The 70,431-nt window shown below is 50.1% G+C and overlaps 1 protein-coding gene and 1 long non-coding RNA gene across 7 annotated transcripts; both read right to left on the reverse strand.

Moving 5' to 3' along the window:
* Positions 1-11,812: 11,812 nt before the first annotated feature.
* On the reverse strand, positions 11,813-34,450 carry LOC138844955 (uncharacterized). 5 transcript variants are annotated; one of them, XR_011381472.1, is made up of 5 exons: positions 32,408-34,450; positions 30,968-31,071; positions 19,779-19,895; positions 13,200-13,463; positions 11,813-12,361 (listed from the first exon to the last, which is right to left on the reverse strand). It is a non-coding gene; the product is annotated as an uncharacterized lncRNA (long non-coding RNA). The 5 variants fall into 5 exon arrangements; XR_011381473.1 differs by lacking the exon at positions 19,779-19,895 and having other exon boundaries at positions 32,408-34,446; XR_011381471.1 differs by lacking the exon at positions 32,408-34,450 and having other exon boundaries at positions 30,968-32,383.
* An 11,469-nt stretch (positions 34,451-45,919) lies between these two features.
* H3-3A (H3.3 histone A) lies at positions 45,920-55,203 on the reverse strand. Of its 2 annotated transcripts, XM_008268052.4 has the most exons (4): positions 55,062-55,203; positions 53,401-53,552; positions 52,118-52,271; positions 45,920-46,562 (listed from the first exon to the last, which is right to left on the reverse strand). In XM_008268052.4, exons 2-4 carry the CDS (start codon positions 53,526-53,528, stop codon positions 46,434-46,436), a joined length of 411 nt encoding a protein of 136 aa, XP_008266274.1. In that variant the 5' UTR covers positions 53,529-53,552; positions 55,062-55,203; the 3' UTR covers positions 45,920-46,433.
* Between the last annotated feature and the right edge of the window lie 15,228 nt (positions 55,204-70,431).

Consider the following 70,431-nt stretch of genomic DNA (forward strand, 5'->3'; position numbering starts at 1 on the left):
GCCCACAGGCCAGCAGCCGGAGAACCGCGTCGGGTCGCTGTGTGCCCTCCTAGTGTCCCGGGTTGCTGCTGTGAGGAGCGAGCGCGCCCACCGGCGCCCTGGGGCGCATGCCGAGGCTCCCCCTGGGGCGGCCGTGGCGGAGGTGGTCACCCCTGGCGGCCCCGCGTGGGGACTTTCCTAGCGCGGGCGGGGATGACGTCATGCCAGCGGCTTTGTTGTTGTTTTAGGAGGCGGGAGCCAGGATCTCCACTTCCTGGTGTACCTGCTCCCCCGGTGCGTGTGCGGCTGTGACTTTGTCACTGCTCCCTTACGCGCCCGGGACTCTGCAGACCCCTGCCCACTGTAGGCTCTGTCCCACCAGAGCGACAAGCTCGCAACGCGCTTCTCCCAGTAGTAAGTTGTAGGCAAATCACCCTGGTAAATAAATACTGGGGAGGGGAGGAGGAGGCAGGGGAAAGGAATCTTTTGTAAAATAAACACTTCCTGGATAAAAGTGGCTGTAGGACCAATGACAGCCACGCCCTCGGCTCACGTGACCTGCCAGGAACCCTGGCTCCCCTTCCTACAGGCACTCCAAGCCTGGTTCTCTCTCATTCCCTCTACATCCACCCCAGCAGGGAGTTGAGACTGTGCCACCTGGCCTAGGGGTCCTGTAGCTGGGCCCCCTTCCTGCCTCAGTTTCCCCTCCTGCAACCCTACCTCCTAGGGTAGGTTGGGTGCTCTCATGGCTCATCTGAAGGGCACCCTCCTGGCCAGTCGTCCCAGGTATGCTGAGCAGGGCTCCAGGGCTGGGACTCTGCCCCAAGGGGTGCTCCTCTGGTCTGTGCTGCCAGGCTCAGGGACTCCCACTCATCCTGTAGCCTCCCCCCCCCCCGTGCCCGTGCCCTTGGCATTGCAGTACTCATTTCCTGAGCAGGGCAGCTCTGGGCACTGGAGGGTGCCATCCTGGGCTCCAGGACTCCATGTGAACCCACATCCGGCCTGCCAGCCCCAGGCCCATCCGCAGTCAAGGACTGGCCGCCCTTCCCTGGCCCTTTGGTGCTGGGCAGGAGACCACCACACACTGGCTGCTTTTACTTCTCCTGAACCTTGTGAATTTTTCTTTAAAGATTTATTTATTTATTTGAAAGTCAGAGTTACACAGAGAGGAGAGGCAGAGAGACAGAGGTCTTCCTCTGATGTGAACCTTGTGAATTTTTCATGCAGCCCGAAAACTGGGCGGACACCCAGGCCACCCCCCTCACCTGAGCAAGAGGCAGAAGTCAGAGCTGGGGTCAGGCTGGGTGCACGTGGCAGAGGGTGACGGTGGGACCCTATGAAGCTGGTGGGGAGGGACTCTGGCCTGAATGAACCACCCGGCTGTCTTCCCCACAGCCCCTCCTGTGCCAATGCCCCAGGCCCCTGCCCCTTGCGGGGACTTGGGCCCACTCAGGGGAGATGGACTACGTCCCCTGTGCCACATGGATGGAAGGCACCTCACGCAGCAGCCTTCATTCAGCATTTTCTATTTATTCTTTTTTTTTTTTTTAAGATTTATTTATTTGAAAGGCAGGATTACAGAGAGGCAGAGAGAGAGGTCTTCCATCTGCTGGTTGACTCCCCAAATGGTTGCAATGGCTAGAGCTGTGCCAATCTGAAGCCAGGAGCCAGGTGCTTCTTCTCGGTCTCCCACGTGGGTGCAGGAGCCCAAGGATTTGGACCATCCTCTCTTGCTTTCCCAGCCCATAGCAGAGAACTGGATTAGAAGTGGAGCAGCTGGGACTCAAACAAGCACCCCATTTTCTGTCCATTCCTCCTTCATTGGCCTACCCACAGCTCCTGCCACTTCTCTGGAATGGGGCTCTCCAGCTGGGGAGAGGGGACAGGAAGACACTTGTCCAACTCCTAATACTGGGTAAGGACCGCTGGCCTCACAAGCCAGCAACTGTGTGGTCTGGGGCCAGTCACTCAACCTCTCTGAGACAGTTTCCTCATCTAGAAGTGGGTCATGGGTGCCTAGTGCCTAGTGCAGAGACCTCCACTGTGAGTCTTTTTTTTTTTTTTTTTTTTTTTTTTTTTTTTTTTTTGGAGAGTTACAGAGAGAAAGGAGAGAGAGAGGGAGAAATCGTCATCCGCTGGTTCGCACTGGAGCTGGGTCAGGCTGAAGTCAGGAGCTTTCTCCAGATCTCCTATGTGGGTGCAGGGGCCCGAGCACTTGGGCTATCCCCCACTGCTTTCCCAGACACATTAGCAGGGAGCAGGGTCAGAAGTGAAGCAGCAGGGGCTCGAACCAGTGCCCATGTGGGATGCCAGGCGCTGCAGATGGCAGCTTAACCTGCTGCGCCACGGCCCCGACCCCACTGCTTCGAGTCTTGACCATGAAGCCATGAGGAGTTCCAGGGGATCTCTATATGGTCACACCAGAAAGTTAGAGCCTGGGGCTCTAGGGGTCCTAGGGGCTGAGACATGGCCTAGACCCTCCTCCCTGGCACCGCTGGGCCTCTGTCATCTCCCCTCACCCACTGGGGGCTCCTCCCTGCTGTCAGTTTGTAGTTGGTAGAACACGGAGGACCACTGAGGACTCTGATCTGGGACAGGGGCAGGTATCCCAAGTGCCATCCACATCAGGACACCCCATCTGTGTCCTGACTCTGCCACTCGCCCTGTGTGACCTCCTCCAGGGAGCTTCAGCCCAGCGCATGCGGGCCTGGGGGACAACGTCTCTCAGCCTCCCTGTGGGCAGCCGTGGGGACAGTGGCGGGGGAAGATGATGTGGGTTATACTTTATCCAGACACGCCTCTGCCCCCGGAAAAGGCCCTTTCACACTCACACAGAGAGGGCCAAACTGGCCTTGGACCTCCCACCCATGCAGGAGCCGGGGCCCCTGGCCTCAGGAATCTGCCTGGCTTCTGCCCTCCCCTGCTCCACTCAGTGGGCAGTGGGCCCTACCCCTGCAGCTGTAATCCCCTGGATGAACCTAGACAGCGCCCACCCCATCACTTGAGTGGGCAGCACAGGGGCAGCTGTGTGGCTCACTTCACCCTCCCCCTGGGCGTCCTCAGCATTGGTCCTGCTTCTGCCAAGGTCGGGGGCTTCTTTAATGAGCCGTGGAGATGTGCTCCCTTCAGAAGCACATACACTAAAATGAGCCTTTGAGCTGATGCTGCAGCTCCCACCCACCCCTGGTGGGAGAGTCCTGGCCCAGCTTCCCTCCCTGACCTGCTTCCCACAAATAACAAGAGACCCTGGCCCCCAGGGCACAAGTGGCATTTGCTCCCCCTGCAAATGGCAAAACAGGCACCCTTGCCCCCGGCTTCCGCAGTCCACCAACACCTGTCCCCTCTGGGTACTGTTAGCTCCACTCCTCTCCCAGGCTCTTAGCCCAGCTCTGGCCTTGGCTGTCACTGTCATCTGCACCCATCAAGCCAGAGCCCAGAAGGAAGTCCCGCCTCCAGGGCAGAGGCAGGAGGTGCTCCAGGCAGGTGGCCCCATCCCACTCCCTGCAGGGAAGTGTTTGCTGCATTCCTGGGAGCTGAGCCCTTCCAGCTGGATCCCAGAACTGCGTCTGTCTCCACAGATGGCAGCCAGGGCACTGGGGTCAGGGAAGGGAAGGCTTTGTCCCTGAATGCCCTTTTAAGCCTTTTAAATATTGTGTGATGTGAATATGTCACCTACCCAACAAGTACAGGAATAAAGTATTTATAAAAAAAGAGAGGCAGCCAAAGGGGCAGAAAAGAGTCACAACAGAACCCCCCTCAAAGGTTTCAGAAAACCCACCCTGGCCGGCACTATGGTGTAGCAGGCTAAGCTTCTGCCTGCAGTGCCAGCATCCCGTGAATCAGTGGATGGAAGACCTCTCGGTTTCTCCTTCTGTCTGTAACTCTACGAAGGAAGGGAGGGAGGGAGGGAGAGAGGAAATTCACCCGTGAGGGCTGGGTGTTGGGCCTGGTGGTGGAGACGCTGGTGGGCCATCCCCTCCGTATCTGGAGGGCCTGGCCTCAGTACCTAGCCAGCTCTTGCCTCCAGCTTCCTACAGGTGCAGGTCTTGGGAGGCAGCAGTGATGGCTCAAGTACTTGGGTCCCTGCCATCCATGTGGGAGACCCAGATGGAGCACCACACTCTTGGCTTTCTCTGATCCAGCCCAGGCTATTGTGGGCATTTTGGGGAGTGAACCAGAGGATGGAAGACCTCTGTTTTTCTTTTTAAATAAATGAACAGATAGATAAATTATTTAATAGGAAATCCACCAACAAAAGAACCAAACATGATCCAGACAGGATTCTGTGGGGGCCAGTCACAGGCTCACTGGCAGCAGAATTGGGGGGTCCACAGGAGGAAGCTGGGGTGTCGGGTCTCTGCCCACTTACACACCCCCACCCCAGGTTGAGAGCTGTGGTCCCCACTAACCTCCTGCCCTTCTTTCTGCACCTGGGATTTGGTCAGAATTGATCTTGCCTCTCCACCCTCAGCCCGGCTCCCCTTACCTGACCCATGTCTTTGTCACTTCTTTCCCCAAGGCCTTTGCCAGGGACATTGGTGAGGAGAAGGAGAAGTGGCCCTGTAAGCACAAGTCATTTCTCAGTGAGGCAGGATGACCCCACTACCCCTCCCTGCCACAGTTGGGGTGCTCAGGCTCCTGTGCTGTGACTGAGTCATTAAAAACATTTTTTACAATTTCTTTTTATCTTATCTTAAAGGTAGAGAAACAGAGACAGACAGATGTTATATCTGTTGGTTCACTCCTCCATATGCCTGCGACAGCCTGGGCTGGACCAGACCAACTCCAGGAGCCTGGAATGCAGATTCAGGTCTCCCATGCAGGTGGCAAGGACCCAAGTGCTGGAGCCATCACTGCCTCCCAGGGTGCACATTAGCAGGAAGCTGGAATTGGAAGCAGAGCCAGGGCTGAACCTGTGGCGCCATCTATGCCCCAGACGCTATCTCAGGCTCTGACCCTCAAGCCTCCTTGCACACTAGGCTTCTGTCCTAAGTCCCATGGCCCAACCACTGGTGTCAGTTCCACCCCCACCCTAATGGGATTCACTGCTCCTACTTCCCTGCCTTCCGCCCCCCCCCCCCCGCCCCGAAAGGTTCAACAGGACTTGTTCTGGAACACGTGTTCTCTCTTGAACTCTCTCTCTTACTCTCTTACTCTCTTGCCCTCTCCCCCAAGCCTGTCGGGCTTCAGCCACCCAACAATAAACCCTTTCCCTTACTCGGGTGTTTGGTGTGTTTTGCTGTGGCCTTACAGAACCAGGCGCTGCAATATGGGATGCTGGTATCCCAGGAAGCATCTTAACTGCTGAGCCAAATGCCCCTGCCTGTGCCTGAGGTTGTAACTTTGCTACAGCAATGAGGAACCTCACCCCGATCATCAATGACCTTGCACTCTCGCCAGTGGTCTGGAAGGGTGCACACTTGTGCCAGTGGCCATCGCTCTCAGGAGAGCCCAGAGAGGGCCTCAGCCACTGGCCCATGGTTGAATGTGATCCTTGGCCTTGTATACCTGCCGAAGACACACAAAAAAGCCTGGCAGAAAGTAGAAGTGGGGTTAGACTTGGAGAATTGCCTGGAATTTGGATGGGTTTCCCATAATCCACACACAGATCCGTTAGCAAAGGGTACAAGCCTGACAGGCTCAGAATGTTTGGATGTGGCCCCTGAGTGGCCACCCACTTGCAGGGACAACCCCCAGAAAGGCAAGCTTAAAAAGGAAAACAAAAATTAAAAGTCTGAGCAGAGGCAGCGGCAGCAACAGCTGTGCACTGTGATGGAGAGAAGACTCCACAGAATTAATCCAAGCAAGCCTTTAAACAAACAAAACACAGCAGTAACTGCACTGGTGGTGGCGGTGGTGGTGGTGGTGGGGGTTTGCAATCCAGCACTGGATCTAAAATGCCTCTTTTTACATAAAAAATTACAAGACATGAAAATTGGAAAGTGAGGCCCATGCTCTGGAAAAAAGCATTGACAGGAACTCACTGAGAGGTCCCAGATGTTGGGCTTGGTCCCCTTTTCTTCCTTCTTTGTCTTGTTCCAGTTTCCTGGGTAGGGGTTCTGATGGGCCAGGTGTCTACTCTGAGCCAATCCACTGTGGGGAGGTGGGATAGGTATGGGGCAGGCAGAGAAATCCTGTGAACCCATAGCAGGTGGAAGCTTCCTCTTTGACCACAGCTATGTGAAGATCAGTGTCCAGGGACAAGAGGGGCTGCTGGGTCCATACCCAAAGATCTCTGTCACCCTTGCTTCTTTTCTGAAAAGTAGTGAGCCCCAGGGGCCCAAAGACACTCAGATCTGTTCCCTCCCATGGGAAGGAGGGCACACAGCACCTGCTGGCCATTACTCAGGCTGGTGCACTGCAAACATCCCTTAGTGTACACAGTGGGAGGGGTGGGGTGGTGGGAAGCGGGCCCACCACTCCTAAGCTCCTTTATAGTTATCAAGTCTCAGGGGTGGGGCCGCCCTTCCCTCTACTATAAATTGCACATGATTGTTGGAGCTTCTTCCCTTTTCTTCCCTCTGACTCAGTTTCTGCCAATGATCCAGATGGGACTGTGTGTCCAGGACACGGATGGGAGCCCTGACAGCGCCCAGGGTGGGCCCGGTGTGAAATACAGCTCCAAAGGAGCCAGAGGAAGACAAAAGAACCAGAAACAAGAAAAATAAAAGGTATTAAAATAGGCTTAGCTACTTTGGGGTTTTCCTTTGTATTTATTTTTAGCAAGGATTGTGTGCCTAACTCTGCATTAAAATAGCTGATGCTACCAGTCATTGTTCCAGGCCCCTGCACACTGCAGCCTGGCAGACATTCTGCAGCCCAAGTGCAGGCAGCTGGCAGGCCCTGGCCCACCCAAGCTGAGGAGAGGGCATTCACTTTACGAACTGAACTGCCTCACTGAACACTCGTGGGCATGAAAGCAAACTGCAGCAGGCAGCTTTGAGGCATGGCTCAGAGCTGGAAAAGCTCAGAGGCAGCAGCCATGCTGGAGGACTGGCCTTCCCCACTGATGGCAGCCAGTGGAAGGCTGAGGTTCCTGTGCCGGACCACCAAGCCAGGGAGACGATGCCACTGCCAGGGCCCCCACCCCCCTGCAGGGGCCTTCCTTGGCACATTCTTCCTAGGTGAGGGGGTCAGGGGAGACTTTGTGGTTGGCAAGTCCCACCTTAATGTCACAGTCTGCCCTTGGGGTTCAGGACATGTCCTGGGAGGAACACCTGTGCTTGGGGGAAGGGATCAGCAGGTACAAGGAGAGTCCAAGAACAGGAGGGGACCTGGCTGCAGGGAGAAGTTTCATGGGATAGCTTTCTCTCCACCTTCCCAAACTGTGACCTGGTGCCTGTGACTACCGTGCCGAGCTGGGCAGAGTTCCTGAGCAGAGTGGGGCTGATAATCCCTAGCAGGAAGTGCGCCAGGGTGTCTCCAGCGGGCTGGGGAAGGCACAGAGGGTGCCTGCGGTGTGCTCCAAGACTTCAGTTCCCACGGCGGGACAAGCTCCTCCGTGTTCCCAGGAGCCCCTCCGGGGACGGCTGTCAGCCCTTCCCATGCCTTTATCTGAGCATGCACCTGGAGCGTGGCAAACACATTTTCCTTGGCAACATGACTAGTGCTCCAGATGTGATCGGTAGGGCCTGAAGGGGATTCTGAATCTGGCCAGCTCCCTGCCCGTCTGGAGTGCCACCTGCCCAGGCCCCCATCGGCTGCCGCGACGGAAAGAACACAGTTGCTCGCGGTCCCAAGGCGCCCTTTCTTGCGAGCTGTGGCCGCGACCCGGTCATTGGACTTCTCTCAGCTTCCATTTCCGCGTGAGAAGGTTGGAGATACCGATAACCTTGCGAGGAGGCTGGTGGGGGCAGACATGCCGCACAAACAGAGCAGACAAGTGCCTGCCGCAGCGGCCTCCGCTTGTGTGGCTGGAGCCGGGCCGGGGCTGCTCCGGGGCCCCACCGCTGGCGCCGGCTCCTTCCTCCGCCGCGCGAGGCCGGGCAGGACCTCCTGGCGCAGGCCGTGGGGTCCGGGTGTGGCTAGAAAGCCCCGGGGCTGCCCCGAGGCCCCGCCGCCCAAGGCCAGCCGAGGACAGTCGGCTGTGGGCGGCAGCTGCAGGTTCCTCCCTCTCCTGCAGCCTTGAACTTGGCCCTCTCCCCGCCCCCAGCACTTCAAAGCAGCTGCCAGGAACGGAAATATTAATAGGTACAAACTTCCTGGAAAGATTTTCGTTTTCAAGAGATAGCTCCGCCTCTTCCACCGAAATAAATAAATAAAGGGCAGCTCGAGGGCCGGGCCCCGGCGAGTGGCGCTCCCCTCGGTGACGCGGCCCGGCCTTGCCGCCGGGCGGGGGCGCGGTGCGATCGGCTCCTCCTCCGGACAAAGCCCGGCCCGCGCTCGTCAGCGCCGGCCTCTCCTCGCTTAGGGCCCTCCCCTCGCTTTTCGTTCGCGCTCCCGGGATTGCCCGGGCCGCGAGGCGGCTGCACCCACCGTTCAGGGGAGACTCGGGGGCAGCACTCGCTCCCGTCTTGCAGATGGCGAAGCTCCCGGGCGAGGGGGGTGGGGGTGGGGGTGGGTTACGCGTCCCCGCGCCAGCCTGCGCTCCCCAACTTCCATGAAGGCTGCAGCCGCCAGTGGATTTGCTGCAGCTCTTCTCTCTGCCTGGAAGTCACCCATTCGCTCATGCACAACATTTGTACAGCGCCCTGCAGATCCCAGGAACTGTCATGGGCGCTGGGGGCACAGCAGGGAAACAATCCCCGAGCCCTGGAGCTTCCATCGCCCCCCTGGAGAGATACAGGCGACGGGGAGAGCGGGGAAAGGGTGAGAAAATGCGGGGCGAAGCGCTTATATTTTGGACAGGGTGCCCCGGCAGAAGGCAATGGCCATTTGTGGATAAAAGCCAGAGAAGGGACTGGCTTGTGCAGCAGAGGCCAGACTGCTTGGGACACCCACGTTCCATTAAAGAGTGCCTGACTTCCATTCTCAGTGTTCCTCCTGATTCTAGCTCCCTGCTAATGGGCACCCTGGGTGGCAGCAGGTGATGGGTCCCTATCACCCACATGGGAGACCCATGTGTTCCTGGCTCCTAGCTTCAGCCTGGACCAGCCCTGGCTGTTGTGGGCATTCAGGAAGTGAACCAGTGGATGGAAGACCTCTCTCTCTCTCTCTCTCTCTCTCTACCTACCTACCTACCTACCTATCAAAGAAATAAAAAGTTTAACAAGTCCTAAGACCAAGTGAGCCATGTAATTACATGTCCCAGGAGCTGCAGGAGGGGAGTGGGCCCGAGGAGAGAGGAGGGGATGGTTGTTGAATGGGGGTGGGGACCAGATCTTGGAGAGAGCCTTATGGGCCACTTTAGGGACTTGGCCTGCTGTGCTGGGTGAGACGGGGAACCCGCTGCCGGGTCAGCACGGAAGAGGGGCTCTGACCAGCTTCCAGGAGACTTCCAGACTGCAGGTCAGGGACAGAGCAGACAGGCTGGCCGGAGCGCCAGCCGCAATCCCAGGAGGATGATGGGGCCAGGCTGGTGGGCTGCAAAGGTGACGGAAAGGGATGGGATTCTGGAAGTATTTTGAAGGCAAGGCTGACAGGACCTATGGCCAGGCCGGGTGAGCCGGGTGGGGCACAGCAGAGGAGGGGTTGAGGCAGAGGAAACTGACCTTGCAAGCCTGGTGGCAGGCGTGGGAGTCTGAGCAGCATGGCTCTGAACAGGTAAGACCTGAGCCGCCCACAAGACATTGGAGCAGAGAGTGGCATGGATGCTCGAAAGACAGGCCGGCAGCCCTGGGGGAGTGTGCAGGCTGGAGCGAAGTGCCCAGGAACTGCCACTCACACCTGCTGGTGTTGGAAGTCACAGCTCTGAGACGGTCCAGCTCTGCCCTGTTCAGTGTGGTAGCCTCTGGCCTCATGTGGCAATTGAGCAGTGGAACTTAGTCCGTATTGTGCAAATGAAGAACTAAATTTTAATTTAAATTTAATAATATATCTGATTTAGTTATTGGAAAAAATTATGTTTGGAATGACTCAGATATGTAAATTTACTTTTTCTAATTGAAGAGTTTGTGAAACCAAAATTTTAATCAAGAATTTATTTTTTTTTTTTATTTGAGAGGTAGAGTTACAGATAGTGAGAAGGAGAGACAGAAAGGTCTTTTTTTTTTTTTTTAATTTTTGACAGGCAGAGTGGACAGTGAGAGAGAGAGACAGAGAGAAAGGTCTTCCTTTTGCCGTTGGTTTACCCTCCAATGGCCGCCGCAGCTGGCGCGCTGATCCGAAGGCAGGAGCCAGGTGCTTCTCCTGGTCTCCCACGCGGTGCAGGGCCCAAGCACTTGGGCCATCCTCCACTGCACTCCCTGGCCATAGCAGAGAGCTGGCCTGGAAGAGGGGCAGCCAGGACAGAACCCGGTGCCCCGACCAGGACTAGAACCCGGTGTGCCAGCGCCACAAGGCGGAGGATTAGCCTATTGAGCCACGGCGCCGGCCATAATCAAGAATTTTCAGGGAGGGGCTGGCATTGTGGCATGGTGAGTTAAGTGCCCCCTGCAATGCCGGCTTCCTATATGGGTACCAGCTCATGTCCTGGCTGATCCAGCTCCTTGCTAATGCACCTGGGAAAGCAAAGGAGACTGGCCCAAGTTCTTGGACCCCTGCAACCTCTTGGGAGACCTGAATGAAGTTCCTGGCTTTGGCCTGGACCGGCCTGGCCATTACAGCCATCTCTGGGGTGAACCAGCAGATGGAAGATCTCTGTCTCCTCTTCTCTATGTAACTCTGCCTTTCAAATAAATAAATACATACATTAAAAAAAAAAAAACACTTTTTTTTTTTTGACAGGCAGACAGTAAGAGAGAGACAGAGAGAAAGGTCTTCCTTCCGTTGGTTCACTCCCCTAGTGGCCGCTAGGGCCAGTGTTGTGCCGATCCGAAGCCAGGATCCGGGTGCTTCCTCCTGTTCTCCCATGAGGGTGCAGGGACCCAAGCACTTGGGCCATCCTCTGCTGCCCTCCCAGGACTGGAAGAGGAGCAACCGGGACTAGTACCCGGTGCCCCAACCAGGACTAGAACCCAGGGTGCCAGCACCGCAGGCAGAGGATTAGCCAATTGAGCCACGGCGCCGGCCTAAAAAAACCTCTAATGAAAAGTTAGTGTCCAAACTGAAATGTGTTATAAAGTACACACTGGATTTTGAAGATTTCGTATATAGTGTATAGGATATCTCAATAATTTTTATATGATTGTATGTGTAAATGATCTAATGACTCTGTTGGGTTAAATAAAATATTATTAAAATTAACTGACTAGGGGGCCAGCACTGTGCTTGGCCCCCTGCCACTTATGTGGGAGACCTGGAGGCTTGGCTTTGGCCTGGCCCAACCCTGGCTATGGAGGCCATTTGGGGAGTGAACCAGTGGATGGAAGGCCTCTCTCTCTCTCTGCCTCCCTAATAAATAAATTAAAAAGAAAAAAATTATTTTTACCTGTTTTGATTCTACTTTTTTAACGATGTGGCACTAGGGGCAGGCATTTGGCTTAGCCAATAAGGCGCCCTTGTTCCATATCCGAGTGCTTGGGTTTGATTCCTGGCCCTGACTCCCAATCCCAGCTTCCCGCTAGTGCACACTGGGAGGCAGTGGTGATGGCTCAAGAAGTTGGGTCCCTGCCACCTTTGTGGGAGCCCTGGACTGAGTCCCTGGCCCCCAGCTTCGGCCTGGCGCCATCGTGGTCACTGCAGGCATCTAGGGAATGAAGCAGTGGATGGGAGCTCTGTCTCTTTCTCTGCCTCTTGAATAAATTAAATAAATACATTTTTTAAATGTGACAACTAGAAAAGTTTCCATTACACATGTGGATCACATTAAATTTCTATTAGTGCCAAATGAGCGAGGGAGTGTGGATAGAGAAGGGGTTCACGGAGACAGCCCCAGGCTTGTAGACTCTGACGAGATGGTGAAGGACTGGCGGAAAGCCCGGGAGTGGGCAGTCGGGGAGGCAGAGAGAACCAGGCCGGTCTGGGGTCCCTAGAATGGGGCGTTAGCAGGAGGAGGAGTGATGGTTTGGTCAGATGGTACCGCCACCAGATCAGCACCAGGGAGGTCACTGACTGGAGCAGGCACAGGAGAGTGGGTGGGCACAGATGGACAGCGCGTTAGTGGCTAAGGCTGTGCTAAGCAGGCTGGAGAGGGAGGAGGTGAGACAGAAAGGCCCTTCCCACCAGGGAAGGAGAGCAAAGCTGGGGGTGGCCAGGAGCCGGGCAGGGTGCACAGGAGTACATGGGCCTCCTCAGGGTGGGGCAGCTCATCCTTCCTGGGCCGAGGGAAGGCAGAGATCCTGGGCCCAGGTGCTGTGAGGAGAGTGAGGAGATGGTCTTAGCTCCTGGAAGTTCTCTTCTGTATCTATTCAAAAGACAGAGACACAGAGAGTGACAGATATCCCAGCCATTGGTTCCTGCCCCAGATGCGGTCCACGGCTGGGCAGAAACCAGGAATTCCATGCTGCATTAACAGGAAGCTGCAGTCAGGAGCAGTCCGGGCACTCTGATATGGGGTGCGGATTCCCGAGGCGCCTTAACCACAGCACAGCCCTCGGCCCCTGCCCTCCCTTCTGAAGGCTCTCATTTAGTCTGTCGGATACGCTCTAGACGGGGTGCCCAATGCCCAATTACCTGTCGCCCATCACTCTAGCAGAACCGATATTCGGGGAGGACTGTGCCGTCTCTGCTGCTCCCTGTGCGCCCGGGGCCCTGGCAGGGCTGGTTCCTTCTCTTTCCCCCTCAAGGATCAGTTCCTCCTCTCCCCCTCCAACACAGGCGAACTCCTGCCCCTTGCCCATGCGGGTGGGGCGCTTACAGGTGAGACACTCCCGGCACAGGGCTCTCTCACTGGTGGTGCCAAGGACTCGGAGTTGTGCCACCCCATCCTTGCCACCTTCTTTCTAAAACTAGCGTCCCAGAGGACTGGGCCCAAAGCTGCTTCCTGCCCACCGCCCCAAGCCCAGCACAGGGCCCTGGGGGTCTAAAGTGAAGCCCTGCCTGGACCTAAGAGTGTTCAGAGGGGCGTGCACCCACCCAGGGGCCCTTAGTGGTGGGGATTAGGCGTGGGGGAGGGCTGCAGCTGTGAGAGCTGCTCCGGCACTTTCCCTAAATGGCGTTCACCTGGAGCCCTTTTAAAATCCACGTGCTCTTACAACAGCCCAGGCTGGGGGGGTACTCTGCAAAATGTACTAGATGCTTACCCTCGTAGAAACTCGTGGCAGCCGGGGAAGGCGCACGCTCTGGTTTGGCTGCTCAGTCTGGGTTCTTGGCCAGCAGGGCCCGTGTCTGCCACCATCTCTGTCCAGGGCACTGTCCTCTCCCTTCACGGCATGCGAGGGTGCACTTCCCTCCAGCCTGGGCTGCTTTCGTAGCCACTGTCCTCAGACGTGAGAGTGAGAAAACATGGGGGTGGGTATTGCCGTGATCTTCCAAAAGCAGTCTTCTCTTCAAGCAGCTCTTTGGGGCTGTTTTTGTAAATAAATAAATACAAGTATAAGGTTATCTTTTTAATTCCACTTTTTATTTACCTTTTAAGAAAATTTATTTGAAAGACAGAGTGCCTGAGAGAGCGATCGAGATATCTTCCATCTGCTAGTTCACTCCCCAAATGTCCACAAACACCTGGGCTGAACCAGGATGAAGTCAGGAGCCAGGAACTCCTGGTGGCAGGGACCCAGGTGCTTGAGTCATCATTTACTGCCTCCAGGGTGTGCCTTAGCAGGAAGCCGGCTGGGAAGCGGAGGTGGAACTTGACCAGGCGCTCTGATATGGACCCTGCTTAACCTGCTGTGCCACAACACCTACCCCTCTGTGGGGCTTTTAAGTGTTGTTTACTAGTCATTAGCCAAATAACTGTGGAAGGAAAAATGTAAAATACCCCCTGAGTAGGCCTCACTATCACTCAGTATTGAATATCAAAGGCATCTCTAAAATTCAAAAGGGAAATCAGGGGCCAGTGCTGTGGCCTAGCTGGTAAAGCTGCCACAGCAGCGCCAGATCCCATATGGCCACTGATTCAAGTCCCGGCTGTTCCATTCCCAATCTAACTCCCTGCTAATGCACCTGGGAAAGCAGCGGAAGCTGGCTCAAGCTTTTGGGGCCCTGCACCCACGTGGGAGGCCCGAAAAAAAAAAAAAAAAAAAAAGCTCCTGGTTCCTGGCTTTGGCCTGGCCCAGACCTGGCCTCTGTGGCCATTTGGAGAGTGAACCAGCAGATGGGAGATCTCTCTCTCTCTCTGCCTCTCTGTAACTCTGCCTTTCAAATAAATAAATGAATTTTAAAAAGAGGAGGGGTGGGAATCAATGTGGAACAATGATTGGCTGGTTGGTAGAAGTCTGGTTTGCCCAGAATCTCAGGCAAAAATTGTTTAGAATTCAGCATCCTCCCTCGGTATAGAACTTAATGAACAAAAATCTTATTAATAAATATATTTTTAAAAAATTTATTTATTTTTGAAAGATTTACACAGGAAGAGGGAGAGACAGAGAAATCTTCCATCTGCTAGTTCACTCCCCAGATGGCCCTGATAGGCAGGACCCAGCCAGACAGAAGCCAGGAGGCAGGAGTTACTTCCAGGTCTCTCATGTGGGCGCAGAGTCCCAAACACTTGGGCTATCTTCTGCTGCTTTCCCAGGCCATTAGCAGGGAGTTGGATTGGAAGTAGAGCAGCCAGGACTTGAACCAGCACCCATATGGGATGCCAGAATTGTAGACGGTGGCTTTGTCCACTGTGCTACCATGCCAGCCTGTGACAAACAGACTTAAAGGAAGACACTTGTTGTGTGAAACAAAGGCAGCTTGACTCCAGTTGTGTATGCCTGTTTCTTAACAAATCCAGAGGCAGGAACTCCAGGGTTGCATAATGCTGTGGTCTAAATATCTGTGTCCCCCTGCGCAAATTCATATATTGAACTCTTAACCCCCAGAGGGTGGCATTACAAAGGGGGCCCTTTGGGAGTGGATCCCTCATGATGGGGATTAGTGTGCTTATAAGAGCCCCCAGAGGGCTAGGTAGCCTGCCCCCATGTGAGGACTGAGTGAGAAGGGGCTATCTGTCAGGAAGTAGGCTCTCACCACGGGGAAGCACCTTGATGCTGGACTTGAGTCTCCAGAACTGCTTGGAGCCGGGAGCCAGGGAGAATTCAATCCAGATCTCCCACATGGGTGGCAGGGACCCAAGTGCTTGAGCCATCACCTGCTGCCTCTCAGGGTGTGCATCAGCAGGAATTCAGAATCAGAAGTGGAGCCAAGACTGGAACCCAGACACTGGGGTACAGGATGCAGGTGTCCCAAGCAGCATCTCACCGCTGTGCCAGGTGCCTGCCCTACCACCAGGATGCTGAGGCTGGGTCACGTGCTCCTGAGGCAACAGTGTAATGACTGGTATGCGGCCATGGTAGCTCTGCGGACCTGCCGGCAGCAGCAGCATCTCAGCAGGGCTGAGCGGGCCTCTCGGCCTCTGGTTCTGGGTATCTCTGGAGCCCAGGGCTAAGAGGGCAGCCAGAGTCCTTCACAGCTGAGGAGGAGGATGGCACAGTTGGACCACACTCTGCCCACCCAGGGAGCCTGCCTCCTTGGGTTGCTTTCCCCCTTGCCCAGTTATTTCACACAGCAGCCCCAGCAACACAGCTGTGCTGGGTGCTGCACAGCTGCCTTCCCTGGGCCCCCTCAGGTGAGGAGGGGTGAAGCCTCTCCTGGGTGCTTGCTTCTCGTACACTCCCAACTGCCACCTCCCTCGGTCTGGCCTCCCTCCCCTCGCTCCTGACTCTTCAGCATGCCCGCCCCACTTGGCCAGGGCTCCTTCAGGGCACTTCACTGCATTCTGCCAGCCCCTTTTCCCCCTGCTTCTGGGCCCAGCTCAACCTTCCTCACCAGGCCTCACCTCACAGGTTCTGCTGGGGCCAGGGACTGGCCGTGTCACTTGCGGGAGCCCGTGGAGGCAGTCTGTGGTAGGGGTCTTCGTGGGCGACACATGGGTGGGATGCCAGGGCAGCAAGGCAGATGTTTGTGCGACAGCAGGGAGGATGCAGGACTGGACCAGGAGCTTGTGTGGGGAGCGGGAGGGGGAGTGCAGGGAGAGGAGGCTGGGCTCTGCTGAGGCCTGACAGGGTGGGGACTGAGTCTGTAGGAAGGGGCAGGAAGAGGCGGGGTTTGTGTTGTCTGAGCTGTGCTGCAGGCATCAGGGAGTGGGTGGAGGCGACTGGATCCTTTGATGTCTGTCTTCCTACATCCAGGCAGGAGCCATGCTGGTCTCCAACCTGCTGCTCACCATGCAGGAAAGACACTCACTGCCCGCTGAGGGCCCGTGTGCTCTCTCACCTTTCCAAAGCCCTAGCCACTGGCCTATGGACTAGTGCTGGCCAACTGGCTGCAGCTGGAAGCGGCCTGTGTCACTTCTGGATCGAAGGTGTAAGTTCTCTAGGCCCCTCTCCCCTTGCCACGGTGACAGGTGATTGGCTGGATGGTGATTCTTCTGGCAGCCTGGGCCTCCGAGACACCAGATGGAGCAGAGCCCTGCCCCTTGCATCCTGCTTCTCCCACTGCACTGGGCATATGACATGGTTGTCATGTGAAGTCACTAAGGTCTGGGGCTGATTGCTCGCCCAGAGTTAGTTTACTCCCCAAATGCCCACAATAGCCAGGGCTGGGCCAGGCTGAAGCAGGAATCTGGATCTCACTCCAGGTGTCTTAGTGAGACCCAAGTACTTGAGTCACCACCTGCTGCCTTCCCAGGGTGCAGATCAGCAGGAAACTGTGGTCATAAGCTGAGCCAGGACTTGAACCAAGGATTGGATGTTGGTGTCCCAGGAATCTTTTTTTTTTTTTTAAGGTTTATTTATTTATTTGAAAGTCACAGTTACAGAGTGAGAGGGAGACAGAGAGGTCTTCCATCTGCTGGTTCACTCCCCAAATGACTGCAATAGTCAGGGATGGGCCAGGCCGAAGCCAGGAGCCAGGAGCTTCTTCTGGGTCTCCCACGGAGGTGGCAGGGCCCCAAGCACTTGGGTCATCTTCCACTGCTTTTCCCAGGCCATTAGCAGGGAGTTGGATTGGAGGTGGAGCAGCTGGGACTGCAACCGGCGCCCATATGGGATGCTGGCACCACAGGTGTAGGTTTTACTCACTATGCCACAACACCGGCCCCACAAGCAGCATCTTAACTGCTGTGCCAAACGTGGGCCCCAGGGAGGTGGCTTTTAAACTATAGTCTCCTCCGGGTGAGGCAGCCTTGCCAACAGGGCATGGGAGTGTTTTAGCAGTAAGAGGGAAGAGAATAGGCCAGAGTCTGCTCTGAAGGTGAGATAATAAATTGAAGCTGCAAAAGCCCCCAAAACTCAAAGGCTCCCCATTCTCCTGCATCTCCCTCTCTTGTTTTTTTCTTTCTCTTATTCTGTTCTCCCAGACCCCAACTTCCCTGCCTTCACTATGGCAGGTATATGTGCCAAGGGATGTAGCAAGTGCCTTGTTCAGTCCCCACCAACCCTGGGAGACCGATGTGACTACGCCCATTTTACAGACCAAGTGGCAGAGGTTCAAAGAGGTTAGGAGACCTACTCCAGGTCACCAGCCAGCAAGTGGTCATGGCCTGGAGCTTGTCCTGCCCTCTCTGCTCCCCAGGAACCAGGAGCCAGGCTTGTGCCGTGTAGCCCTGACTGGGCAGGAGGCTGATCCTTTCCTGCCTCATGGCTTTTCTCCCTGCTAGGCTGGGAATTATGCAGTGGAAGAAGCCATCGCCCTAGGACCAAGCTGGTCCCCAGGAGCCCTGGGCCTCTGCACTGTTGACGGAAGGCCACACAGTGCTGAGCTGTAAATGACCAACCGGCATCAGCCTGTTTTGCTGCTGGTCCAGTGTATCTACCAGCACCTCAAAGAAAGTAAAAGTGTAAAGGGGTCAGGTAGTCACTCAGGCCTAATGACTTGCTGACTATGTAATTTCTGTCATTACGTTCCAATAAATGCAAAGCAGCAAGGCCCAATTGCAGCCCAGGGGGCTCCAGGAAGGAGCCAAGGGCATGAACCTGCCTTTGTGGAGTGCCCACCATTGCCAAGGTGGTCACCCATGATGCTCCAGTGGCCCACAGCAGCCTCTGCAGAGGTAGGGTTGATGGCTGCTCCAACTCCCTTGCTGAATGCACTGTGGCTCCTGAAGTTCAGTCACACAGCCAAGGTCACACGGCAGGTGCACGGGGAGCTGGAGTTGGAAACACAGGGCTCACTGACCCCCAAACCCACATTTCTACCCAGCCCTCTGTACATGCAATGGTCTGGTAAGTGAGGTGGGAAGGGGAGGCCAGGGCCAACCAGCTCCCAGGAGGTGCCTGGGGCTTTCTAAGCCCCTTGCTGCAGCCTGCTTGGAAGTGCCTTTCTGGGACTGTGGTCAATACTCTAGGCAATGTTGGAGCATCCTGCCATGCTGCCCAAGGTCCCATTCTGGTCTCTAATGCTCCAGGTTTGTGACCTACAGAGGGCCAGGAGGGGCTGAGGTGAGGAGGCCAAGCTCCCTGGGGAGCAGTCAGCCCCCTGGCTTTAGGTTTCTGAAACCGCTTCCTGACTCCAGGACGGATCTGGCAAATTGCAGCTCAATGAGCTCCTAGTTTGGGAGTGGGATGCTGGTGGGTGGAGGGTGTGTGGAGGGTTCCCAGCTTCGACAAGACCCTGTTTCTGGCAGACAGACCATGGTTCCTCTCCTGCTGCCTCCCTGCCGGGCCCTGGACGGCTTGCCCAGCCAGAATAGTTTCTAGAACAGTGCTTCCTCTTAGCACTTCCACAGAGGTCCCCGAGGAGAAGGAGGGAAGAAGAGAGAAATGCCCCCACCCCTTCCCGGAGACCAGGAAAGGGCAGTTTTGTGGATTCAGGAATCTGAGCCACAAGCAGATCAGAGAGGGCACCATCTCTTAAGCACCTACCATGCTGAGAAGCCCCTCTAGACCTTGACATCTGTGCTTTTATTACCTTAATTAAAGTATATTTCACGTATGTGTAATTCACTCGCTTCATGTGCATAGTCCAATGAATTCCTAGGCAGTTTACTAAGTTGTGCAACCATCACCACAGATCAGTTCTGGAACATTCCCATTACTCCAATAAGGTCCTTCATGTCCATTTACTGTTCATCCTCACTTTGCCCCTGTTCCAGGCAACAGCAATATATTTTGTGCCTGTATATTCATTTGCCTTTTCTTTAAAAAAAAAAAAAAAGATTTATTTATTTATTTGAAAGAGTTACACAGAGAGAGAAGGAGAGGTGTTGGGGGGGGGGGTGTCTTCCATCTATTGGTTCACTCCCCAGTTGGCCGCAACAGCTGGAACTGCACTGATCCGAAGCCAGGAGCCAGGAGCTTCTTCTGTGTCTCCCACATGGGTACAGGGACCCAAGGACATGGGCCAACTTCTACTGCTTTCCCAGGCCATAGCAGAGAGTTGGATTGGAAGTGGAGCAGCCAGGTCTCAAATTGGCACCTATATAGGACGCTGGCACTGCAGGAGGCGGCCTTAGCCACTACGCCACAGCGCCAGCCTCCATTTATCTTTTCTGAACATTTCATGTAGATGGGATCAAATAAGCAGGTGCTTTGGTCCGGCTTCTCTTACTTAGATAGTGTCTTGGAGGCTCACCTCTGGCACAGCATGTATCAGTATTCCTTTTTGTTGCTCAGTAGTATTCCATCACATGCCTTACACCATTTTGTCTATTGCTTTCTGAGCATTCCCACTTTTCAGACAAGAAACTGAGAGTCACAGTGATCAAGTAACTCACCCAAGGGTGTGGGGCTACCTACCACATTTCAGAAGGTTGAGGAAGCACAGTTTTTCTACGCTTTTGTGTTTCTGATGCTGGGATCCATCTTGTGCTCAATGGCTTGTCCTGGCTTATTTGGCAGCATTTCCCCCTTTCTCTATGGTACATAAATAATGCTATATCTTATTATCAAAGGCAGCTTACATTTGATGAAAGCTGGTGTCAAGTGTCTGATCCTAGCAGCCTCCCTTAGAATTCACCCTTGTGTTAGGACTCTTGGTTGCAAGTGGCAGAAATTGAACTCAAAAGAAACTGATTGGCTCAGTCATTGGGAAGGATCCTGGAAAGACATTGCAGAAGCTCTGAAAGGGGGACCAGCTGTGTTAGATCTCAGTCCATCTTTTATCTCTGCTCATTTTTGCCAAAACACTCTCTCCCTCCATGGGGCAACACCAACCTAATATCCCTGGGAGTAAAACAGCCCAGAAGATAGCTCTTACTACCTCTATGTATCAGTCCCAGGGAAGATTCTGATTGGCCCAGCTTGGATCACATGCCTATCTCTGTCCAATCACCATGGGCTAGGGAAAGGGTTACCATGGTGGTCCAGTCCTACTGACATGTGCTTCCCTGTGACCAGAAAACCTGTTATCAGAAGTGGGGTAGGAGTGAGATGGGCGGCGAACACCACCAGGCCCTTGAGGCCCTAAAATGTGGCAGCACTTAACTGTCACAAAAACATGGAAAACCAAGGTGGTCTTTGGAAAGAAGATCTGGATCCAAACCCTATGGTTTTTTACTGTGTTGTGAGGTAATATTCTAAAGAGGTTAATTATACCTCTAAAAACTATGTTCTTTGAAGGATTTAATAAAGCACTGAAATATGCATGTAATATACTAGATGTAATTATGTTTAAACTTCTCATCAAGTAAAGATTTGTTTGCAGACAGTTCTTTAATAGAAACATGAAAAAGCTTTTAGGAGAATAAACCTGTGAAATTAGCATGTTGAATTTAAGCCCCAAAGTATGGGCTTGCATTTAGCTCTGGCTTCAAATCGTTTAATGTCTCTTCTGTGCCCTCCCAAAAAATCTGGTTCCTTCCAGCCTCCACCTCTGTGCTCAGTTTCCCTTTGTTTGAATCCCTCCCTCCCCTTTCCTTGTATCCAGATGCTACCCTCAATTTAACATCATTGTCTCGGCAGAGTCTCCCCTAATTTGCCATCTGAAAGCGCTTTCTGCTCTTCTGGATTCCCACGCCCTCTTGCTAGGACCAGTTATATGAATGGCCGCAACGGCTGGAGCTGCACTGATCCGAAGCCAGGAGCTTCTTCCTGGTCTCTCATGTGGGTGCATGGGCCCAAGGACCTGGACCATCTTCTACTGCTTTCCCAGGCTATGACAGAGAGCTGGATCAGAAGTGGAGCAGCCAAGCCTCGAACCAGCGCCCACATGGGATGCTGGCGCTTCAGGCCAGGGCGTTAACCCACTGCGCCACAGTGCCATTCCCCAGAAAAGACCTTTCAACATGGGTGCGTGTTTGGTACAGTGGTTAAGACCCGGCTTGTGATGTCCGCAGCTCATATCAGAGAGCCTGATTGAGTCCTGCCTCTGCTCCACATTCCAGCTTCGAGGGGCTGACACTGTGGCATAGTGGGTAAGGCTGCGACCTGCAGTGCCAGCGACCTATGAGTGCCGGTTCTGGTCCTGGCTGCTCCACTTCCGATCCAGCTCCCTGCTGGTGCCCCTAGGAAAGCAGCTGAGGATGGCCCAGGTAATTGGGCCCCTGCACTCATGTGGGAGTTCTAGAAGAAGCTCCTGGCTCCTTGCTTCGGATTAGTTCAGCTTGGGCCACTGTGGCCATTTAGGGAATGAACCAGAGGGTGGAAGATTTCTCTCTCTCTCTCTTTCTCCCTCTCTCTGTAACTCTGCCTTTCAAATAAAATAAATAAATCTTTAAAAAAAAAAAAAAAAAGAGCAAGCTTCAAGAAAGAGAGAGATGCCAGTGTCAGAAGGTTCCATATTGTATGATCCCATTGCTAGGGCCTGTGGGAAAGGTAGAACTGTAAGGATAGAGAACAGAATAGTTATTACCAAGGTTAGAATTTGGGAAAAGAGTTCAGCTAAAAGGGAAGGAAGGGGGAGGCAGTGTTTGTATTACTCAGCTTTCTGTCACTATAACTAAAATATCTGAGAACTACTTTAAAAAAGGTTTAGGGGCTAGCACTGTGGCATGGCAGGTAAAGCTGTCCCCTGCAGTGCTGGCATCCCATATGGGCACTGGTTTGAGTACCGGCTGCTCCACTTCCAATCCAGCTCCCTGCTAATGCACCTGGGAAAGTGAGAGCCCCAGATGAAGCTCTTGGCTCCTGGCTTCGGCCTGGCCCAGCCCTGGCTGTTGCGGTCATTTGGGGAATGATCCAGTAGATAGAAGATCTCTTTTTGTTTCTGCCTCTCCCTCTCTGTAACTCTGCCTTTCAGATAAATAATAAATATTTAAAAACAAAAAACAGGTTGATTTCACTTTGTGGTTTGGGAGATTCACAGTCCAAGACTGGGTGGCCATGTGAGAGCATTGCATGGTGGAACACGTACAGAGAAAGGGTCACATGGCAGCCAGGAAGCAGAGACAGGAACACTATGAACATCTACTCTCTCTGTGGTCTCTCCTGATAAAGCCATCACGATTTGATTATGGGGGCTCCACCTTAGCAACTTAGTCCAATACACTCACTTCTTAAAGGCTCCACCATCAGATACCATAATTGGATCAAGCCTCTATGCTCTACCCATTTGCTTATGATTTTGGGATTTTTTTTAAATGTTGTGCCACTTCTTTCTTCTTCTTTTAAAAATTTATTTATTTATTTGAAAGGCAGAGTTACAGAGAGGCAGAGGCAGAGTAAGAGAGAGGTCTTCCATCTGCTAGTTCACTCCCTAATTGGCTGCAATGGCCAGAGCTGCATCAGTCCGAAGCCAGGAGCCAGGGGCTTCTTCCAGGCCTCCCACGAAGGTGCAAGGACCCAGGGACTTGGGTCATCTTCTACTGCTTTCGCAGGCCATAGCAGAGAGCTGAATTAGAAGTAGAGCAGCCACGGCCAGCGCCTCAGCTCACTTGGCTAATCATCTGCCTGCAGTGCCGGCACCCCAGGTTCCAGTCCCGGTTGGGGCACCAGATTCTGTCCCGGTTGCTCCTCTTCCAGTCCAGCTCTCTGCTGTGGCCTGGGAAGGCAGTGGAGGATGGCCCAGGTCCTTGAGCCCTGCACCCGCATGGGAGACCAGGAGGAAGCACCTGGCTCCTGGCTTCGGATCGACGCAGTGCGCCACTGCAGTGCGGCAGCCCTGCTGGCCATTTGAGGGGGGAACCAACGGAAAAGGAAGACCTTTGTCTCTGTCTCTCTCTCTCTCTCACTAACTCTGCCTGTCCAAAAAAAAAAAAAAAATAGAGCAGCCAAGACGTGAACTGGTGCCCACATGGGACGCCAGCACTGCAGGCAGCAGCTTTACTGGCTCTGCCACAGTACACCACCCAAAGTGAGCCCTAGTGTAATTTCTGGACTTCCGGGGATACTGCTATGTCAGTGCCTACATTGATTATAACAAGCATGCCACCTTAGGAGGAGCTGCTGACAGCAGAGGAGGCTATGTGTCTATGGGGACTCTGTACTTTTGCTCAATTTTGTTGTCAACCTAAAAATGTTCTAACAAAATAGTCTATTTAAATCACTAGGAAATACATTAATAAAATTATGACAATTTATTGACCTAGTAACCGAACAATGCAGAGGTGGAGCAAGTTCCCCAAGGCTCATGACAACAGAGATAGAACATGGTTAGCTGAGGGCTGAGAAAGGTGGCCAGGGACAAAGGGCTCAAGTGACTCAAGCCTGGCGTACAAAAGAATACACCTGGAACAAAACGCCCCCACTACTCAAAAACAAGATAGAGAAATTCACAGCAAAACAGGATGCAGCTACACCTGGACCTGCCCAGCCACCTGGCCCTATCCAGCTCCAGAAATCAACTCCCCAGCAATGAGAAGGTCGCTGGTGACTAACTGACGCATTTGCTAAACTCTACAAACTTCCCCTGGCCCAAGTGATACAAACCCTGGCACCTTCCCCTAACCGATTTTTGCTCAGGAGCCCCTCTCACTGTAGGAGCTTTCCTGTGCTTCAATAAAACTTTGCTTTCTCTTTTAGCTTAATAAACCTTCCTTCCTGTTCACCCTCCATTACCTATGCGCCTTTCTTTTTTTCTTAAAGTCTTTTTCTTTCTTTTCTTTTCTTTTTTAAGATTTATTTATTTATTTGAAAGGCAGAGTTACAGAGGCAGAGAGAGAGAAAGAAAGAGAGAGGTCTTCCATCCACTGATTGACTCCCCAAATGGCCACAGCGTTAGGAGCTGGGCCAATCCAAAGGCAGGAGCCAGGAGCTTCTTCCAGGTCTCCCACACGGGTGCAGGGGCCCAAAGACTTGGGCCATCTTCTACTGCTATCCCAGACCATAGCAGAGAGCTGGATCAGAAGTGGAGCAGCCGGGACTCGCCCATGTGGGAGGCCAATATTGCAGGCGCGGCTTTACCCGCTATGCCACAGCGCCGGCCCCCACGCCTCATTCTTAGTCACAGGACACAAACCAGAATGACTAGAAGAACCACAGACTCCTGCAAGAGTGATGTCATCGGTGCTGGGGCTACTTTCTGTTTTGGCTCTTGCCACATGTGTCTGTCAGTTTCATTCACACGTGATTTCCTCGGTTAAGAGGGGCTATCACAGTTCAGGTGTCACACCTGTAGTCAACACCATCTTGATGGAGAAAGACATCTTAAAAAAAAAAACCAGATGTATTTATTTATTTGAAAGGCAGAACAATAGATAGAAAGACGGGGTGAGACACAGAGAGAAAGATTTTCCATCTACTGGTTCTACTTAAATAGCCCTAAAGGCCAGTTCTGGGTCAGGTCAAAGGTAGGATCCAGGAACTCCACCCTGGTCTCCCACATCAGGGGCCCATGGACTTGGGCCATTCTCCATTGCCTTCCCAGGTTCATCAACAGGAAGCTGGATCAAAATTTTGGCACCGTGGGTTAAGCTGCCTCCTGTGATGACAGCATCCCATATGAGCACTAGTTCCCTGCTAATGCACCTGGGAAAGCAGTGGAAGATGGTCCAAGTGCTTGTGGGAGACCCAGATGGAGTTCCAGGCTCCTGGAATTGGCCTGGCCCAGCCCCAGCCATTGTAGCCATTTGGGGAGTGAACCCGCAAAAGGAGGATCTTTCTCTCTGTGTCTCTCCCTCTCTCTCTGTAACTCTACCTTTCAAATAAATAAATAACCCTTAAAAGAAAGAGAGGAAAGAAACAGAAAGTAGAGTCAGTAGCCAGGACTGGGACCGGCACTCTGAAGTGGGATGGCAAAGCTGCAAGTGGCGACTTAACCTTCTGTGCCACAGCTCCAGGCCCAAGATAAATAACTTTTTTATCCTAACACTTGAAAAAAATTCTAAGATTCTTATTAGACCTGTTCAGTTTAAAGGCCTTACTCCTGAACCATTCTTTGGGGTTAAGAGAATTTACCTATCAGCTTGGCCTAGGGTCGTGGAGAAAGGGATTCAGGGTTGGCTCAACTCTCATTCTGAGTCCTGCTTTTTGTTTTTCTGCCTCTAATCTGATTTCCATAGATTCAGCTTTTGTCTAGAAGTTAGATCCTACTCATGGTCACAAAACAACTGCTGTGGCCCTATTCTTCTTCAGCCATGCAGGTGGAGTGTGTGTGTATGTCTTTAGGAGCTGTCTCACAAGAGAGAAAAATCTACTTTTCCCTATACATCCCTATCTAATGTCTTCCCCTGAGCCAATGACCACATCCTGACAAGTGAATTATGGGTCAACCTTGGTCCTAAGCCATACTGTCCACCTTGAGAGCCTAGAGAGAAGCCAGCTTTTCAAAGCACTTGGACTACAGGGAGATGAATGGCATCCAATAAAAACTGGGGCAGACAGGGGCTGGCACTGTGGCACAATGAGTTAATCCTCTGCCTGTGGTGCTGGCATCCCATATGGGCACAGGTTCAAGTCCCAGCTGCTCCTCTTCCAATCCAGCTCTCTGCTACGGCCTGGTAAAGCAGAAGAAGATGGCCAAAGTCCTTGGGCCCTTGCACCCACATGGGAGACCAAGAAGAAGCTCCTGGCTCCTGGCTTCGGATCGGCGCAGCTCCAGCCGTCGGGCCATTTGGGGGTGAATGGAAGACCTTTCTCTCTCTCTATCTCTCCCTCTCACTGTCTATAACTCTCTCTCAATTAAATACAATCTTAAAATTTTATTAAAAAATCTTAAAAATCTGGGCAGATACAGCAGGAAGGGAGGATGTATTCTGAGAAAAAAACCACAATGGTCTCCAGAGGTGGTCACCCATGAGGCTCTACTATACCTGTTGCTGTAAAACTCCACTTTAATTTTGGTGGCACAAACAAGCATTTTTTAATACTGACACTTCTGTGGGTCAGGACTTTAGAAAAAAACCAATGGGGACAGTTTGCTTCCCCTTCAGGGCGTCTGAGGCCTCTGTTGAGAAGACTTGCAGGTTACCGGTGACCCCCAGCTAGGGGCTGGAATCACTTGAGCCTTGGTCACTCTCATGCCCTTCCCCTGGACTGGGGAAACCAAAGACTCAGGCAGGCCATGGACTGTCCACCCAGGGCCTCTCTGAGCAGCCAGACTTCCTGTTCGCAGGCTCTGGACTGCAGCTCACAAGCTAGAAGTTGCACAGAGCATTATCGCTGCGCATTCTTCCAGTGGCACAGGCCCATCCGGAGTGAGGGGATGGCAGCAGGATTCTTGAGTGGCATGGTTCTAGAAGTGAACATGGGATGGCAGAATTGCTGCAGTACCCTAAACACTGCTGAAATTAAATCTCCTCCCAACATGGGGACTCCAGTAAAGGTCCAGGCTCCTGCCTTGGCCCTGCTCAGCCTCAGCTGTTGAGAGCATTTGCGAGTGACCCAACAGACAGGCACTCTCTTTGCCTCTCAAATAAAAACATAGAAGAATAATTTGTAAAAACAGAAAAAAAAAAAAGGTTGTTTGTTTCCTTCCCAGATTGGTGGTCAAGGATTCAAAGTCCTTGGAAACGGATTTTAAAAAAATTAGTTTATTTATTTATTTATTTGAAAGGCAGATACAGGGGGCAGGAGGAGAGAGGGGGAGGGGGAGGTGGGGATAGGGAGAGGGAGAAGGAAAGAAGGAGACAGGGAGAGGGGGGAGAGAGAGAGAGAGAGAGTGAAAGAAGAGAGGGAAAGAGAAAGAGAGATCTTTCATCTGCTGGTTCATTCCCCAAATGGCTACAATAGCCAGGGCTGGGCTAGACTGAAGCCAGGAGCTTCTTCCAGGCCTCCCAAGTGGGTGCAGGGTTCCCAAGCACTTGGACCATCTTCTGCTGCTTTCCCAGGCATATTAGCAGGGAGCTAGATCAGAAGTAGAGCTGCCGGGACTCAAACTGGCACCCATATAGGATGCTGGCTCTTGCAGGCAGAGGCTTAACCTTCTATGCTACAGCACCAGCCTTTGCAAACTGATTTTTAAAAAATTTAATATTTGACCCAGTGGTCCCTGTTTGGGACACCCACATTCCATATGAGAGTACATGGGTTCAAGTCTTGGCTTCACTTCCAATTCTAGTCTCCTGCTAATATACTGGAAGGCAGCAGTGATGGTTCAAAGTGACTGGGTCCTTGCCACCCACATGGGGAACATGCACTGAGTTCTGGGCTGTGGGTTCTGGCCCTGGCCCTAGTCCAGGCCCTTGCAAGCCTTTGAGGAATGAACCAGTGGATTGTAATTGGTATGTCTGTAACTCTCTCTCTTTCTCTCTTTCTCTGTGTGTCTGCCTCTCAAATAAATAAAAATAAATTTTAAGTGGCATCATGCAGTGTACCATGAACTTATCTGTGCCAGTCCTTGTTTGTTGTTAATATCTTTTTCCTGTCTTAGCAAGTGTTTCACAAAGGGTGAACTATGTGCTACCAGTAGTACTCAGGCTTATGCAGGTCATACTTGGATGAAAGGTTTTGACCTTAAGTCTTAAGTATTTTATTTATGCATATGAAAAAAATATAATCAGCTCATTACAGGTACAATAGCCTAGGACAGGGTTAAATTTAATTAGGTAAAAAGTAGAAAGTCAAATTAAAGAAACATGCTATATAAATAATTTTGATTGTGGACTAGAGCAAGAGAATTCTCTGTAGCAAGTCCAGACTGCAGTGCAAGCTGCTCTTGCACTTGGCCCTTATGACCCAGCAGCTCCAACAACATGCAAAGTGTCTTTGGCAAATGAGGTGCAGTATGGAGCCTCTGGCAGGCACTGGCAGGGGAATCAAAGCACAGGCCTCCGGGGATTTGGAGCAGATCCACAGCTTGTTCCACAGATAACTGCTCTGGGGCTTGCTGCTGGTACCTGGAAGAAACAGAACATACCAGTGTGTTCCTCCCCTCTCCCATTTTATTGGGAAGCCAGAGAGACAGAGACAAAGAGAGATCTTCCATCTGCTAGTTCACTTTCCAAATGCCTACAACAGCCAGGGCTGGGCCAGGCTGAAGCCACGAGCCCAAGATTCAATTTAGATTTTCCACATAGGTGGTAGGGACTCAAATACCTAAATCATCACTTGTTGCCTCCCAGGGTGTGGGTTAGCAGGAAGCTGGATTGGAAGTAGAGGCAAGACTCAAGCATTTCAGTGCCTGCATTGTGGCACTGATAAGATGCCCAGCTGTGCGAACAGTGGCTCAGGCGCCCTCCTCCATGATGCCTGCTTCATTGCTTCTTCTCCTTCAGTCTCAAGATCTCATAGAAAGTTCCTGTGATCAGTTGACCGAGGAAGAAAAAAAAATCAGGCTTGGTTTTCAGATGGCTCCGTGTGATATGCCAGCCTCAACAGAAGGTGGACAGCTGCAGCCCTGCAGCCCCACTCCAGGTGGCCCTGAAGCACAGTGGTAACAGAAAAATTCTCCTGGTGGGCACATCTGTCTGTCCACTTTGTCTGGAATGAGAATAGGCCAGAAGCAGGGCTCTGCATGGATGCATCGGCAGGGAGATAGAGGGAATGTGATTGGAAGATTGCAGACAAGGAGGCCTGGGAGACAGGATGTTTATGGATCTCTCCAAGTGAGCATGGAATGTGAAGGCAATTGTGTGCCAGGTGAATGCTCACCAAAGGGTCCCACTGTAAAGGAGATTCTTGACAACCACATGAACAAAACAAGTTCTAGAGAGGTCAATCGGCCTCTTTCCCCAGTCACCCCAGCCACTTGCTCAGTAGGCCCAGGCAACACAGTGGCCATGTTGGTCAGGTTGGAGGGCACTCATTAGTTCAACAACATGGGCTTCCTCCACCCAGGCTGACTTGGCCACCTACCAAGTGCCTAATCTGCCAACAGCAGAGACCAATGTGGAGCCTCCAATGTGGCCTGATGGAGATCTAGCCAGTCACCCTGTAACAAGGGAGTTACACTGTTCTCTTTCCATCAAGAAAAGGCCAAGGATTAGTCCTTAGCAGATCACAGTCTTGATATGGATTTGCCTTCCTTGCTCATGTTTCTAGCAGCAACACCATGCATGGATTTACAGACAGCCTTACTCACTGTCCTAATATTCCACACAACACTGCTTCTGCTCAAGGAAGTTGCTTCTCGTCAGAAGTGGAACAGTAACAGCCTGGAGCCCCAGGAACAATTGGGACGTGTGGTTAATAACATACCTGAAGGCCCAGAAGCAGTTGACCTAACAGAGATGTGGAATGACCAAGGGACACGGTTTCTGTTGGGGGCCAACGCTTTGAGGGAAGAAGTTCTGTCTTACAGGATACTGGAGATGCTTTGAAATGATAATTACTACATGTTGTATTTCCCTGTTAGTCACAATATGCAGACCTGGGAATCTAAGGGTGGAATAGCTCCCTTCAGTATTATCACACCCTGTAGCCCCCTGGTTTCTGTAACAAAGTCCAGTCAGGAGACAGAAACCATAACAGTTATTTTTACAGAGAAAAATGTAATATAAAGAATTGTTAAGGGGGCTAGCATTGTGGCGCAGCAAGTTAAGACACTACTTGCGATGCCGGCACCCCATATCAGAGCACCAGTTCAATTCCCAGCTGTTCTGCTTCTGACCCAGCCCCTCTTAATGTGCCTAGGAAAGCAATGGAAATGGCCCAAATGGTTGGGCCCTTGGCACCCACGCAGGAAGTCTGGATGGAGTTCCAGGCTCCTGCCTTTAGCCAGGTTGAGCCCCAGTCATTATGGCCATTTGGGGAATGAACCAAGGAATGGAAGATCTCTCTCATTCTCCCTCTCTCTCTGTTGTTCTGTCTTTCAAATTAAGTAAACAAATCTTTAAAAGGCGGGGGGGGGGGGGCACAGTGTAGAGATGGTGAAAAGTAAGTCCCCTCCCTCCCAGTCTCAAAAAAAAAAAAAAAAAAGGCAGGAAATGGAACTGGCACAGGCCAATCACAGAAACGGCAAAGATCACAAGACAGCAACCTGGTAAATGCCAAACCTAAAGGTGGGTTCAAGCTTGCATAATATAGCCCACAAAACCTAACAAATATTTCATACACTTTTTTTAAAAAAAATTTATACTGACAGAGAGAGAAAGAGATCTTCTATCTGCTGGTTCACTCCCCAAAGAGCCGCAATAGCCAGGAGCCAGGAGCTCCATCTGGGTCTCCCGCATGGGCAGCAAGGGCCCAGACATTCCAGCCATCCTCCACGGCTTTCCCAGGCACATTAGCAGGGAGCTGGATCAGAAGTGGAGCAGCCAGGACTCAAATCAGGGCTCTGATAGGGGATGCCATGGCACCTAGGCTTGCTGTGGCACAGTGCCAGCCCCTATTTGATTTACTTTTTAAAAATAATATTTTTTATGTAATTTGAAAGGCAAAAGGCGGGGGAGAGAGAGAGAGAGATGTCATCCATTGTTTTACTCTCCAAATGCCCATAACAGCCAGGGCCAAGCCAGAAACCTGGAACTCAACCCAGGTCTCTCAATTGTGTGGCAGGGGCCCAAGTACTTAAGCCATCACCGCTGCCTCCCCAGATCTGCATTAGCAGGAAGCTGGAATCAGATATGCAGCCAGGACTCAAACCCAGACACGCATCCCAAGTGGCGTTTTAACCACTGCACTAAACACTAGCCCCTCTTATATATCTAAATTATTTAAAGTCATTCTCTTACCAAGACTGAAGTCAAGACCTGCTTTAGAAGTCTGCCTCTGCTGCGTAATAGCTGTATTATTGGAGCCTGTCATTTCGTTGCTCTGGGCTCCAGCTTCTCTGTCTCTAAAACAGAGAAAACAATACTTACTGCTCGGGGTTGCTGAGGTGGTGTGCGAATGCAGGCTTACTGTGGTGCTTGGCACACGGCGGAGAAAACATTCAAAAACATCTGCTCACCCTAAAGATGAAGCCAAACACCCCTCTTTAAATGGTTTGTGAACGATTTTCAATATTAAGCTTCAGGGTCCCTGGAAATCTTTTAGGCTGTGCCATTGTTCTTTATTTCCCAAGAGCGGGCCCTGGAAGTCTGCCACGCCGCCACCTCCCACCTAGCAGAGCAGAAGGCAGGCTCTGGGGAGATCCCTGATGGCTGGGGAAGGTAGCTGAAATCCCCACCAGGGGGATGCAACCTCTCTGTCCCTGCACCCCACCCTTGAGAGAATACCCCAAAGTCTGGATCTGCTCTTTCTCTAGCATTCATTGTCAGGGGCTCCATTCTGGGAGGCGAAGGTCTCAGATGTATAAAAGGTCCGTTACGGTTTCCAGGGCAGGGCAAGGGCAGGGCCAGGGCCAGGCTGCTGTGAGGTGCTCTTTGCCCTTAGGGTCCCCTCCCTCAGGCCTTTCCTCTCAGAGCCCACGGAGACCAGGCAGGGCCTTTCAGAAGCCCTGAGAAGCAGCCCCCCTCCAGAGCTGCTACCCTTCCCCTCTGGGGTCCCCAAGACCGGTTCCTCTAGGATTTAGGATTCCCTCTTCCACAGAGGCAGCAGGGACCACCTATTTGACTACTTTGCCCCACTTTTATGGGGCTGACTCCTGAGTAAAAGCCAATCCTGAAGCCACATGGTCCCTGGTCCCGAGCCGTGGAAGTCCTGCGCGTCCTAACAGTGCCCTACTGAAGGTAACCCTGGCCGGCTGCCTGGCCGCCTACCCCTTCCCTCGGCGCGGGACCGGGGTCTCAGGCTGAGCCCGGCTCCTGGGCCTCCCTCCCAGACAAGGCCGGGCCATCCCTTCTCCCAGCTCCCAGCCAGGTGCATGAAGCAAAAGCGAGCTCCGGGAACCCCAAAGCTGATTTCAGGACGCCCCGGGGCGAGCTGGGCAGCGGGGACGGTGCGCATCCCGGGCCGATCCTCCGACAGCTGCTTCCCGCCGTTTCCGCCAGATCCAGGCGGCGCGAAGCCAGGTGGTTTAAAGACGATCGCCTGCTCCTGCCTGCGGGGGACCGTAGCTCCCTGCGCCGCCTGGAGAGAATCTGACCCAGGCTCACGGTCTCCGCGCTGGCCAACTGCACTTCCACGCGCCGGCTTGGGAGGCGGAGCGGCACCTGTGGGGCCGTAGCTCCTGCGCGCGGGCCTTAGGCGGCCACGCGGCCGGGCCGGAGGTCAGCGCCGGCGGTCCTCACCTGAAGGAAGAGGCCGCGCCGCGCGAGGGCCCGCGGCGGCTTCAGGCCCTACTCCAGACGAGGCCGAGGCCAGGAGCGGGCGTCACGGCGGGCAGGACGGTGTGTGGGGGGGTGCTGGGTCGAGAGGGGAACCCTGGCGGCGTGGGTCCGGTAACGTCAGGAAAGCTGGCGTTTCAGCGCCGCTGAAGGAAGCCAGCGGTGGGGCGGGGCTTTGCTGGGCGTGGCAGAATCTGTGGGGGCGTGTCAGTGGGTGTGCGCAGGGCGGAGGGGCGGGGTTGCATCGCGGGGCCGCGGCGGAAGTGTGTGGCTCGACGACTCGGGGTAGCGTTGCGGAAAGTTGTCTCTGGCCCCTCGGGGTGAGGAGGGCGAGCCCGAGGGAGAACGCCCAGATTAGGAGGCAACTTCAGAAACTCATGAAAAAGGAAAAACCCGCTCTGGAGCGACACCAGCGAAGGAGGCGCAGAGGATGGCTAGGATACGCCCGCCCGGGGCCAAGGGTAGGGGTCCTGAACGGCCCCGAACCCTCAGTTCTCCAGGCCCCAACAGTGACCGTGCTCCGGAGGAGGGGTTGGAGGGGCAGCCTTTTCTCCTTGTCCATGAGACTGGGGGCAGCGCTCCTCAGGAGTCTGTCCTTGGCCGGCCGCTGCGGCCACTGAGTTGGACACGCCCGGGACTGGCAGGAAGGACCTGATGTGTGGCCATCTGCTGTCCAGTCTGGAGCCAGCGACGTTGCCCTAGCTCTGCTGGCAGTGAAGCCACCGGCTAAGCCCGGACCTGGCGTGCACTGAGAATATCCGAGGCTGGTGACATCCACCACCACACTCTGTGCACTCCATTTCCCTCGCCAACATTCGGAATCAGAGCTGCTTGTTTCAGTGAGGATGATGGCCAAAGATGAGCCGACCCTCACTGTGTGTGCCTGGCTCTGTGCCAGGTATTCTCCATGCGTCCTCTCCTGGGAGCCCCAGCCGTTCATTGGTTTTGCCTTTGCAGCACTACCTGTAAAACTCAACTGCTAATTCCTTTTTTTAACCCGACTCAAATTCTAAACTTAGAAACACAGGTTTGATGGGCGATGCTTGGTTGACTAGATCATTTACTATATAAATCTTCAAAATGTTCACTGATAAGCCATCTGAAATGCGCTCACGTTCCACCAGTGGTTGCTGTTTAAAGACTGGTAAACGGGACGGTGCTGTGGCCTAATGGATAAAGCTGCCACCTCCAGTGCCAGTATCCCATATGGACGCCGGTTCAAGTCCCAGCTGCTCCACTTCCGATTCAGCTCTCTGCTATGGCCTGGGAAAGCCCAAGATGGGCCCCTGCTATATATGTGGGAGATCTGGAAGAAGCTCCTGGCTCCTTGCTTTGGCCTGGCCCAGCCCTGGCTGTTGTGGTCATTTGGGGAGTGAACCAGCAGATGGAAGACTCTTCTCTCTCTGTCTCTCCCCGCTCTCTGTAAGTCTGAGTTTTAAATAAATATGTATTTAAATTAATATCTTAGAAAAGCACTGCTAGTGCTCTGATGGCCATGCCTGTGAGTGGCTTCTTTGCCAGAATATCCGAGGTTCCACAAATGCTGGTCCCCATAGGCTACTGCTGTTACCAATGTGATGTGTATCCAGACCTCCGCTATGCTGTGTATACAGTATCTGTAGATAAGAACTACATATAGATCCATACTTAATGTTGTTAAATTCATAGAAAGGAAATTGCTCTATGTATTCCAGCTTGCTTCTTTAAGATTTATTTATTTGAGGGGCCCGCACTGTGGCGCAGTGGGTTAACGCCCTGGCCTGAAGCACTGGCATCCCACATGGGCGCTGATTCAAGATCCGGCTGCTCCACTTCCAGTCCAGCTCTCTGCTATGGCCTGGAAAAGCAGAAGATGGTCCAGGTCCTTGGGCCCCTGCATCCATGTGGGAGACCTGGAAGAAGCTCTGGGCTCCTGGCTTTGGATCAATGCAGTTCCAGCCATTGCGGCCTATTGAGTGAACCAGCGGATGGAAGACCTCTCTCTCTCTCTCTCTCTCTGCCTCTCCTTCTCTCTCTGTGTAACTCTGACTTTCAAATAAATAGATCTTTAAAAGATTTATAAATAGATCTTTAAAAGATTTATTTAGTTGAAAGCCAGAGTTACACAGAGAGATTTTTTTTTTTTTTTTTTGACAGGCAGAGTGGACAGTGAGAGAGAGAGAGACAGAGAGAAAGGTCTTCCTTTGCCGTTGGTTCACCCTCCAATGGCCGCCGCGGCCGGCGCGCTGCGGCCGGCGCACTGCGCTGATCCGATGGCAGGAGCCAGGAGCCAGGTGCTTTTCCTGGTCTCCCATGGGGTGCAGGGCCCAAGCACCTGGGCCATCCTCCACTGCACTCCCTGGCCACAGCAGAGGGCTGGCCTGGAAGAGGGGCAACCGGGACAGAATCCAGCGCCCTGACCGGGACTAGAACCTGGTGTGCCGGCGCCGCTAGGCGGAGGATTAGCCTAGTGAGCCGCGGTGCCGGCCTACACAGAGAGATTTTAAAGATCTTTAAAAAAAGACTTATTTATTTATTTGAAAGAATTACAGAGAGAGGAAGAGACACAGAGAGAAAACGTCCATCCACTCATTCCCCTGCCAAATGGCCACAACAGCCAGGGCTAGGCTAGGCAGAAGCCAGGAAACAGAAGCTTCGTCCAGGCCTCCCATGTGGGTGCAGGGCCAAGGACTTGGGCCATCCTCTGCCGGTTTCCCAGGCGCATTAGCAGGGAGCCGGACTGGGAAGTGCAGCAGCTGGGACACGAATCGGAGCTCAATATGGAATGTCAGTGTTGCAGACGGCGACTTAACTGGCTGCACCACAGCGCCAGCCCTTCTACATTTTGCTTTTGAAATTTAACAACAGAGCTCGGAAATCTTCCATATCAGGATGTATAGGTAGGTCTCTCTGCCTCATTCTTAACAGCTACAAGATTGTTTAAAAACCATATATATATATGAAAGGCAGAGTGACAGGGAGGAAGACACACACACAGAGAAGAGAGAGAGAGAATCTTCCATTCCCTGGTTCACTCCCTAAAGGCTTACAATATGGGAAGCCAGAAGCTAGGATTTCCATCTGAGTCTCCTACATGAGTGACAGAAACCCAAGTACTTGTGCTATCTTCCTCTGCCTGAGGCAGGTGAGCAGGAAGCTGCATCAGAAACAAAGTAGCCAGCACTCAAACCAGAACTTGACCTGGGATGCAGTCTAACCCACTGTGCCGCAAGGCCTGCCTCAGCTACAAGATTTCTTCCCTAAAATGCTTTATGTATTTGAGAGGCAGAGAGCAGGAGAGACAGAGTTCCCACCTTCTGGTTTGCTCCCCAAATGCCCACAGTTGTCAGGGTTGGGAAAGGTCCAGAGCCAGGAACCAGAAATTCAATCCAGGTCTTCTACGTGAGTGTCAGGAACCTAACTATTTGAGCCATCACCACTGCCTCCCAGGGTCTGCATTAGCAGGAAGCTGGATATACGGGATATGAGTGTCTTAACCACAAGGCTCAAAGCCTGATCCATATATTACTTAATATCACTCCATAAGATTTAACTTTGACATTGCTTTACTGATGGACATATAAGTTGCTAAATTTCTCACTTTACAATATTACTTTTGTAATATTTATGTTTACCATTGTATATCTGCATTTTTAGGGGATAGGTTAAGTGGAGCTTTTGAAGGAAATGATTAAGCCATTCTCTTATTTCCTTTGTAGTTGCTATATTAACTTTATCTTTGATGGTTAGCCTTTTAAGTAAATTTAAATTAATTTTGGGGTTGTGAAATAGTAATATAATTACCCCCTCAATAAAGTGAAAATATCTCATTTTCTAAAAATTTCATAGTTCACTGATAATTTAAAGTTTTTTAAAAATTATTTTTATTTGAGAGGCAGAGAGACAGAGCTCAGATCTACCAGTTCACACCCTAAATACCTGTAACAACTGGGGTGGGGCCAGGCTGAAACTGGAAGCCAGGAACTCAATCCAGGTTCCCCACCTGAGTGGCAGGACCCAATGCCTGCTGCCTCACAGAGTACGCAGTAGCAGGAAGCTAGACTCAGGAATCTTGCTGGGACCCAAACTCAAGACACTCTGATATGCGATGCAGGTGTCCTAACCAGTGTCTTATTAAGCCAAATCAAATGCCTGCACCTAGTTGTTGTTTTTTTTTTCTTTCTTTCTTCCTTTCTTTCTTTCTTTCTTTCTTTCTTTCTTTCTTTCTTTCTTTCTTTTTTTTTTTTCTTTTTAAAGCTAGAGCTCCCATCTCTAATTCACTCTCCAAATGCCTATTGTGGCTGGGGCTGAGCAGACTGAAGCCAGGAGCAGGGAACTCAATCCAGGTTCCCAATGTGGGTGGCAGGGACCCAATAACTTGAGCCATCACCTACCCTCTCCCAGGGTGCACATTACCAGGAAACAGGAATCAGGAGCAGAGTTGAGACTCAAACCCACATATTTCTCTTTTTTTTTTTTTTTTTAAGTTTTTATTTGAGAGAGACAACAGAGACAGAGACAATAGAGATCTACAGGTTCACATCCCAAATGGCTCTAGCAGCCAAGCCTGGGCCAGACTGAAGCCAGGAACCTAGAATCCCATCTTGGTCTCCTACATAGGAGGCAAGGGCCCAATATCTGGACCATCTTCTGCTGTCTTCCCAGGCACATTAGCAGGAAGTTGGATAAGAAGCAAAGTGAGCTGCTGGGACTTGAATCAGTGCTCTGATACAAGATGCCAACATCTCAAGCAGCAGCTTAACCCACTATACCACAATGCTAGCCCCTGATAATTTTTAACACAATTTTTACCATATCTTAGATGCCCTTGTATTCTTGGATTTGTTTCCTGACCATTTATCTGGTTCCACTGATTCACTAATATCTTATATAAATATTAAATATTGTGGTTTTTTAAATAAAGATTTATTTATTTGAAAGGCAGAATTATGGAGATGGAGAGGGAGAGGGAGAGAGAGAGAGAGAGAGAGAGATCAAACATCCACTGGTTTACTCCTCAAATGGTTGCAACAGCTGGATCTGGTCCAGACCAGAGCCAGGAAGCCAGGAGTCAGGAGCTTCATCCAGGTCTCCCATGTGGGGAAAGTTACCCAGGTTCTTGGACCATCTTCCACTGCTTTTCCAGGCACATTAGCAGAGTGCTGGATCGGAAGTGGAGCAGCCAGGACATGAACCAGTGCCCGTATGGGATGTCAGCATCACAGCCAATGGTTTAACCCACTATGCTGGCCCCAAGATTTGTACTTTTACAATACACTTTGACATCTGTTTAAAGAAAATCTTTTCTCCTTTTCTAAAATATCTTGGCCATTGCCTATTTTCTTTTGCAGATGAACTTCAGAATGAATTTTTCAAGTTCCATTAAAAATTCTGTTAAAGGGGCCAGCATTGAGACACAGTGGGTTAATTTGCTTTCATGACACCAGCATCCCGTATCAGAATGCCATTCCAGTCCTGGCCGCTCCTGCTAATGCACCTGAGAAGCAGTGGAGGATGGCCCAAGTGCTTGGGCCCCTGCCACCCATGTGGGAGACCAGGATAGAGTCCCTGGCTCCTAGCTCCAGCTGGCCCAGACCTGTCTGGTGCAGCCATTTAGGGGGTGAACCAGCAGGTGGAAGATCTCTTTCTCTTTCTCTCCCTCTTTCTGTGTCACTGTGCCTTTCAAATAAGTAACTTTCTAAAAAAAAAAGTTAAATATTTTTTCATGTAAGATTACCAATTATTAACATTTTTCATTTGTTTTTTTAAATACATACTTTAAACTGAAGCCATTATGACTCTTTTAAAGAAGACTTATTTATTTGAAGGATGAGTTACAGAGAGGCAGAGAGAGAGAGAGAGAGAGAGAGAGAGAGAGTCTCCAGATGGCCACAAGGGCTGGAACTGAGCAGATCAAAGCAAGGTACCAGGAGCTTATTCTGGTCTCCCACATGGGTGCAGGGGCCCAAGGACTTGGGCCATCTTCCATTGCTTTCCCAGGCCATAGCAGAGAGCTGGATCAGGAGAGGCCATAGCAGAGAGCCAGGACTCAAACCGGCACCCATGTGGGATGCCAGCACTGCAGGCAGTTTTACCCGCTATGCCACAGCGCCGGCTCTGCCATCATGACTCTTACACTTAAGCATGCAACTCTTCAAAAAAAGGACATTCTCCTTTACATCATAAATACCATCATTATGCCCCTAAGAAACCTGAAATGTATACATTAATACATAGCCCATATTGAAATTGCCCTAATTATCCTAATAACTTCCTTTTAACAGACTTCAAAAAAACAAACTCAGGCTCCAATGGGTTGTTTAACATATTCTCCCATATTGTTTTTTTTTTTTTTGTTAAAGATCTATTTATTTATTTGAAAGTCAGAGTTACACTGAGAGAAAGGGAGGAAGAGAGAGAGGAGAGAGAGAGAGAGGTCTTCCATCTGTTGGTTCACTCCCCAATTCACTGCAATGGCCGGAGTTGCGCTGATCCAAAGCCAGGAGCCAAGAGCTTCCTCGGGGTCTCCCACGCAGGTGCAGGGACCCAAGGACTTGGGCCATCTTCCGCTGCTCTCCCAGACCATAGCAGAGAGCTGGATCAGAAGAGCAGCAGCTGGGACTAGAACCAGCGCTCATATGGGATGCCGGCACTGCAGGTTGCAGCTTTACCTGCTATGCCACAGTGCCTGCCCCTCCCATATTATACTTTTGAAGAGTCTAGGCCAACTGTTTTGTAGAAATGTCTTACATTTTGGTTTTATCTGGAATCTCATGATTACATTCAGATTAAACATTTTGGTTAAGGGGCCAGTGCTATAGTGTAGGTTAAGCCTCTGCCTACAGTGCTGGCATCCCATATGGGCACAGCTTCCAGTTCCAGCTGCTCTACTTCCAATCCAGCTCCCTGCTAATGCTCCTGAGAAAGCAGCAGATGGCCCAAGTCCTTGGGCTCCTGCCACCATGTGGGAGACCTGGTGAAAGCTCCTGGCTGCCCCCAACCCAGCCATTGAAGCCATTTGGGGAATGAACAAGCAGATGGAAGATTCTCTCTCCCCTTCTCTTTATAAAAACAATTTTTTTTTGGTTCAATATTTAGGCTATGTTGTGTCCTAAGTGTAACACCAGTTTGCCTTATTATTGATGGTATGAAATTATTACAGTCCCAATCTCGAATTCATTTAAGTCAGTTTTGTTTCCTCTATTTCACCACAACTGTTAATAGACTCCCCACTTACCTCCATGCTGGCAGATGCTTTGACGGCTCCCAGATCTGACCATACTGATCCATGGCATTTGACACTGTAGAGCACCTCCTCTTCTCCTTGGAGCAACTTCTTCACATCACACGTGCCTGGCTCTTTCTCACACTACTCACTTGTCTCTGCACCTCCCCGCTGAATACTGAGTGCCTCAGTCATTGGACCTCTTCTCTACTTCCCTTGGTAATCTCATCTCCCTTCTTGGCATTAAGTCTGTGTATGTGCTGATGACTCCCAAATTTTTATCACCAAACCTCTTTCCTAAGCCCCAAGCTTATATTCAACAGCTATGGGAAATCTCCGATGGGAAGTCCAATGAAGCATCTCGATCTTGTCCAAAATGAGTGTCTTGTATTCCTCCAAAACGACTCCCCTCAGTCTTCTCTATCTCAAGCAATAACAACTTTATTCTTACAGTTTCCTGGGCCCCAGATCTGGCACTGTGAACCCTTTTCTTATGCCCACATCCATCAGCAAGTCCTAGCCAACCTACCCAGAATGCCACCACCCAAGTCATGTTTAGGTTACTGCAAAGGCTTCCCAACTGGTTTTCCTTCCTCCCCCTTCCTTACTGCCCTCAGTCTATTATTCTCCACACAACAGATTAAGTGATTTTGTTCAAACAGAAGTTGAGACCATTTTATCCTGCTGGCTTACCCACTCATTTTCTTCAGTTTACTCGAAACACTCAGTGGTTCCCCACCACCACCCTAACTTCCAACACCCACCTCCCTCCCAACACACTTATCTTCATTCTTTACTTTTCTCTTTAGCACTTATGACTAATAATCTATATATTGTATTTGCTTCCTTTTATCACTAGAATGTGACTTTTTGGGGACATTGGTTCACTTCTGTATCCCAATAACAGTGCCTGATACACAGAAGGTGCTCCATAAATACTCACTGAATGTAGGAGGCATGGGATGCTGGGTGTAGGAGTGGCAGTTGGGCTCTAGAGCCTGAATTGCTAACTGTGAAGATATACTGCAAATAATCATTTCCTTTAAAAACACATTTATTTCCTCATAGACCAGAAATATCCAAAGTGTTTAATAATAACAGTGAAAAAGTATTCACAACTTGAGGTTTCCTAATCCCACTCATTTGTTACCACATGTACCCACCTAGTCCTATTTCATTGTGAGACCAGTGCTCAACAGCAGGAGTTGTTCAGCAGGGATCCTACTTGGAAAGATTGCAATTTTGCAGTCAGATTTTTCTTTACAATTTTGCATGGAACAATCGGTATGTTGGTTTGCTTTTAACAATTTTAGATTCTTATCAAGCAATTATTGTTGGGCTTGTTTTTATATGTATTTACATTTACTCCTCAAAATAAGTTAGCACACATTAAGGTCATGGAGCTTAATGTTAAGACATGAAGGCAAGCAGGAACACTCTCTCTAGCATTAATTCAGCAATATTTTATTCTATATACCAACAGTGGGAAACATGAAACCCCACTGCTGCAATATCTGAGAGAAAGTAGTCAATTAAGAAGTAAACAAAATTACAAGGTAAATTCAGATCCTGATAAATACATACTAAAGAAAGGTGTGGGCTTCAGAGAAGCCATTTGGCTGCACAAGTTGTTGAAAGAGCAGAGTGGCAAGGCCAGATCACATCAGGGCCTCGCGAGCCAGTGACTGTTTTGGATTTTATTCAGTTTGTAAGGGAGACCGCTAAATATTCTTCAGTGCGGAGATGACCAGAAACAATTCATATTTTAGAATCATTTTTCTAGGGACTGTGTGGAAGAAACTTGAGGGGATGGATAGATGGATGCAGATATGTGAATTATTCTCTAGCAGGTCAGACTAGGATGGTAGAAGCAATAAGGGCAAAGTTCTGGATGCACTTTTGGAGGAACAGCCAAAAGAAATGAAGGTGAGAAGGGGGAAACTGAAGAGGGGAGCACGGGACTGAGCAGCTGGTGAGCAGCCTGGGTTTGACTGCACACAGGCCTTTCTTGTGGTTTCTAGAATCTGGCACCCTCATTCCTAATTTTGTCCCTTTTCCTTATTCATTTCTACTAATGCTTGTATAAGACTTGTATAATCCCTGGCAAAGATAACTGCTCTTGTATTTTTGCATGTATCACACTTCAGCATAGTCGTGGACTTAGTCCACCTTCCTCCATTTCCTGTGTAACCTGGAGCAAGTTTTATCACCTCTCCCACATCTAATAATGCTCCCCTCCTAGAGTCTGAGAATTCGAGTTGGAGCATGCCTCTGCATCCTTCACACTTACCAGGCCTGCCGCATACTTGCAAATTTGAATTTAGTTTCTCAGATTCTATACTGTGCAGATAAGAGCAAGAGCTCGAATACTGTCCACGTGCTCACCTTTCTGGAATAGGTAATTTGAGTTTTCCCTCAATTTAGGAAATGACAATTCCAAATTCCCCCTAAAAATCTTAGAATATTCCTCTGATTTTTCTAGGACATATGAGGATACCTCAAAAGTTCATGGAAAATGGAATTTTAAAATAAATCTTGGTGCAAAAACTGGAAATCTATAATTTTTTCCTAAAACACATTTTTCATGAACTTTTGAATGTTATGAAAAGACTTCAAACTATTTTGCACCAAACTTATCATTTAATTCCATCTTTCCACAACCTTCAAGTGCACTTGTATTCACCTAAAATTCTTCTAACAATTTTCTAAGGTTTTTCATCTTTCAAAAGCTGAACCTTGACCATCGGATGGAAGACTGACCTCTTTGCCTCTCCGCTCTGTGTAACTCTTTCAAAAATAAATAAATCTTTTTTAAAAAAGATTTATTTATTTGAAAGGCAGAGTTAGAGAGGCAGAGGCAGAAAGGAGGAGAGAGGTCATCCATCCACTGGTTCACTCCCCAAATGACTGCAAAGGCTGGAGCCAAGCCGAAGCCAGGAGCTTCCTACAGGTCTCCCACGCGGGTGGCAGGGGCTCAAAGACTTGGGTCATCTTCTTCTGCCTCCCCAGGCCATAGCAGAGCTGGATTGGAAGTGGAGCAGCCCATATGGGATACTGACACCGCAGGCAGCAGCTTTTACCCACTAAGCCACAGCACCAACCACAAAAAAAACTTAAAAAAAATTTTTTTTGAAAAGCAGAGTTACAGAGAGAAAGGCAAAAATCTTCCATTCACTGGTTCACCCCCCAAAATGGCTGAAGTGGCCAGAGCAGTGCTGGTCCAAAAGCAGGAGACAGAAGCTTCTGCCAGGTCTCCCACATCGGCACAGGGGCCCAAGCACTTGGGCCAGCTTCTGCTGCCTTCTCAGGGACATTAGCAGGGAGCGGGATCTGTAGTGCAGATGGGACTCGAGCCAGTATTGGATGCCACACCACAGCACCAGCCCCAAGAAGAAACTTTTGCAGTAAAAACTGAGACTAATGAATGGCAGTAACTCTAAGGATGGTTATCTTCTACCTGTAAACAATCAGCCTCCAGGGCCAGTGCTGTAGCATAGCAGACCAAGCCTCCGCCTGCAGCGTCAGCATCCTGTATGGGCACCGGTTAGTGTTCTGGCTGCTCCACTTCCTATCCAGCTCTCTGCTAGGGCCTGGGAAAGCAGTGGAAGATGGCCCAAGTGCTTGGGCCCCTGCACCCATGTGGGAGACCCGAAAAAGCTCTTGGAACCTGGCTTTGGATAGACCCAGCTCCAGCCATCTGTGGCTGTTTGGGGAGTGAACCAGCAGATGGAAGACCTGTTCTCCCTTTAACTCTCAAATAACAAGAAAACCAGTCTCCACCAGATTGCACCAGGTAACATCATCTTCTCCTCTACTAGAGACGTTTATTTTCCTTCTGAAGTGTTTTTCGGGAGCTGGTGTGGTGTGTAGCAGGTAAAGCCACTGCCAGCAGAACAAGAATCCACTAGGGATGCTAGTTCAAGTGCTGACTGCTCCCCTTTCAATCCAGCTTCCTGCTAATGCACCTGGGAAAGCAATGGAAGATGGCCCACAAGTGTTTGGGCCCATATACCCACAAGGGAGAACAAGCAGCAGCTATTGGCTTTAGCCTGGCCATTACAGCCACTTGGGAAGTCAACCAGTGGGTGGAATCTGTCTTTTCTCTTTCTGTAATCCTTTCAAATAATAAGTTTTTTTATTTTTTATTTTTTGACAGGCAGAGTGGACAGAGAGACAGAGAGAAAGGTCTTCCTTTGCCGTTGGTTTCACCCTCCAATGGCCTCCACGGCTGGTGCGCTGCAGCCGGCGCACTGCGCTGATCTGATGGCAGGAGCCAGGAGCCAGGAGCTTTTCCTGGTCTCCCATGGGGTGTAGGGCCCAAGCACCCGGGCCATCCTCCACTGCACTCCCGGGCCACAGCAGAGAGCTGGCCTGGAAGAGGGGCAACCGGGGCAGAATCTGGCGCCCCAACCGGGACTAGAACCCGGTGTGCTGGCGCCGCTAGGCGGAGGATTAGCCTAGTGAGCCACGGCGCCGGCTAAATAATAAGCTTTTCAAAAAGGTTTTTGGGGGGCAGCACTGTGGCATAGTGGGTAAAGCCACTGCCTGCAGTGCCAACATCCCATATGGACGCCAGATCGAGCCCCAGCTGCTCCACTTCTGATAAAGCTCTGCTATAACCTGGGAAAGCAGTGAAGATGGTCCAAAACCTCAGGCCCCTGCACCTGTGTGGGAGACCCATAAGAGAATCCTGGCTTCAATCAGCCCCGCTCCAGCCATTGTAAACAAGTGGGGAGTGAACCAACAGATGGAAAACCTCTCTGCTTCTCTGTAGCTACTGTTCAAAGAAATCAATCTTTAAAGTTTTTTTTTTTTTTTTTTTTTTTTTGGATTGGGCATTGTGGTACAGCACGTTAGGCTGTCACATGAGATGCCAGCATCCTGCTTCTGCTCCCTGCTATAATGCTCCGAAGACTGGGAATGAAGGCCCAATAGCTGGGTCTGTATTAACCACATGGGACACCATGGGATTTCTGGCTTCAGGCTTCAGACTGGTTCAACACATTTGAGCCAGCAAGTGGAGGATCCATCTCTCCTTGTCACTCTACCTTTCAAACCAAATGTTTAAGAAACCATTTTATGAAGTGTTTTTCTGGGCTGGTGCCATGGACCACTTGGCTAATCCTCCGCCTGAAGCGCCAGAATCCCATATGGGCCCCGGGTTCTAGTTCTGGTTGCTCCTCTTCCAGTTCAGCTTTCTACTGTGGCCTGGGAGGGCAGTGGAGGAAGGCCCAAGTACTTGGGCCCTTGCACCCGCATGGGAGACCAGGAGGAAGCACCTGGCTCTTGGCTTCGAATTGGCGCAGCACGCCGGTGTGGAGCAAATTGGGGGTGAACCAACGGAAGGAAGACTTTTCTGTCTCTCCCTCTCACTGTCTATAACTCTACTGCTCAAATAAATAAAATAAAATAAAAAATTTAAAAGAAAAAAAAGTGTTTTTCATGAAGTCTTACCATTTATCCCTTTGCACAACCAAAACTGGACCGGTGAACATCCAACAGCAACCACTGGCTTTTAGTAGCTTGTATTGAGAAAATACTAAACAGTGAATAAATAAAATAGATGCTCTTGCCTAAAAACCCAAAGAATATCAGTGTTTGCCTATAAAACTATATGCAAAGGACTGAATGTTGTGTCTTACTGACATGAGTCAGTTCTTAGCCTATTGATGCCTAGCATTTCACATTACTTATAGAGCAAAATTACAAACACCCAAATGGTACAAACATCAGTACATTAGGAATGCATAGCACATCTGAAAAGGATCATTATCCTCATTCAGCATTAATCATTCCAGTGGTAAATAAACAGAGCTAAGAAGTAACTATTAGGATTCAGTAACTTCAGTGTTAAACACACAGCATCTTAAACTAGCCAGTCTCCAAAACAATGATGAGCCTATTAACATCTAACGTTACTAATGTAGTATTTGGTTATAAATGCACTTTCACTACTTACAGATTCAATTAAGTATTTTCAGGTGATCCTGTTGACTAGCTAGGTTTGAGAAGTAGCTTCACAACACAACATATGCAGAGTTAAGGTTTGGTTTCTGCACACAGATTTACTCTCTGCATGCTTGGAACAATGAGAAAAGACCAGCAGCAGCTTCTTTCCTTTCCACACCAAGCTTATCCTATCCTCACCCTCAAATACAGACTTATGTCTCAGATAGCAGGTGACAGTCAAAGCACATGGTACTAAGATTATCCTGAATATGAAAATGAGTGAACCACATAGGTAAAGGTTGATAATAAAGACCAAAAGCAGGTATAGTTTAATGTATTTTAATAGCAAACTTACAGGAACAGCACAGAAGACAGACAACATTAAAAACATGTACTTGCATGTAGGACAACTCAGTTAGAAAAGTATAGTGAATGGATGGAATCTACTGTATGATAAAAATGCTACAAACACCATTTAGTTGCCGTCAATAAGAAATTTACTTGTTTTAAAAAAATCCAAATGCTGGCATTGTCCAGAAAAATTTAACAGGTTTATTTATAATTGTTATAAAGTTGAACTGCTGAAACTTGTTCACTGAAACATTTTGACTTGCATTAATGCTTTACGTCCCCGCATTTATATTAAAAATCCACACACAAATGAAAATGGAAAAACTGCCAATACCTGATTTCTGTCCCCTATTTTCCACTCGCAATCATATACTTAGGTACCTTTTGACCCATGGGAAAAAATATCTAACGTTCAGAACTACCAATAACAGGAAGAAGAGAAAAAAAAATTTTTGAGAATGAAATGTTTCCCGTCATAGTGGATTCTTAAGCACGTTCTCCACGTATGCGGCGTGCTAGCTGGATGTCTTTTGGCATAATTGTTACACGTTTGGCATGGATAGCACACAGGTTGGTGTCTTCAAAAAGGCCAACCAGATAGGCCTCGCTTGCCTCCTGCAACCAGAAGGGAGAAAAAGTGATTAATCATCTTATTTTCAACAGTTTAAGACACACGTATGTGAATCACGCTAAATTATCCCAAATATTTAAATTTTAACATCTGTGGGATAAAACTCTGCAGGCAGACTACGAAAAGTCAAAAGCTCAAACCTGTAAATCTTATCCAGTTACACAAGTCAAAGTACTTGAAACCGGCACTGTGGGAGTAAAGCTTCCAATCCAGCTCCCTACTGCTGTGCCTGAGAGCTGAGAAGGATGGCCCAAATGCTTGGGCCTTGGCACCCACCACGTGGGCGACCTGGTAGAAGTCCCTGGCTTTGTCCTGGCCCAGCCCCAGCCGTTGTGGGGCATCTGGGGAGTAAACCAGTGATGGAAGATCTATATCTCTTTCAAACAAAGAGGTTAAAACAACAACAACAAACACACACACACACACCTGGGAGCTTTTATTTTCTAGTGTTAATGTATAATTTCTAGTAAACTGAAATGTCTTGAACAAAACAAGCAGTCCACTTTAAGCTCTTCTAACATTATCACGCTTATAAATTTATAAACGGAATTGTAGGGGCTGTTGCTTTGGCATAGCGGGTAAAACCACCACTATTCCATATGGGCGCCAGTTTGTGTTCCAACTGCTCCACTTCTGATCCTGCTCCCTGCTAATGGCCTGGGAGGGTTGGGGGAGGATGGTCCAGGTATCCGGGGCCCCTGACACCCACATGGGAGAACTGGGTGAGGCTCCTAGCTCCTGACTTCGGTCTGGCCCAGCCCTGGCGTTACTGTAATTTGGGGAGTGAACTGGTGGATGGAAGGTCTTTCTCTTGAGCTCTTTCAAATAAATAAATCTCTAAAAATTAAAAAAAAAAAAAAGGAATTGTATCAAATCCAATTAGCCTACTCTACCCAGTCTTATTCTGCAACCCACTCACACGCCAATATCCTCTTGAACCTTTGCCTCATCAAGTCGTGCAGTATGGCTGACAACTGGTTTCCATTATATGGTTCCCACTACCTTTCCTTTTACACTTGTTTTATCACAGCTGTACATGTAGGTCCCAAAACATCACAGATCAGTCTCTTTGATACTGTAATCTGGTATTCCTAGATGTGCCCTTGTTCCCTACTAAGTCCCTTCCATTTATGTCTTCAGTCTCTAAGAGCGCTCGTTGTCCTCTAGAACTAACACCAGTCCCTTTAGTTTGTCCCATTTGATGATGCGGTTCTTTCAAGGCAGCCTCTTACACCTACCAAACACTGCTGGCTGCACGAATCATTCACAAGCACTTGGCATGTTAAGGAAAGCAGAGCTTCCTTTCAAAACAAGCAACGCAAATTGTCAGCGTATCTTATGGCAGTATAAACTTTTCAGAAAAGTTAACCATCTATTTCCTCATTTTGAAATAAAGACATTATTTTAAAAAATCCACTTTGGAATCTTTAGGTAAAGACAAAATTAAAGACACAGAAAAAACTTGGAGCCATTCAATCCCCATAATGCTATGTAATACACAAGATAACTGGAAGCAATACAGATATGCTTTCTCCAAAAACAAAATTAAAGAACCCCACTGACTTGGCAATAAAATAAGACTGTTGAGTTTCTGCTTTAAAAGCACCAACATACTGATTAACTCCAAACCATTTATATTCTTTCATTCACATTTACACCTTCATGCTTTTTGGCCTTATGACTTTTCTATAAAAATTTGTTCCATTCACATATTACTGCCCCTACATACGTTTTACTATTTATCAATATCTGAGACTTATTTACCTACGGTTAAGGCCTAGCTCAAACTACCTATCCCATGAAGGACAAAGAAAGCACTCCTCTTGCCTATGTCTCCATGAAGGTAACCTGGAACCCCTAATTCCTTGGCACGCAACTGACCTTGTAGTGTAGTAGCTTTCTTTCAATGCCCTCAAATTATCTGATCAGAGGTCTCATTTCACTCACAATGCCTTGCTCTCAAATCTCCACTATTTGCTAGTATGTTTTAGATCTTACCCCATGTTTTTCAAGAAAGATTTCTTTTTTGTTTGTTTTTGTTTTCACAGGCAGAGTGGACAGTGAGAGAGACAGAGAGAAAGGTCTTCCTTTGCCCTTGGTTTAACCTCGAATGGCCGCCGCGGCTGGCACACTGCGCTGATCCGATGGCAGGAGCCAGGTGCTTCTCCTGGTCTCCTATGGGTTGTAGGGCCCAAGCACTTGGGCCATCCTCCACTGCACTCCCGGGCCACAGCAGAGAGCTGGACAGGAAGAGGGGCAACCAGGACAGAATCCGGCACCCTGACCGGGACTGGAACCCGGTGTGCTTGCGCCGCTAGCCGAGGATTAGCCTATTGAGCCCCGGCGCCGGCCTTATTTATTTATTTTAAAGTCAGAGTTACACACACAGAGAGGAGGAGACACAGAGGGGTCCTCCATCTGCTGGTTCACTCCCCAGTTAACTGGAATGGCTGGAGCTGCATGGATCTGAAGCCAAGCCAGGAGCCAGGAGCCTCCCCCAGGTCTCCCAGGCAGGTGCAGGGGCCCATGCAGCTGGGTCATCTTCCACTGTTCTCCCAGGCCAAGCAGAGAGCTAGATTGGAAGTGGAGCAGTTGGGCGCTGAATGGGCACCCTTATGGGATGCCAGCACTGCAGGCAGCGGCTTTACCTGCTAGGCCAAGTGCCGGCCCCCACCCTAATTTTAAAATACCTACTCTATGTATTAGTTCCTGTCTCTATTCCAGAGCTGTCAAAAGCCAAAGTCCTCATTATTCAGGGATTCATTCTCAGGTTAGTCTCAAAGTGTGTAAAGAAGTCTGAACACCACTGCGTTTTATAGCCTACTCTTTATAGAGGTTCACAATGCACAATTGAAACTAGAATTGAAATTCTCCAGGAAACAAGCCAGTTTCATTTTGTTTACTCCAGCACTTTAGGATTATGCAAAAGCAGAGTGCTTTTGTGAAATGCAGCACACGCTGGTGTGGACAAGCCAACAGGTACCATGGTTCTGAGAGCACAATCTGGGATCATCTGTGGGCTTGTCTGGGATCACTCAGATACGCATATGGCAGCCAGGGCTCTCAGTGATGAACACAGCTTACGAGGGTCCTGTCTGGTCAGCTCTGGAAAGATTCAATACTCAGAGAGGGTCTGACCATAACCCATACATTTCCAGTTCCTCTGCAAATATCCTACAGTGCCTCAAACACTAAGGCTGTACATCCCGAGAATTAAAGTCCACCACATTAATTTAAGACCCAATGAACACAATTTTAAGAGAACAGAAAAAGAAAACACATCTTACAACTAGGGGACAAATTTCCAACACTGAGCCTATTCAATGTCTGACTCTTACCTATTCCAAAACTCCACTGTCTATTTTTAATACAAAGTTACTTTAGTTCAAAGTCTAGACATGACAAAGACTAAGCTCTAGGTCAATACACAATCATGGCAGATGCAAACACCCTCTACCATTCTCACTGTTCTCCCCCCTGTAGTGTACAGTAGTCAATACTCCCTCCCTGTTTTTGTTTTTCATGGTCCAAAAATATTACATGGAAATTCCAGAAATAAAACTCTTAAAACAATGTACTGTAATAAAAATTATACCACTGTTAGTACTGTATCTAACCTATAAACTAAATTTTAGCAAGATATACATAACAGAACAGTATGCGGGTACTTACAAGGATTTCAATTTTTTTGCACTAAAATTTACTTGTTAATTCCATTTCCCCACAACTTATTTGAAGTACCCTTGTACATGAGATTCAGTACTGAGGGTCCTGGTACTATGCTTCCCATGGTCAAGGGGGAGACTACCATATTAGAAAAGCTGTTAACTGTAAAAACCAAACATGGAACAACTTTTGGAATTCTATTTCAATGGCTATCACCCTATTTCCATACCCAAATCCTGTGTATATTGAGAACTAAGGTTTGCATAAAATAAATACAACAAAAAACTTGTAAAAATTCTTTTCAATAAAGGACAGAACTATCTGATGCCAAGAGATCTAGAGGCAGCAGACATGAACATTTTGCTCAAAACCAACACAGCCATGCTCAATAAATATATAACCCGGGAATAGCAACAGTGGAAGTTGACACATACAATTAATCTTAAAGAGTCCACCACCCAAATTATTTAGCAATTTTAATTTACAAGGCTAGTTTACCTACATTTAAGCTAAAAATATGCTGGACTTTTTATAGTGTGGTGTTGTTTAAGCACAACCCCAGCAATAACTAGAAAACCTAATTAGCAGTTTTGTACCAATGTTTGGGAATCTTTTCTCTCTCTAAAATAGAGAAATGGGAACTGAAGATAATTAGCTGTTAAAACAGAAAAAGTTTTAAGTGACAGCATGGGAAGATTTTGGTAGTTGAAATTTCAGTAATTTCAATCCACTGAGAATTTAATGGAGTCCTACTCCTGAAATTCACCAATCAAATGAAGTTGAGACTAACCATAGAAACAGCTCGACCAATTATACAGCAGGGTAGAATCCACCTATCAAATCGTTCTCCCATATAAAGCAAAAGCCCGGCACAGCAACAGCAGCCTGGAAAATCCTCCAATGGGTGTGTGCGAATTTTAGACCCTCTCCAAAGAGATTGTTTCAGCTATGCAACGGTGCCTCATAATTTGAACCCCCCCCCAATCCTGTGATTCTAATGGAGGTGGTGGTCTTAATCACATTTTCATCAGATACAGGGATATAAAGAATGCCAATACAATATAGATTACCCTAAGCAAGAGACAGTAACAATTACACCCACACACTGAATCAAATACCTTACGCATGGGAATTTCAAGTTTCAATCTTGACATACACCACAAATACTTCAACCATATAACCACCTCTCAAATTCCTGACACTCTGGAGCCAAGATGAAATGCAACATGCTCCCCATTTAAATAAAGTTCAAAGTCCCCTTTAGCAAACCACAAATCTTCAAATCCCTGTCCTTTTACATGTTCCGTATCATTTTCAAGCACCATTTGTCCCTCTCATCGATCCAATCCTAACCACCACTCACTTTTACCTTTATGCTTTTACCTTAATGCATCATTCCTTAATGCTGTCTACTCCATGCTAGGCTCTCTCCACCTGCATCTGTCTCTTCAGGTCCAAAGGACATTCGAACTTCCCATGTATACTAGTCATGGCTGTCTGAAACAGTGACTTACAAAACACCATAGACCTCTAGTCTTGTACCATCTTAACATCCCAAAGCATCCATTAAACCCGAGTTGTCTTTTCACATTTGCTTTCAGTGCAATGTTAAAATTTTTAAATGGCATAATGGAATATGCATTAGGCTTTGAAATCAAATGGGTTGAAGTTATGACTCCCATCTACTATACACATGACCTTGAGGAACTTAACTTTCCTTAAGTCTCCTCACCAGTGAACTGACACTGTAAACGACTTCAGATGTGTAGGTAACTAGATTATAGAAAGTGCACTCAGATTCACTGCTGTTCTTGCTATACAGCAGGGACACACACCAAAGTATCACCCCATCCCATTCACCACTTTACTTTACCTGCAAAGCACCAATAGCTGCGCTCTGGAAGCGCAGATCTGTTTTGAAGTCCTGAGCGATTTCTCGCACCAGACGCTGGAAGGGGAGTTTGCGAATCAGAAGCTCAGTGGACTTCTGATAACGTCTGATTTCACGAAGTGCCACAGTACCGGGCCTTTAAGAAATTAACAGGAAAGAAACTGTTACTAAATATGCAAACACCACAGAGGATAAGTGGTCAGCTTTAAAGGAATGCCCAACTTTTTCGAAAAGTAAATCACCCAACTAGTCTTCATCTTCAGGATGAAATTTCATGGGTCCACTTATGATCCAAACATTCAAGTCTACTAAGAGTAACAGTACCCTTAACGTAAACAGCATGGGATTAAGGTACAATCCTGGCATGGAGTTTATCAAAGCCCTATTGATTTGCATTTTAAAACACGTACAGACATTAGGGCATGGGATGGTATAAATCAAGGTAATAAATAAGGTATGGCCCCCAGGCGCTTCAATTGAGCACCACTCTCATTCTCACCTATATCCTTGACCATCTCAATGAACCCAATGCACTTCACCTAAAATCAACATTGTGGTATTTTGAGTTCCTCAGAATATCTTTACTTTGTCTACTGCTCATATTTCAAGAATAATGTGAATACTCTTGATTGTGTGGTGGTTCATCCACTTTAGAAGCAAATTCCTCGTTGAATACTTTTTAAAAACTCTCAACAAGAAATTTACCTCTAATTCTGACTTTCTGCTTCCACTGTATGGGGTTTTATTTTAGGTGAACTGTGAAATTCGCAGAGGCTACCTAAGTATGGTTAACTTCTGCCCTCTAATGGCACATGCCCTTAACAACACTGCTTAGCATTTCAAAACCAAATGAGCTAATACAGAACGAAAGAAACCAATCAAGCACACGAGGGACAAGGAGTTCACGAAAAACAAAAACCCAATCTTGCTTAAAACAAGGAAGGATAGTCTCAGAAACTGAAAAAGCATTTTACTATTTTTCAAAAGAATTACTAATAGCTAATTCGAGGTTAATCTAGTCCATCAACATTGATGCTCTATTAAGTCCTCTTCTTAGGCCTCTAGGTCAGACCACTGCTTCAAAATCAAACACATTTTCAATAAAACCTAACATTAAATTATTTATTTTTTCTTCAAGCAGCAGCAAATATTAAAAAGGAGAAATCTCAGCTTCCCTAAAGCATAAAGTTTGGCTATTAGCCATCTCTTTGTTAAATTATATGGATATAGCACGAGAGACTTTGTCCAATTTTTCCCTTTAATACCTGTAACGATGAGGTTTCTTCACCCCTCCAGTAGAGGGCGCACTCTTGCGAGCGGCTTTTGTAGCCAGTTGCTTCCTGGGTGCTTTACCACCAGTCGATTTGCGGGCAGTCTGCTTTGTACGAGCCATGGTATAAAGACCTCCTTACTTAACCTACCAGCGTTAAAACAAAACAACAACAAAAAAGAATAACCATATGCAACTCCCAAAGTTTTCCTGCCACTGTCACCTCCCCCCCCGCCAGAATCTGAAAATGATCAGTTTATGTATTTTTTAAAATGTCCGTAATGTTATATAATTGGAAAGGGTGCAGATTTCATCCACCACCCAAATATGACTCCACGAAGCAAACTGTAGTACTAGAAAATCGCTAGCATAATACCAATCGCCTCAAAACCAACTGTGAGCGCAAACGGCAAAACAAAAAGACCCCTGAAGCCTTGCATCCAATTTCTCTAATTCAAGTAGAAATTAGAAATGTCTGTAAACATTTGAGCCACAAACAAGTCAAAAGAACCAAGCCACAAACCACAGAAAAGTCGAGTCAAATTACAGGGGAAAAAAAGGTTTAAGCCCCCTCCCGGCCCCCCAAAGACGTCTGGCAGTCGATGGACTGCTGTAAATATCTAAAAACATTTTTGGTTTTGCATCTTTAACACTTATGTTACAAAAAGCCGTCTAGAAAACAAGAGGAGCAGCAGCTACCGCCGGCGAGCATTCTACAAAGCAGCTCCTCGCGGCTTCGCAGTGCAATCAAAGGCGCCCCGCACCTGGGCTCTAATTAACGCCCGACACCGCCGACCGGTCCACCCGAGCTCCACAGAAACTTTTGGGTTTGCCTCCTCCGGGCCCCTCGGCACGGGGTCCCCCAGTCTGCCCGCCTCGCTCCCAGCGCCTCGCGCCGCCACCAACTCGGCTCCCAGACCAGAACAAAATGGAAACAATCGCAAAACGTATCCGATTCCCTTCCGAACAGACAAAACACCAAATCGCTCGAAAATACCCCTATCCCCTGCCACGTGCCGCCCTCCAAAATGCAAAAGTTTTTTTTGCATTTCAAATGCATCAAGTTTCCGCTTCTCCAAAAAAGGAAAAAAATGTCCCTCTTTAAAAAATTTTTTCCTCCTTTTTAAAATGGGGAAGAGAGAAACGGGGGAAAAAATATGGTCGGTGACCAGAGAAGAGAGACAAGATGGTGAAGCTTAGCAACAACTGTGGGGAGGCAGCAAAAAGCGAGTTACCCCGGGGTGGGAAGCGGCGGCGATTTCCACCCCTTTCCCGCCCGAAAACTGGGGCCCGGGGCCCGGGGGCGGTAGGGGAGAGGCCCGCGCGGGTCGTGGTGAAGGTTTGGGGTCCGGGGAAGGGACGGCGGGCGGGATTTCACCGAAGAAAGAGGAGCCGGGGGCGCGGAGAGGAGGAGGGAGAGCAGGCTCGGCGCCGCGGCGGTTGCTGCTGTTGGGCTGAGGCGGCGAGAGACAGGGGAGCCGCCGCCGCCGCCTGAGGTAAGAGGCAAACTCGCTCTTCACCTCCATTCTGGGCCAAAAAGTTTGTGGGCTAAGCCGGAGGGGCCGAGGGTCCCCTCTCGGCGCCGCCAGGGCCCGGCTCGGGGCTGGCGGCGAGCGGAGCTCGGTTCCGGGGAGGCGGGCAGACGGGGAAACTTACCCCCCTTCTCCTTCGGCTGGAGCTCGGCGAGCGAGAGGCGGCGCTGGCGTTAGAGAGCGACGGCGGCGCGGCGGCGGCTGCGAACACAATTGAAAGATGGCTGACACCGAGGCTATCCCCCAACACACGCCGCCCCGCCCCCGCGCTGCGCGCCAGCCAATCACACACAATGGAGGGAAGGCTCGGCTCCGCCCCCGCGCCCCCGCTCGCGCCCCGCCCCCTCCCCTCCCCCCGCGCGCCCGTTCGCTGGAGCGCGCTCGCTCCTCCCCCGCGCGCCGCCCGCTCGCTCCTCCCGGCCGCCTCGCGCCGTGTGTGTACAAACACAAAAGACACGCCGAGGGGCCGCCGGCTCCCGCCGCCCGCCCCTGGCCCCACAGCCCCCCCACCCTGCTCTGCGCGCACACGTCCTCGATTCCCCCCCAGGCCCGGGTGTGGGGCGTAGAGGGGAGCGTGGGGGAGGGGAGGGCACGAGGCAGCGGCCCGGATCAACGCCCGTCCTGCGGGCGCCTGGGGCCGCGGCGGGAGTGGCAGGGCCCTGCCCCACTCCCGCGCGGGCCCCGGCGCGCGCCCCCGAGGTGCCCCGGGCGGCGTGGGGGCGGGGGAAAGGACGCGGCCGGCTGGGTCGCGGTGCCCCGGTGGAGCTCAGTCCCCACCGGGAAGCTTGGGAGTGGAAGGCGTCCCGCCCCTGCTCGCGGGTAGGGCCGCCGCCGCAGCTGGAGGGCGGGCGGCCCTCCTCCGGCTGAAGCCTGGGAACCAGCGCGCGCAGGGCTTGCGGCTTGGGCCCGAGTCCGCCCGCCGTCAACTTGAGCCGCTCAGACTCCGGCCCCGGCCGGGGCGGGCCTCCGGCGAGAGCGCTGCAGGCGGCCGGTCAGGCGGTCAGCCCCTTGCCAGGTGGCAGTCACCTGGGACCGGGGCGCGTCCTCTCCCTGGGCCACGGTGCCCGATGCAAGATGGCTGTATTTTTGTGAGCGTCTGAAACATTGTGTGGAATCCACAGCCACCTGGACCAGGGCTCGGCAGCTCGTCCTGCCCGCCCGCCAGTGCGGGCCTTGGAACCTCTCAGTGTTCGGTTGATTGCTTCGGAAAGGAATTGCCAGACAGAGCGTAGTCAAGTGTTGTCAGCAGCTTCTGCATAGTTTAGAAGCGGCTGGAAACGGCATAAGTAAGTGGTTCCAGTAAGTGGTTTCGGGATTGTTAGATTTACGTTTCCTCATTCTCAGCAGCACGGGAAACAGACTGTCAGATTCAAGTTATCCCCGCTGACTGTCGGTGACGGGCTTTGCGCATAGGACCCATCCCGAGGGGGCACGGGCAACGCTCCCCAAGTGTGTGTGAAGGTTTTCTGTGGCGGTGTCATGCAGAAGTCCCAACAGACAGAGAAGAAGCTGCAAGGATGCTAACCACTATTTCTGTCTGAAGATCCCGCAGAGCATCTTAGTCATAAACATTAGCCTGAAACAGATATGTGGAAATCAGATAGGAGGGAAGGGATGGATTTGTCCAAGGTCACCTAAGTGTGGAACACAACCTGGAGAAACAAAAAAATCCAGGCCTCCTGTGTCATTATTATTTAATGACTGTTAAGTGTCCGTGGTTGCTGCGCAGAGCACATGCCATCTGAGATCCTATCCTAAAAGCACGCATGCAGAAAAGCCCAGGCTGAGCCACCAGCAAGGAATTCCTATAATTTGAGCCCAGAGGGGTTTGTTTGTTTGTTTGTTCTTTGTTTTCAGGAAACCAAAATATTTGTGGTTGGATTTATTCAGGAAGACTATTCTACATCAGTTAAATTCATTGTATCCTCAAAAAATGTTGAATGACGTGGGTAATGTTTTCTTGGTATGCTAGATTTTTCTGTAACTACTTCTTACAGTTTTAAAAAATATTTTAAGGTAGGGAAAGACGATTTCAGGTGAAATGCTTCTGTTCGCGGATTGTCTGAACCAACTCAGCTGTCCGTCTGTCACAAGGAGGTAATAATGACTTGTGGGAAGGTAGGCCCCAAGTAGTAGCTGTAGGGTGGAGTATTAAGCACCTGGGTAGGTGGCTGAGCACCCGCCTGGTGGCTCTGGGGAGTTTTCTCCTTGAGCACTGAGTGCCGGCTCTGTGTTCAGCACAGTTCTCCGTGCTGGGATTGCTGCAGTGAACAACTCCCCGGATGCTCCAGGGCCCTGGGGCTTCTGACCTCTGGGGTCCCTGCATGCACAGGGAAGTGGTGCCTGTGGGAAGGAGGGGAACGAGGGGAACGGGTGTCCCTAGCATGGCAAAAGCTGTGCGTACGGTGGAGGCGGGGGTTGTAGAGTCCAGGTAGTGGGGAAGGGGAGCTACAGGGCAAGCAGCAATTCTCGCAGCAATTCTCGAGGGCCACTAGTGCCCGAGGCCTCTGGTCTGCGCTTCTAGAACTCTTGGGCTAATGATGGCCTCAACATTCGGAGTTTAAAAAGGGGGGGAGGGGGAAGGAGGGGAGCAAAAGCTTTTAAGTTAAAATGTTTTCCCTGGAATAGAATACTTACAGCCACTAATTTAGATTTGTTTATAAGTGAAAGTGAATGAGTAGGCTGGGAAGGATTTTAAAAGCATCCCTCTCCATACCCACTTGGCTCCTCTCTGCCAAGTACGAAGATTTCTGCCGCAGGGAGACGTTTCCGGCCACTCTCATGTTCTCGCCATGCACACTGCACCACAGGGCCCTTCCTCTTTGGCACATGGGTTGAGTCCATCACTTGCTTGCTTGTGGTCTGATTCTTCTCCGAAGGATGTCTACTCCAGGACAGCTGTGGGCTTCTTTCTGTTGGCCTAGCCCTGCTGCCTGGCCACCCCCTCCACATGCACACATCTGTCCCCAAGTACTGTATGTTTAGTTCCAGGGAGGCCATCATATACCTCAGTAGAGAGAACACTGTAACAAGCCCCCTTGTCCCCATCACTCAGCTTCAAGCTTTACCCCTCTACGTTTCTACACATTACTCCCACTTTCCCCACTTGAATTATTTGCAACAAATCCCAGACTACATCATTGTGTTTTTAGATCTCCCAGTGTGTATCATAGAAGCCAAATAAACGATTGATGTGCCTCTTACCTCTCATAATATACAGATTTTTTCGTCTGTACAGACTTACAATGGGTTATGTCCTGATTGAACCCATCATAAATTGAAAATGTAAGTCAGAAATGCATCTAACCCACCTTACCTGTGGACCACCAGAGCATCAGTTGTTCATCATCGTGATGGAGGGGCCGACTCCGAGCTGCAGCTTCCTGCTGCTACCCAGCACTCTGGGACACGTTGCATCACTTGCTCAGGAAAAAAATCCAAATTCTTTTTTTTTTTTTTAATTTGACAGAGTTAGACAGTGAGAGAGAGACAGAAAGGTCTTCCTTCCATTGGTTCACCCCCCAAATGGCTGCCACGGCCAGTGCACTGCGCCGATCCAAAGCCAGGAGCCAGGTGCTTCCTCCTGGTCTCCCATGGGGTGCAGACCCCAAGCACTTGGGCCATCCTCCACTGCACTCCCGGGCCACAGCAGAGAGCTGGGCTGGAAGAGGAGCAACTGGGGCAGAATCCGGGGTGCTGGCGCCGCAGGCGGAGGATTAGCCAAGTGAGCCACGATTAGCCAAGTGAGCCACAGCGCTGGCCCAAAAATCAAAATTCAAAGTACAGTTTCTACTGAAAGCCTATCACTTTTGCATCAGTGTAAAATGGAAAAATCGCAAACTCAAACCATGTAAGGCCAGGAGCCATCTGTATTTGCACTTTGTTGTATTTGCATTTGTCCTGAGGCTCAGATCCCAATCTGTCTCCAAAACTCCCTCTCTTCAGTCTTGCCTGGGGACATGGCACTGTGCTTACTCCAGACATCCTCCTTGAGCACTGAGCGTTGCTTTTACCTCCATGGCCAGTCTCTTTGGTCCTGACTCTGAAACGTTCTCTGATGAACCAGTCCTCTCCTAGCCTCTCACAGAAACTTCCTGTGCGACCTTTCTCTGTTCAGTTCCATTTCTACTCGGCATACCCAGATGAGCAGTATAGGACCTGAATCGGAATAGGTCTCACCATTGCTTAAATCTGCTCAGTGGCTCTGGGCTAAATGCCACACTCCCTCCTCCAGAGCACTGTGGGGCAGAGGAGCCGCCTATAGCCCATCAAGTCCTTCCCTGCCTCAGGGGCATTGAACTTGCTCTCTCAGGCTTCTGTGCTCTCCCCTAGCTGTCACAGGACTGCCTCACCATCTTCTGAAGCAACATTTCCAACGTGATCACATCTGTAAGGTACCCCCAGGAATAGTGAAAGGGATTTGGAGATTTAACTGCTCCTCAGAGGGGAGGGCACTGAGGTGTAGCAGGTTGAGCCGCTGCTTAGGCTGCCCTTATCCAGATCAAATTGCCAGTTAATCCTGGCACCTCTGCTTCCAATCCAGCTCCCTGCTAATGCATCCTGACCACCCACGTGGGAGACCCAGGGGGAGTTCTGTTGTGGCCACTTGGGGAGTGAACCAGTGGATAGACAATCTCCCTCTATCACTCTGCCTTTCTTTTTTTTTACCTTTTTTTTATTTTTTTATTTTTTTTTTTTTGACAGGCAGAGTGGACAGTGAGAGAGAGAGACAGAGAGAAAGGTCTTCCTTTGCCGTTGGTTCACCCTCCAATGGCCGCCGCGGCCAGCGCGCTGTGGCCGGCGCAACTCGCTGATCCGATGGCGGGAGCCAGGAGCCAGGTGCTTTTCCTGGTCTCCCATGGGGTACAGGGCCCAAGCACCTGGGCCATCCTCCACTGCACTCCCTGGCCACAGCAGAGAGCTGGCCTGGAAGAGGGGCAACCGGGGCAGAATCCGGCGCCCTGACCGGGACTAGAACCTGGTGTGCCGGCGCCGCTAGGCGGAGGATTAGCCTAGTGAGCCACGGCGCCGGCCCCACTCTGCCTTTCAAGTAGATGAAAATAAGCAAGTAAATATTTTAAAAAAAAAAGAAACTTCATTATATTTTATGTGATTGCTGTAAGGAAAATACTAGCTTTTAGGGAATATATGAAATGTCAAGCTTATATAAAACTCCCGAACAAGACATTTTCAAAGTTTTTAATGAGAGCTTGCTTCCTATTTATGTCAGGTCTGTGTTTTGTCTTGTTTTGTTTTTTAAAGATTTATTTATTTATTTGAAAGGCAGAGTTAGAGAGAAAGAGAGGGAGAGAGAGAGAGAGCTTCCATCTGTTGGTTCACCCCCCAAATGTCTGCAACAGCCAGGGCTGGGCCAGGCTGAAACAGGGAGCCAGGAGCTTCATCCGGGTCTCCCACTTGGGTTCCGCCCAAGCACTTGAGTCATCTTTACTGCTTTTCCCAGGTGCATTAGCAGGGAGCTACATTGGAAGTAGAGCTGCCAGGACCCATGTCCATGTGGGATGCTGGCATTGCAGGTGGCAGCTTACCCCACTACGCCACAAGACCAGGCCCATATCAGCTTTTATGCTTGAAATGGCCATGTGTAATTGCTGACCAAGACTTTATAATAAAAATCTTTTCTGGCCGGCGCCATGGCTCAATAGGCTAATCCTCCGCCTGCGGCACCGGCACAACAGGTTCTAGTCCCAGTCGGGGCTCCAGATTCTGTCCCGGTTGCCCCTCTTCCAGTCCAGCTCTCTGCTGTGGCCCGGGAGTGCAATGGAGGATGGCCCAAGTCCTTGGGCCTACACCCACATGGGAGACCAGGAGAAGCACCTGGCTCCTGGCTTCAGATCAGCGCAGTGCACCGGCGGCAGTGGCCATTAGAGGGTGAGCCAATGGTAAAAGGAAGACCTTTCTCTCTGTCTCTCTCTCTCTCACTGTCCACTCTGCCTATTTTTTAAAAAAATCTTTTCTAATGCTCAATAATCCCATTGTTGAAAGACTTCATGCACACAAGTAGATGAAAAAAATTCTTTTTTGGGAGGTAAGTGGGGACAGTGCCTTTTTTTTTTTTTAATTTATTTATTTGAGAGGCACAGTTACAAACAGAGAGAAGGAAAGAGAGGTCTTCCATCCGCTGGTTCTCTCCCCAGCAATGGCTGGAGCTGGGCTGATCCAAAGCCAGGAAACAGGAGCTTCTTCTGGGTCTACCACATGGGTGCAGAGGCCCAAGCATTTGGGCCATCTTCCTCTGCTTTCACAGGCTATGAGCAGAGAGCTGGATCAGAAGAGGAGCAGCTGGGATGTGAACTTGGTGCCCATTTGAGATGCTGGTGCTGCAGCAGAAGTTCAACCTACTACACCACAGCACCAGCCCAAAAAAATTCAAAATCATTTTTCAATTATTCAAAAAGTGTTAACAGTTGAAGTTATATATTTAAAATTCTTTCCTTTTTTTCATTGGTAAATGCAATCTTAAAATTTCTTGTGTGGCCAGCGCCGTGGCTCAATAGGCTAATCCTCCGCCTTGCGGCGCCGGCACACCGGGTTCTAGTCCCAGTCGGGGTGCCGGATTCTGTCCCGGTTGCTCCTCTTCCAGGCCAGCTCTCTGCTATGGCCCGGGAGTGCAGTGGAGGATGGCCCAAGTCCTTGGGATTAGCTTATTGAGCCGCGGCGCCGGCCTAATCAGCTTTTCAGCAAAGATGGTCTAATGGAGTGATTCTATCAAATTCTAAGGGACTTAAGCATCTCTGATTATCCTGGGCATTTTTCACCTATCTGATGGACTAGCAATAACAATGAAAAACATGGCTAATATTTATTATCCCTTTTCTTGAGAGTAGTAACAAACATCTATTATGCTCCCTCACTTTCAGATGAGGAACTGGGCTGAGGAAGTCATGTTAATGATCCAGGCTAGCAAGTGGCAGAGCTGCAGTTCCATCCCCTGCACTGGCTTGAGATCCCATACTCTGTTGCCTGCACATACTTTTACTAGCTTAAGATGAGTCATGAGGGGCAGGCGTCGTGGTACAGGGGGTAAAACCAATGATTGGAACACCTGCATCCCCCATCTGAAACAGGTTCAAATCCCAGCTACTACATCTCTGAACCAGCTTCCTGCTAACTTGCTGGGAAGACAGCAGAGAATGGCTCAGGTTCTTGGGTTCTTGTTGTCTATATGGAGATCCTGGCTTCAGCCTGGCCCAGCCCCAGCTGTTGCCTCCATTTGGGGAGTGAACCAGTGGATGGAAGATCTCCATTTCTTCTTCTCTGTCACTCTGTCTTGTAAATAAATAAATCTTTTTAAAAAATTTTAAAGATTAATTTATTTACTTCAGAGACATAGTTACAGACAGAGGGAGAGACAGAGAGGTCTTCCATCTGCTGGTTCACTCCCCAAATGGCTGTGATGGTTGGAGCTGCACCGATCCGAAGCCAGGAGCCAGGAGCTGCTTCTGGGTCTCCCATGTGGGTGCAGGGCCCAAGCATTTGGGCCATCTTCTCCTGCTTTCCCAGGCACATTACTAAGGAGCTGGATGGGAAGTGGAGTAGCCAGGACACAAACTGGTGCCCATATGGGATACCAGTGTCACAGGAGGAGACTTAACCTGCTACACCATGATGCCAGCCCCATAAAAATGTTTTAGAACATGTTTTTCAGAACTGGCTGAAGGCCAGCTCATTGGGTCCAGGCTTGCTAAAGGAACAAAAACAATATGAGAAGTGTAGCTCCTTGTAGATGCCCTGAAATCTGGTTTTCCCCTTCTCCTAGCCAGTGAGTATCTATTTGGTGTGTGTCTAGCTACTGTGTATTGTGTTATCAGAAAGCAATGATTGGCCGGCGCCGTGGCTCACTTGGCCTCCGCCTGTGGTGCCAGCACCCTGGGTTCTAGTCCCAGTTGCTCGTCTTCCAATCCAGCTCTCTGCTGTGGCTCGTGAGGGCAGTGGAGGATGGCCCAAGTGCTTGGGCCCTGCACCCGTGTGGGAGACCGGGGTGGGGGGGGGAAGCACCTGGCTCATGGCTATGGATCGGCGCAGCGTGACGGGCGTGGCAGCCATTTGGGGGGTGGACCAATGGAGGGAAGACCTTTCTGTCTCTCTCTCTCTCACTGTCTAACTCTGCCTGTCATAAGAGAGAAAGCAATGATCATTCTTATTTATTGCCAATTTGAGAAGAATTTTCAAGGTCCACGTGTGGCAACAAAGCTTCCGTGGCATTTACAGAGAAGTAGACGCTTCCTGTGAGGCGGTGTGCCTGCAGTTGATTGGAGTTTGACCTAACACTCAAATCTGCCAAAGCCTTTTCTTCTGGAAAAGGCCCCTGCTTGTGATTGCGCGTGTCAGTTTACTCGCACGCCAGTGCCTGCTTCCGAGCGGACCGCAGATACATCCTGGGAAACTGGCTCAAAGCCTCACTTAAGTGTCTTTCATCCTCCCCTGATTTAAATAACACCACTCCTCCTGTTGTCGTCCTCAGCATAGCACCTGTCTGTTATCCATGTTGTGCCTACACTTTCCCAACTAATGGAGTAGGGCACGGGTCTGGGAAATTCTCATGGGAATCATTGCCAAACTTGGTTTCAACACTTTGGCTTGTTGTTGGTGATGGTATGAGATAGACTCCTTGAGACGTTGTTGACGGCTTTGTACATTGGTACAACCTTTTTGAAAAACAATTTGTGATAGGCATCTAGAGTCAAAAGCATATTCATATTTTGAGCCTGGAGACTCAGACTGAGTTCTAGGGTCCTGGCTTTGGCCTGGCTCAGTGTCCTTGTCCTGGCTCTTGTGGGCATTTTGGTGTGAACCAGCAGATGAAAGGTTCTTTCTCTCTGTTTCTCTGCTTTTCAAGTAAAAATGAAAATAAATAAATAAAATGTTTAAAAGACCATAGAAAGACACCGTCTCTCCTCCCGGCTTCTGGGCTAAGTCAAGCCCACAGAGGGCAGCAGCCCAAGTATCTTCGGTGCTGTGCTGGGGAAGTGGGTGGGGTGATCTGTGTCCTTAGGGTCTGGCGAGCTGGGTGAGCTGGGGCCACAGGCTCCTTAGGGAGCAGAGCTTCCATGAGGAAGGGGAGGGACCCCGGGGTCCTGTCAGGTCTACTCCCTGTGGTTTGACTTTGGCTGCCAACTGAGTGGGACGTTCAGAGAGGAGAGAGGAGACGCTGAGGATGGGTGCCACACGCCGATGGTTTTGCTCAAGTGTCTCTCAAGCGAGGGATCCGTGGGGCTGCTGCTTTTCCTTCCTGCATCCACCTGTGGAGGTTGGTCTCCTTTGAGTGGTTCCGCTAATAGTAATGCGTTCATGGCCACCTGCCCGGGAGGCTTCCTAGGAATTTGTTGAGCAACTTTCTTTGATGCCTGGAATTTGATGTTTGCCAAGAGTCAGTCTGAGCGAATTCCTAAATGTTGAACTTGAAAACAAAATTCTTAGGGTCAACAGGTGTGGCTAATTGCTTCTTTCCCTACCAGAGGCTTGAAATACTGCAGAGGACTTCTTTGTCTACTAAGTCCATGCCTCACTGGCCTATAGGATGGTCTAAGCTACGTGGTCTTTTTCCCTTCTCCATTCTGGCCAAATGGATTAGCATGGTAAGGGGAGAGGGGATGGATAGGCCTGGGAAATCCATTTTAACTCTTTTTCTTTCTATAAAGCAAACTCTGAGCTTCCTCCATGGCAGTGCATGAGAAATTACATCATGGGTAAAGATTTATCTATTTGTGTGAAAGGCAGAGTTACAGAGAGAGAGAGAGAGATCTTCCATCCACTGGTTCACTCCCCAAAAGGCTGCAATGGCTGGAGCTGGACTGATCCAAAGCCAGGAGCCAGGAGCCTCTTCTGGGTCTGCCATATGGGTGTAGGGCCCAAGCACTTGGGGAATTCTCCACTGCTTTCCCAGGGAGCTGGATTGGAAGTGGAGCAGCTGGGACACAAACCAGCGCCCATATGGGATGCTGGCATCACAGGCGGCAGCTTTATCCGCTCTGACTCAGAGCTGGTCCCTGAGGTACTCAGTTTAAAAAGCCCAGCCTGGAATGGATCAGCTGGGTAAAGCAAACACCCTGTGGCATGGTCCCCAGACCCCTGCTGACTCTGTCTCTCCCAAGTGTTCAAGGGCTGGAGGTGCTGGGACCGAACGGGTGAAAGGAAGGCCTCAGACCTTCCAGAAGTGAGTATCAACAACTCGGCCCCTCCTACTCAGTCCAAAACCTTTACAGTGAGAAATTTGAATTATGAAAGAAACATTCCCACCTCACAAAGCATTAGAAAATAAAGAATGGGCACCAGCACTGTGCTGTAGCAGATTAAGCCACCGCCTGCAGCGCCTACATCCCATATGAGCAATGGTTCAAGTCCTGGCTGCTCCACTTCTGATACAGCTTCCTGCTAATGCGCCTAGGAAAGCGGTAGAAAATGGCCCAAGTATTCTGGCCCCTGCACCCATGTGGGAGACCAGAAAGAAGCTCCTGGCTGCAGATCGGCCCAGCCCCGGTCATTGCCTCTCTCTCTGTCTCAGCTGTGTCTTTCAAATAAATAGATAAAATCTTTAAAAAAGAAAGTAAATAGAGAATAGGTCAAGAAAAGAAAAATGCACCCGTAATTCCAATATCCTATTACTAACACTCTTCACACCTTCCTCGTATGCGAGGCTGGTGCTCTGGGGGCACGTAAGCTCTACTTGAAGACACTCCCACGTCTGGGTGAAGCAAAGGCTTTGAGAATGAACTTAGGGAAACTGTTGAGATTAGCCTTCCATAGAAATGCTCCAACCCAGTTGACTACCTGGTTCAATTCCAGTTAGAAGCTTGTCAAGACTATGCCTCATCGGAACTTCCTCTGGGCAGGGTCAAGTCACTTGTAAACCTGCATACAAGGAACTCTCCAGAGAGTGACAACTGCAGAATGAAGAGAGAGCACCAAAGAAATGGAGTGACTTTTCCTTTCCCAAAGCAGAACATTGGGAGATACAGATAGGACATTTTATCCCAGAGTCCTTTGGCCTTATCTTATAGTTAACTGAATATTCCTTGGTTCCTTCGAAGAGAATTTGTAAGTATTGGAACAGAGTTCAGAGGTGGGATTTTTTTTTTTTTTTTTTTTTTTTGACAGGCAGAGTGGACAGTGAGAGAGAGAGACAGAGAGAAAGGTCTTCCTTTGCTGTTGGTTCACCCTCCAATGGCCACCGCGGCCGGCGTACCACGCTGATCCAAAGCCAGGATCCAGGTGCTTTTCCTGGTCTCCCATGGGGTGCAGGGCCCAAGCACTTGGGCCATCCTCCACTGCACTCCCGGGCCACAGCAGAGAGCTGGCCTGGAAGAGGGGCAACCGGGACAGAATCCGGTGCCCCAGCCGGGACTAGAACTCCGTGTGCCGGCGCCACAAGTCAGAGGATTAGCCTAGTGAGCCGCGGCGCCGGCCCAGAGGTGGGAATTTAGGAACAGGGAGTTGAACAGCTAGGACAAACAATTGGGAGAACTTGAATGTGAGCCACATACTAGCATGTAGTATGGCTTGAATGTGTCTCCAATGAAATTCGGGTATTGACAATGTGGCGGTAGTAAGAGACGGGGCCTTCGAGAGGTGACTGGGTCTCGGAGGGCTCCTTCTTACCAGCGGGATCAAGGCCCTTGGCAGCTTGTTCTCTGGCCCTTCTGCCTTCCACCATGTGAGGACACAGCGGTCCTCCCCTTCCAAGGCTGCAGCCTTCGGCAGACAAGGAGGTGCTGGTACATTGATCCTGCACTCCCAGCCTCCAGAACTGTGAACAATACATTTAGTTCTTTGTTGATTACCCAGTTTGTGGTATTCTGTAACAGCAGCACCAACAGGACTAAGACAACATGGACTATTGGTAATTTTAATAGGTGTGATAATGATATGAGAGAACACAAATAAGGCAAAGGGGAATTGCTGGCTTTGCTATTTTTTTTGTAAGATTTATTTATTTATTTGAAAGTCAGAGTTAGGGAGGGAAATACAGAGAAGGAGAGATCTTCTATCCGCTGGTTTGCTCTCTAGATGGCCACAACACCAGCACTGGGTCAGGCCAAAGCCAGGAGACAGGTCTCCCACATGGGAGACTCGGCCATCTTCCACTGCTTTTCCCAGACCATTCAGAGGGAGCTGGACCAGAAGCGGAGCAGCCTGGATGAACCAGCACCCGTGTGGGATGCTGGCGTTGCAGGTGGTGGCTGTGCTCACTATGCCACGACGCCAGTCCCTTTGCTATTCTTATAAATTTCTTTAAGCTAAAATCTTCATTCAAGTTTTGAGGGTGAAGAAGAAAAATCCAAGGCAGAGATATGAGGGAAGTCAGGAGAGAATTCAGAAAGATGAAACAATTTTGAAACAGAGGTAGGAAAAAGGCTCCGGGAAGGGTGGGAATGGAAGATGACAGACGTGAGACCTGGAAAGGAGAAAGCACAGGTTCCCCACTTGCATCCCTCATTCAGTTCCTCTGTGGCCAGAGGAAGTTCTGATGAAGAAAAAAACCCCAGTGAAATCACCAGTAGTTTCTGTTTTGACTTTGACCCTGGAACATGAGAGTGGCAGTGCAAACCCATTTACAAGAAATACAAACTTTTAAAAGTGTGCCAAAATGCATCCCCGTCCCGTGCTGAGGGACCAGGGCTGAGGGTCTGCCCTGAGGCCGGGCAATGCACCAGCTGAACTGAGAACTGGGTGCTGTCCCCAGTTCCCCGGGGGCTGTAGGGCCGCAGTACTGCTGCTGGGGCGAGGGGCGGGGCCGAGGAAGGGAAGTGCCGGAGAGCAGAGCGGAGCCTCCCTTCCTGTTCCACCCCGGTGTAGGGAGGGGGGCAAAGTCTCCATCTGTTGCGCTGTTTCCTGCTGTTTGAATCCAGTGGCCCGGATCACCTTGCCTGCCGCAGCATCTTTGCCTGGGCGGCGACCCCTGGGGAACGCCTGCCGGAAGACTCGACGCCTCCAGCTGGGTGGGCTCAAACTCTGGCGGGCTTGTGGCGTGGTGCCGGCCCCTAGGTGCGATTCCCGACCCTCAGTCCACGCTCCAAGGTGGTGTTCGGATGAACGACCTCAGCTGGGCGCTTGAAGCAGCCTCTGCTTTCTCTCAGCTGCCCCAGCTCTCCCTCTCTTGCCGGTTCCGCGTGCACAGCCCTTCCCTCCTCAGGGCTTCCGTGGGCCAGGTGCCGAGTGTTTTACACGGGTGTGTGCCTTTAATGCCCCTGAGTCTGGAAGCAGGTCCTGTTATTATCATTCCTGTTTCACAGATGAGAAAGCTGAGGCATGGATCTGAAGCTACTCATCCAAGGTCACAGCTAGTGATAATGAGGATTCAAACTGGGCAGGCTGGCTCCAGAGTCAACATCCTTAACCCCTTATTAAGTTTTGTGATAATAAAACCCAGCAGTGCTCAGTAGCCTAAATAAGAGTGCAGAAATTTTATTTTTTTAAGATTTTATGCAGACTTACAGAGACAGGGAGAGATCTTAGAGAGATCTTCCTTCCACTGGTTTATTCCCCAAAATGCCCACAACAGCCAGGGCTGGGCCATGCTGAAACCAGGAGCCTGGAACTCCCTCCAGGTCTCCCATGTGGGTAGAAGGGGCCCAAGCATTTGGACTGTCTTCTGCCACTTTCCCAGGTGCATTAGCAGGGAGCTGGGTAGGAAGTGGAGTCGCTGGGACTTGACCCAGGCATTCAGACATGGGATGCCTGTGTTGCAAGCAGCTGTTTAAGCTGCTGTGCCACAACGCCAGCCCCTCAGGTGTGAATTCTACGCACTGCTCCCACCAGGTGCCTCCATCAGCTCCTTGCCTGCTTCTGTCTCGCCAGTGGGCCTCCTCTTACAGCAGCTCTGGGACACCTCCTGGGCGACTCTTGCATTAGATGCACCTGCCAGAAGAGAGGGGATGTGGTCAGACATGAGGCTGCTGGGCAGCACCAGGGTTTTGCTGGGGGAGTTTTGATGAAGGGTGTGTCTGCAGGGTTTGGGTGGCATGGGGCTGGGGGGGGCACTGGGTACAGGGACAGCAGGGAGCCGTGACTTCAGTCAGTGGTGAACCTGGGGCTGAGGACAGCAGGCACCATGGAAAATGGGCCCTGAAAGAGAAGTGGAGGGGAGCTGTGTTTGAGGACAGCCAGTCTTGCCTCTCTCCTCCTGCCCACAGTTGGTGCAGAGCCCTGGGGCAGGAACCTGGGTGACAGAATTTCCTGGGGCACAGAGCAGGGCAGAAAAGGAGGTCAGTCTGTGATGGACAGAGACTATTGGTTGCAGGGCAACTCCTCCCCACTGAAGAATCAGCCTCTCCCCCTTCTTTTGGTTTCTTTCCACAGCTTAATTAAAGAGAAAATTCGGGTGCCAGATTCTGTCCTGATTGCTCCTCTTCCAGTCCAGCTCTCTGCTGTGGCTCAGGAAGGCAGTGGAGGATGGCCCAAGTGCTTGGGCCCTGCACCCGCATGGGAGACCAGGAGCAAGCACCTGGCTCCTGGCTTTGGATCGGCGCAGCACGCCAGCAGTAGCAGCCATATGGGAGGTGAACCAACAGAGGAAGACCTTTCTCTCTGTCTCTCTGTCTCTCTCTCTTACTAACTCCGCCTGTCAAAAAAAAAAAAAAAAAAAAAAGAGAGAGAGAGAGAGAGAGAAAATTCGAGGCAGGTGTTTGGTCTAGTGGTTCAACTACCCACTAGGCCCCCTGCATTTTACACTGGACTACCTGGGTTCAATTCCTGACTCTGGCTTCTGAGGAGTGCAAACCCTGGGAGGCGGTGGTGATTGATGGCTCAAGTAATTGGGTTCCTGCCACCAGGTAGGAAACCTGGATGGAGTGAGTTCCTGGCTCAGATTCGTTGCAGGCATTTGGGAAGTGAACCAGCAGATGACAGCATGTTTGCTCTTGCTCTTTCTGTCTTTCTGCCTCTCAGAGAGAGAGTGAGAGAGAGAGAGAGAGAGAGAGAGAGAGAGAGAGAATCCCCCTACATTATCTTTCCCTCTGCTGCCCCCTCCCCTTCCTTGCAAAAATAAATTTCTCTGTATAATAGTTTATAATTATTGGCTTTACTTTCTTATTACCTGTTAACTCCTTTAAAAGCCCTAATTGCATTTTGAATTGCAAATACAATAAGTTATACAAAATTCGGACCCACCAAAGATATAAAATATAGAAAATAAAAGTCTCCCCTAAAAGGAAGCCATGCACTGAAAACAACCACTGTCAAGAGTTTGGTGTATGTTTTGCCTACTTTGTAAAAAAGCATATGTATGATCGGAATGGCTAAAATAAATACAGTGATGCCAACTAACTGGCAAGGGTATGAAGAAATTAGGTCACTCATACACTGCTGGTGGGGGGGGGCAAATGATGTGGACATTCTAGAAAAGAGTGTGGCCATGTCTTAGAATATTAAATATGCACTCAACATGTGATGTAGCAAGTGTACTCCTGAGCGTCTGTCTCAGAGAAATGAAAAGTCACAATCACACCAAAACGGGCATTTAAAAGAGCATAGCAGCT

This window comes from Oryctolagus cuniculus, chromosome 13 (assembly GCF_964237555.1).
Source record: "Oryctolagus cuniculus chromosome 13, mOryCun1.1, whole genome shotgun sequence".
Taxonomy (NCBI): domain Eukaryota; kingdom Metazoa; phylum Chordata; class Mammalia; order Lagomorpha; family Leporidae; genus Oryctolagus; species Oryctolagus cuniculus.

What these genes read in the sequence shown, in the direction of transcription:
- H3-3A (XM_008268052.4), bottom strand. Translation starts at nt 53,528, where the DNA reads ATGGCTCGTACAAAGCAGACTGCCCGCAAATCGACTGGTGGTAAAGCA. An exon ending in AAGAAACCTCATCGTTACAG is followed by an intron (nt 52,272 to 53,400) that starts GTATTAAAGGGA and finishes AATTTCTTAAAG; the next exon opens with GCCCGGTACTGTGGCACTTC. An exon ending in CAGCTATTGGTGCTTTGCAG is followed by an intron (nt 46,563 to 52,117) that starts GTAAAGTAAAGT and finishes TTCTGGTTGCAG; the next exon opens with GAGGCAAGCGAGGCCTATCT.